This window comes from Glycine soja, chromosome 14 (assembly GCF_004193775.1).
Source record: "Glycine soja cultivar W05 chromosome 14, ASM419377v2, whole genome shotgun sequence".
In the NCBI taxonomy this organism is placed as follows: Eukaryota; Viridiplantae; Streptophyta; class Magnoliopsida; order Fabales; family Fabaceae; genus Glycine; species Glycine soja.
This window is the reverse complement of record NC_041015.1, coordinates 17,912,618-17,984,706: the sequence shown is the minus strand read 5'-3', so window position 1 is coordinate 17,984,706 and position 72,089 is coordinate 17,912,618. Positions and strand designations below refer to the sequence as shown.

Below are 72,089 nucleotides of genomic sequence, written 5' to 3'. Positions count from 1 at the left end.
TTATTGCCTCTATCTGCACTTATTTCTTGCATGCTTGTGGCTTGATCACCCATTTGTATGCAAAGTTAGGAGTTTTAGTACTGGGAAGTGCTTTAAAACCTTAAAACTTGATAGACCAGGCTAGAGAATTGTATGCCTGGGGACGGAGTGCAGTGATTTAGTTTATATTATGTTGTAATCCTAATGCAAGTCGTTTAAACTAAGTTTGTTGAGGGATCAAGGACGAAGTTTAAATAGAGTTAGGCTCATTCACTCGAGGGATCTTGGTTTGGGTAGTTGTTTTCAGCATAAGAACACTAAAACAACGTTAAATAGAGAAAAATATGTAGTAACATCAAAGTAGGTTCAGTAGAATGACCCAACATTTTTACTTGACTATTTTTACCTCTCACTTTTAGACATTTTAAATTTGTAGTTGATTAGAACTATAGACAAAAACCCCTTTTATCATTTACTTGCGTTACACAAATGTTTGCTCATTGAACGCATATTTTCTAAATGAAACAAGTTCCCTGTGATTTGATACTCGGTTCTTACCATTTTATATTACTTGAGCGACTCAGTACACTTGCTGATTAGCATCACGGATTATTACCACGAACAAGTTTTTGGCCGCTAACAGCCTCCAAGACACCCAGTGGACCCAGAAAAGTCCAACAGAGCACTGGGGAACTTGTTTTTATTGCTTTCAGTATTTGTTTGTTATTTCATTGTGATGGAACTTCTTTTATCACTTTTTTGTTTGTTATTTCATTGTGATGGAACTTGTCTTTATTATGTAGCTTCCAGTATGTTGTCGTGTTATTTCATTGTGACGGTTTGTTTGAAACAAGAAAAAACTAAAAAAAAATGAGAGGGGGATTTGTGTATGGTTTTCTTTCTTTCACGCGTCCTTTGTCCCTTTAATAAGTGTGATCTTGGGTTATAACTTTGCCTAGGGTTTGAACTTTTTCTAAAAACTAAAAAACTAAAACTAACACGCTTTTAAAAGAGAAATGGTCGCCAGTTTTCTAAGGAAAATTCACGGATCAAAACACGAAAGGTTTTTTTAAAAAAAAAAGAAATGTGCACCTAGAGGGTGAAAACAACAAAAGACTTTCTCGAATGCCAAAATGGACTTGGATGTTGTATGACTTGATAAAAAAGCAATCGTTGAAACACTGGTTTGGCCTGAATATGGAAACAAACCCTAAGCCTTAGTGTTTGTATGGCCACAAGCCTTATATTTGAGTGTCCTCATGGATGTGTGCTATGATTAATTTTGCATCAATTTCTAGTTATCATAATATGCGTTTTGTGGAAGTGATTTGGGCATTCCCTTCTTTCTGAGCCATTGGCCAAACAGATATCACGACATACATTATGTCCCGCCGTTTGCAGGCCTTTTGAGCCAAACATCGACTTTTTGCCATTAACTTGACCTAGGATGGAAATTTCCAACCTTACCCTAGGATGAGAGAACAGGAGGGTCTTCCAAGCGAAGCTTCTATTATCATGGTTTAGAGGTGTTCGTCAAAACGAAAAAAGAAAAGCAAAAGAAAAAAAAACACAAAGAATAAAAACAACAAGGAAAGAAAGCAAAAGAAAAAAAAAAGAAAGAGAAAGAATTAATCAATCAGAGATAGAGGAAGAGCAAAGGAAAATGGAAAAGGAAAACAAGTTCGTTGGACCAAACAATGTCTGAACAATGTGCAGAATTGTCAAAAAGAAAAAAAAAAAAGAGGGAGAGGAGCAATAGTAACTTGGTTAAGACATGGGGGGTGTAAAGTGATCGCCTTCTTTGGTTACAAACCAAATCTTTGTGTCTACTCTCCTGTTCCACACCAAACAAAAAAAGGAAGGGAAACAGAAAGGGGAAAGGCCAGAACAGCCAAAGCCAAATTTCCTACCAAAATCTGACCTTATAAAGTCCTATTGATCCATGATGATTATGTATATTATCTATGATTTGATGGGAAATGACTTGGAAAGTCAATCTATGATATATCTGTGGTTTGGAATTAAGATGAAACACTTGCCTGTGTGAGACTTGATACACCTTGAGCAGTTTTCCTCTATTCGGTTGGACCCAGTGTTTCTTCTAATGTTCTTTTAGAAACAAAATGCTAATGTCTTAAAATCTCATTTTTGGTTATGAGAAATTCTATCTGCATGCTTTCATTTCCCATTAGTCACATTGTTTTTCTTCAAAAAATGTATGTTGTTCTGATCGGTTTGGGGGTTTGTTTCTTTGTTAAGCGTGTTCACATTTTAGTGAAAGATTTCAAAGACTATCAGAGTCTTTTGTCACTATCAAAGTCTTCTTTACATTTCAAAGACTATCAGAGTCTTTTGTCAAGACTATCAACGTCTTCTTTACATTTCAAAGACTATCAGAGTCTTTTGTCAAGACTATCAAAGTCTTCTTTACTTTTCAAAGACTATCAGAGTCTTTTGTCAAGACTATCAAAGTCTTCTTTACATTTCAAAGACTATCATAGTCTTTTGTCAAGACTATCAACGTCTTCTTTACATTTCAAAGACTATCAGAGTCTTTTGTCAAGACTATCAACGTCTTCTTTACTTTTCAAAGACTATCAAAGTCTTTTGTCAAGACTATCAATGTCTTCTTTACATTTCAAAGGCTATCATAGTCTTTTGTCAAGACTATCAATGTCTTCTTTACATTCCAAAGACTATCAGAGTCTTTTGTCAAGACTTCAATGTCTTCTTTACATTTTAAGGACTTCAATATCTTTTGTTAAGGCTTCAGCGTCTTCTTTACATTTCAAGACTTCAAAGTCTTTTGTTTGGTGCACTTGATACTTCATACATTTTTTTCATTTGACAGGTTTCACTACTCGGGTTTTCGCCAATTGCCGGTCGGATAGCAAGATCGTTGGGATGAAATTAGTGTTCTTATCTTCACTTACCTTTTCATTTTCAATAAAAGATAAGTAAAGAGGGGCAACTATCAGACCCTAATTTCCTCTGGGGACTATCATTCGCAAACATTTTGATTCTTGCTAGCCGAATTGAGCTGTTCAACACTAGTTCCCGTGCAAGACAAAAGATTATTCAATGTTTCGGTAAAGAATGCGGAAAATACCCAAAAAGGAGGGCAAAAGGGTCATTTTAAAGCTTTTTCTGACCCCTGGCTCGCCCAGGCTAGCCTTTGGCTCACCTGGGCCCCCAAATAGCTTAGGGGTGAAGTAGTCAGCTCGCCTAGGTGAGCAAGGTTACTTCAGGTTGAAGTAACAGCTCGCCTGGGCGAGCTGCAGATCAACCTAGTCCCCTCATTTCCTATAAATAGGCGTGATGGGGGCTAAAGAAAGAGTTTAGCTTTCAAACATTGAAAGGACTTAGTGGAATTTGAAGAGAAGAAAAAGATAGAAAAGAAAAACGAGGTCGAGGCGCTACCAAATTTTGATCGTAATCGACTTCTACATCGTTCTTCGTTTGGTGTTCTTCGTTCGTCGTCTAGTTAGTATTTATTTTAAGCATTTGGATGCAATCCATGCACCCTTAGGGGTCCTCTTTGTTGCTTTGTACATCTTCATCTCATTCTTCTAGCATCAGTAATCTTTTTTCTTTTGAAAAGTGAGTTTTGAGTGATCATTTACATCATAAATTGTATTTTAATGAGATTAAAAGTTAATAAGTGAAACCAAGATAAAATCAACATGTAATTGAGTTTTTATCCATAAAAGTCGCTTGAATCCGTTCAAGGTCCAATGCCTTAACGAACTCTTTTGTTTTTGTTGATTAAAATGAACCTTTCAAAAGTTTAAAATCAACTCAACGCACAATTTCTTGCTTTTAAAGAACTACGTAGGTCTGAGTTTCTCATCAAACTTGAGGATACATAGGAGCAAGGGCAACGCTCTTGTTGACCCCAAAAAGTAAAAACATAAAAAAGGGAAAATAAATAAATATTGAAGTCATGATTTTACGCACTCAATTAAAGGTTGTCGTCCCTTGTGACGGGTGTGTGGGGTGCTAATACCTTCCCCATGCGTAAACAATTCTCGAACCCTTCTTAAAATTCGTAGACCCCTTTTTGGTTTTTCTAACGTTTCCCTCGAATAAACGTTGGTGGCGACTCCCATGCATTTTTTTTTTGGAAGACGCACCCGTGAATCTCGTCTCGCCCTCCCGCTGAAGGATAGGTTGCGACAGCCACCACAACCAACACCAACGTCATCACAACCACCACATCGCCACCACCACCATCGTTATTTCCACCACCACCCCACCATCATTATTTCCACCACCATCACCATTGACACCACTAACATTGCTAACACTTCAATCATCGTCACCGCCGCCACAACCACTAATACCACCTTCGTCATTGTCACCACCACCAATAGTGCCACAACCACTGACTACCACCACCATCAACATCGCAACCACTACCAATGCCACCTCCACCATCACCGGTATCTCTTTTGTCGTCGCTGCTATTAGCGTCACCATCATCACCAATGTCGTCACCACCACACAAAATCTCTCTTAAACTAATTTTATTACAATATGAAACTTTCAAAATGAGTTTATTTGAAACTAACCATATTTTAAAAATTGGTTTAAGAATTTTTCAAACCAAAACTAAAAACTTGCTATTTTTTAAAATTTTAAAACTCAACCAAAAAACACTCCAAACAAGGCCTTTACAACTAAATATTTTGGTCACTAATACGTACACAAAGACGATACAATTTGTGATCGACCTAGTTGAAGAAAAAGTGGAAATATTTAATTATTTGTTTTTTTCAGTAACCTTGTTGTCACTAAAATGACGAATGAGATTATTTTAATTGCTTTTGTTTTCAGCGACCAAAATTGTTTGGTGGCTATATTGTCGCTGACATAGTGACCAAAACATTATCTAAAACTATAAATTAAATTAATTTAAATAAAATTGGCAACTAAAATAGACATAAATGTTTCTTTCATTGAGTCAATCCAAAGCAATAAAAGCGACCAAATTATTAGCAATAAAGTAATTAATAATAGTGACTGATTATTTCTATCATAGAATAGCGACTTGGAGTTTACCAATCAATTTGATTCGGTCATTGAACTCATTAGCGACCAATTTTTGTCATTTAGTGGCTGATTTCTTCGGTGGCTAATCCACGATTTTCTAGATTTGAAAATGAAAGATGACTACCTGAATTCATACTTGAATTAAAATAAGATACAATAAAATATAAGTCCAATTATTTAAATAAAAATAATTCATACCTAAATTATATTAATGCATTGCCACCAAGCACAAATCAACCAACATAAGGTTGCTCCAGCTTAACTAGTGATTTCGATTTCTTGCCCCAAGTATCAAGTTGTGTTAAATATTCATATAGACTATAATGCTCGAAATAATACTAAAATAATACTTGAAATGAGAAGTTTGCTAAACATAGTACTCTTACACAACTCAAGAATAAGATTGCCTTTCGTTAAGGGTATTTGCAGTTTCTACACAAAAAATATTGAATCATTTAAAGTTAATTTCCTTGTACCATTCGAAACTTTTCAACCTTGAGCATGTTTTTGTAATTTTTAAAATTAGTAGATAATTTAAGGAAAGACATTTACTAGGCAATAAATATTTTTCCAAATAGTACATGTATAATATATTTTCTCAAATAAAAAATGTATCCCTCCTCATTTTTCATTTTTTATATTAGTTTGTAACATCCCAAAATAGGCCATTAGTGGAATTATATGATATGATAAACTAAATGTCCTTCTTACTCTAAGTTCTATGATTTCATTGTGTTTTATGAAGTTCTATTCTATGTTAAGCACAATTAGCAAGCTAGTTATAATAGATAAGGAATGGCTCATAAGGCCCACTAAAGGCCGAGACTCATAAATCCTTCCATATTCCCTACCACAAGCTCATAACACACAGTACACACATTCCACAAGGAGGAAAGGAGAAAAGAGAAAAAGAACAAGAAGAGAATGAGCAGGAGGAATCACACACTAGGATCACATATTGCACAAAACCACTTTTATGTTGGTTTAAAAGGGTTTTTTACATGAATTATTTAGACGATGTAGATATCGGCGTTGCAAAAAGTTTCATTTTTTACATCAATTTTATTTTGAACCAATGTATTATCTTTTGTTCCTATTTTCTAGATTTTCCAAATCTAGATCTACTTTATCCAATCTACTCCGACCGAATCTCTTGTACCGATTTGATTATTCTTCACCATTGCAACTACAATCACAAAAGTTACAAAACAAATTGTCTCAAAATCACTCTCAACTTCTCAAAAGCCTAACAATGGTATAAATTCTACCAATTTTTTTGTTTTCTCAAATCCTCTATGGATCTGCGATGGCTTATCCTACTTTGTGACATTTTGGATTTGGATCTCCATACCCACACAACCTTAAATCTACATAACTTGACGTTGGTGGAAGATGATCGACATGAAGCTTCATGAGACCTATCAACGAGTGGATGTCCACACTAATGTTGTGTCTACCCAAAAAATTTGTGGAGTTGGTGGAGTTAACATTGGACGTTCATGACAATGTTCTATTAGTCCAGAACATCTACCATTATGACTATTAGACAACATTCCTGGCGTTCACCGGTTTAGAAGCACTTTAATTAGTTGGTCATTGGTGCAAAGCTCTACAAGGATTTCGTCAAAAGATGAATTTTTGTGTTCAAAATGAAGACACCCCACCCAAAGGTTATGTTAAAAGATCATAATGTTCTGTTGCTTCACCAAGGCTTGACCTAGCCCCATTTTTTGTCCTTGCCATTGCCTTTTACATTAGTTGAGAAAGCAACCAAGTAACAAAAAAAATCTTTTTTTTACATCAATTTAGTTGTTTTAAATTTCAAAATTTCAACAACATCCATTTCTACATATTGATTGTTAAACAATCGATGTTGTCTTTTATGCAGCCATGCTCACTCGCTAAGTGAACACCAACTTGCTAAGCAAGGGACAACTCTCACTAGGGATTTTTCTTTTTGCACCTATCATTTGAATTTTGGGTCTAATTCATGCATGTTATTTATTTCATAACATGTTCTAAATCAATTCCTAGAAGTAGTCTTGTTGTTGAACTTTTCTTATTTTGTAAGTTTCCTATATGATGCCTATGAAGAAATTGAGTTCTGGTGCTGAGTTGTGGCTAGATTTATGAATCAAAGTAAGTATTAAGCTCTCTTGAATTGTGTTATCCAAGACAATTGAGCATAAGCAAACACAAATTGTAACTATCCAAACCTTAAGCAACATAAACACTACTCTTGATTTCTAGGTTGAAATTCTGGTTACTGTCAGTTCTGGCACATTATCTTCTTAACTCAGCTGTGACTTGAATACTTCAAGTTTTGAGCTAAAATTTTAACTGGATAAAATAAAAATCTAGACGAAAACAATGGAAAAATAATGAAAAAAAAATGAAAAATAAATGAGAGAGAAAAGGTGATAAAGATTAATGTCAAAATACACGTCCAGAACAACAAAACAAAATTTAATAAAATGTGTATGTTTGATTTGCTTGAAAATTGTTCATTATTTTGAGTTGTATTACAAGCCTGTTTGACTTCTTGGATTTTTTCATCTTTTAGATGTTTTTCCAAATTGACATAACTAGAATTTTGCTTTGAGTCTTGTTTTTAATTTGTCAATCTAATCTACCGCCATTCTAGGACTTCCTTTGTGTTCCACCTTGGCTTGTGGTGCTGTCCTTTTGCTTTATTTTCCTTGAATCTCATTGAATTAATTTTATGTTAAATTTCCTTTTGGTTTAGCTTTCATTTCATCTTTTGGTTTCTTGCTTGTCTTCTTTTTTGTGTGTTTAAGTGCTACCTAAAATAAGGATTGGAAGAGGAATTTGGTGCATTGCTTGAAGGAAGATTTTTGGGTCTTGGAGGTTAACCATCCTAGGAGCACCATTGGGTTGGAAGCATCCAAAGCCTCACCAAATTTTGATTCAAACACTTGAGAAAAGAAATAAGCATTAAAGACAAATTTAAAGACCTTAATTACTTTGTTAAATTTGTTGTAATAGAACAATTAAGTGCTGAATTGTTTTTTTCTATTGCAATTCCTTATATTTAGACATTCTTCAAGGGTGTATAGGGAGTCTCCAAGAGACCACCCAAACCTCTATTTATGTGTAATAGCTTAGTGTAAACCATGTAGACTAAGTGAAAAGCCAGTTGGGACCTCCAAAGGGTCATCCAAGCCTTCACATAGGAAACCGTCTAGCTTGCTTTAAATTTCCTTTACCTTCCATTGTCAAATCGCCTAGATATCTTGCTTTTTACCAATTAGTTTTTACCTTATATTTCACACCTAGTGTTTATTTTGGCTAATTTCAACCATAGTTTCTTTTACCTTTTGTTTTCAAACCCCCTAACAAGAAAGAACCACAACTTAGGAACCAACATGAGTCTTCATTCTTCATCTAGTGTTAATGGTGAGGGTCCTACTCCTAAGGACCCCTTGTATAGGATATTATATGAGTTGAGATCCCTTAAATTGTGGAAAGAAAAACAAGAGAGAAAAGAAAAAGTAAAAAAAAAAAAAAGAGTGTAACAAATAAGTCAAGATGAAAGAGAGAAAATAAGAAAGGAAGAAAGAAGAAAAGGAAGAAATGCTTCTTATGGTAGTCATAAGTCTTGTAAAAGTTTCAGTGAAGAGTTAAGTGACTACTATGGAGGGAGGCATAGGTCCCATACTAGACCCGACTCCCAAAGAAGAGAAAAGGATAGAAGGTCTCAAGAGGTTAGCATTAACCTCCCATATTTTCATGTAAAAGATAATGTTGAGGCCTACCCAGATTGGGAAATGAAGGGAAAAGTTCCATTGGCTACCCTTAGCTTCCAAGGGTATGCCCTCTATTGGTGGACTCCCCTTGTTAGGGAAAAAAGGATTCATAGGGATCCCCCAGTAGAGCATTAGAATGATCTTAAGAGTGTCCTTAGGAAGAGGCAGATTCCATCCTACTAAGAGAGGGAGCTTATGGACAACCTCCAAAGGCTTAGACAAGGAAGTATGAGTGTTGAAGAATATAGACAACAAATGGAACTACTCCTTTTAAGAGCTGGACTTAGGGAGGAGGAAAGAGCAAGCATAGCTAGGTTCCTTAGTGGGCTTAATATGGAAGTAAGGGACAAGGTTGAACTCCTTCCATATAGGGACCTAGATGAGCTAGTCCAACTTTGTATAAGAGTAGAGCAACAACTTAAAAGAAAGTCTTCTTCAAAATCTTATGGTTTTCACTCTTATCCAAGAAAGGACCAAGCCTAAAGAATTTTGGGGGCTACACCTTCAAAACCCAAGGAAGATAAGGGTAAGACCATAGAAAAACCCACCCCTAAGACTAGTTCCCAAGCAAGGACTAGTAACATTAAATGCTTCAAATGTCTTGGGAGAGGTCACATTGCCTCTCAATGCCCCACAAGGGAATCCATGATTATGAGGGGTCAAGACATTTATAGTAGTCAAGAGAAGACTACTTCTTCCTCTTCCTCTGGTGGAAGTAAAGATGAAGCAAGGGGTTAAAAGTCTAGTGAGGAAGTTTACCCACATGAAGAAGGTGACCTCCTAATGGTTAGAAGGCTCCTTGGAGGCCAATCTTGGGATCTATCCCAATCCCAAAGAGAGAACATCTTTCATACAAGATGCAAAATTTTAGATAAAACTTGTTCTCTCATTATGGATAGTGGATCTTGTTGCAATTGTTGTAGCACAAGATTAGTTTCCAAGTTGAACCTCACTATCATTCCCCACCCAAAATCTTATAAACTTCAATGGCTCAATGAGCTAGGGGAAATGATAGTTAACCAACAAGTGAAGGTACCTTTCTCCATTGGGACATATAAGGATGAAATTATTTGTGATATAGCTCCCACGGAGGTAGGGCATATTCTCTTAGGACAACCATGGCAATTTGATAGAAAGATCATTTACAATGGCCTAACTAATGATATTACCCTCACCCATCTTGGCACTAAATTTGTGTTGCATCCTCAAACACCTTTGTAGGTAGCTAAGGATCAACTTACAATGAAGGACAAGAGGAATGAGGAAAAGTTAGAAAAACAAAAGAAAAAAAGGAATAGTAAGGCCTTAACTCCAAAGGTCAAGGAGAAAGAAAAAGAGGGAGGGTGTTCTTCTAAGAAACGTTTTTCAGAATATGGCTCCATGTAGAGCTTGTAGGCCTTTGATCTTCTTCATCAATAGGGTCTTTTGCTTCTTGAAGATCAATGGTAGCGGAATGGAAAAAGAGGAAAGGTGATTGGAGATGCCACTTCAAGGAGAAGATGAGTCAAGAACAAGCTCACCACCATAGGAAGTCATGGATAAGAGCTTGAAGGTAGAAGAAGATGAGTGGAGGGAGAGGGAGAGAAGGGAAAGAAATTTTGGGAGAGAGAAGAGGGAGAATGAGGTTTGAACTTTGAAGTCTAATTTCTCAAATGATCAAAGTTCCAAAATGCACACACAAGGTCTTTATTTATAGCCTAAGTGTCACACAAAATTGGAGGGAAATCAATTCAAATTTCACTTTAATTTGTGGAGCCAAATTTGGAACCAAAATTTTCGTAATTATGATTAGTAAATTCCAGCTATAGTTCATCTCACTAATCCAAGATCAAATCCCAGATTCTCCACTAAGTATGCTTAGGTTTCATAAGACATGTAAAGCATGAAGGATATGCACAATGTATGACTATATGATGAAGCAATGGAGTGTAGCAAGCAAATGCTCACCTCCCCCTTGGGCTGGTCTAAAATTTAATTGAATTGGGCTTCTCCCAATTCAATTAAATTTCTCTCCCAACACACACATCAAATAGTGCACTTAAAGCATGTGAAATTACAAAACTACCCCTAATTCAAAAACTAGTCTACATGCCCTAAAATACAAGGGCTGAAAAATCTTACATTACTAGGGTACTCTAAACTTGTGGGGTACCTTCCCTACACTATGGAGCCCTAAATACAAGGCCCAAAATAATGAGACCCTAATCTAATATGTACAAAGATAAGTGGGTTCATACTTAGCCCATGGGCCCAAAATCTACCCTAAGGCTCCTTAGAACCCTAGGGCCTTCTCTGCATCCCTGGCCCAATCTTCCTGGAGTCTCCTAGCCATGGCTCTGGTGATGGGTTCCCTCCTTGGAAGGATTGCATCATATTTAAAGTTTAGACCTCATTCTCCCTCTGTCTCTCTCAAAATTTCGCTCCCATCTCTCCCTCCACTCATCTTCTCCTACCTTCAAGCTCTTACTCATGGCTTCCCATGGTGGTGAGTTTGTTCTTGACTCATCTTCTCCTCAAAGTGGCATCTCTAATCACCTTTCCACCTTCTCCCTTCCGCTGCCATTGATCTTCAAGAAGCAAAGAACTCCATTGGTGAAGAAGATCCAAGGTCAAAAAGCTCTACAAGGAGCCACATTATGTGGTATCAATGGTATCAATAGAACTTGTGTATTTCACTTGTAATGCCTTGACAACCATATTAAAAAATTGAATCACCTATTTTTGAAGTGTTTGACTTAATGTGGTAACTGGGCTTGAAGTGAAAATCAAACTTTTATTTCCAAATGCTTATAACTTTTAAGATTATATATATATATATATATATATATATATATATATATATATATATATATATATATATATAAGGGTTTACTAATATATATACTTCTCTTTTTCAGTTAGAGTACATTAGCATGCTACAAAAAAAATTTAGGACAACAAAAAATCATTCATTCATTGTGTTTCAATTAGTTCAAGTTAGGGGTATTATAGTAATTGAAAGTTTAACTTTTTAAATAAATAAAAATTTAATGTACTTATTTATTACTCGTTTCTCTCTCTTTTGCAATCTCTCACGAAGTTAGTGATTAGATCACAAAACCTCAACATTATTATGTTTTCTTTTCCTCTAATTGGTATGTTCTTTTGTATTCTATTTGTTGTTAACATTTTTGTTTTGTGAACTTTGCTTCTTTTGATTGTGGGCATCGCCCTTGCATCGTGCATTTAGTACATGTTGTTAAAGCTTACACCGTTGGAATAAGACATTCTAGTTGTTATGAATGCCAAAGAATATGACATTCTCATTCGTTAATAAATTTAGTTTTGAATTAGTTATCCTTAGATTTTATAGAACTCATTCTATCATATTGATTATTGATTATATATTAAAGTCTAGGCCTTTAAGTGTACTACTATAAGGGTAAATAAGAATTATTTTTTATTTGAAATCCAAAACATATAGAATGAGATATGCTCATCTATTTATTTTTTTTATATTATAAATGCAAAGTAAACACAAATGCTTCTTAAATTGAGAAAGATATAGGATGAGAGAAAAAAATACAAAGACAATTGTATTGATTTTGAAAATAGAATGAGCACCAACATAGAAGGAAGGAAGAAGAATGTAACAATTTTGAGGATTTGTGAACAGATCACTAATTTGAGTAAGAGTTGGGAGAGCAGCGTGAGAGATGACAGAAGAGAGTGAAATGAGTAATAAGTGAGTATATTCAATTTTTTATTTATTTAAAAAAGTTAAACATTTAATTACTACAATATCCCTAACTTGAATTAATTGAAACACAAAGAATGACTAGGCTTTATGTCCTAAAATTTTGGTGTAGCATGCTAATGCACTCCAATGGAAAAAGATGAGTGTGTGTATTAGCAAACCTCATATGAATATATGTTTATGTGTATAACTTTATTATGGGAGTTTTCTTTGCCTCAAAATTTTGTGAAAAACATTAGTTTTTTATGGACGTGCTTCAAAACAAACCTCGAGACCACAAAGATATATGGCTTTTTTGAGATTAAAGAAGAGATGTTTACTATAAATTTTTCATTGCAAGCAGCACTAGTTTTGAATACATTTTTCACTTATAGCAATGCACATGATTTTGATTGGATCTATTGTGGGGTCAACAAGGCTAAGCATGTTGTACAAGAAGAATGTATTTTTTTTCTCTAATGGATTGGGATATAGATTTTGAATAGAGATAAAAAAAAATAGCAGAGGAAGAATTGCGACAATCAGATTGAATTGTTGTCTTATTTAAAGCATATTCCTTATTTTTAAATAAAAACATTTACACAATTCATTTTGAAATGCAATACAACAACTTCTGCAGTTGATTGTGCCTTACTTATTTTAGTTTGTTTTGAAAAGAAAATCAAATGTGTAAAAGTTTTACACTTTGAAAATTAATCTCTAGAATTAATTAAATGTAAACATTTTAGCCTTAATAAAATTTTGTAAATTCATTTCAAAACTTAATTTTTTGGATTGTAGTACTTTTACCCTACCATAAATTTGATTCCATAAGTGAACATAGTAATTGAGGCTAAATTAGTTCTTGAAAAGAAGTCTCTGCATTGTTAGAGATAGGGGGAGCAACATGAAGACTAAGCTTTGGAGCTTGAAGAAGTTTTATCTTGTTACATGCCCAACTCTTTGAGTGACATTTCTATTGATTGTTGCATCATGCATCATCATGTAGTGGTAGAAAAATTGTTTCTAAAGTTAGAAACTTCTTTAGTGCATAAAACTCTCTGTTTTAATCTATTACAAGGCTGATCGTAATCGATTACACAAGTGTTTATAGCTTGTAGAGAGATTCTAGTTTCGGTTTAATTGATTACTAGTTAACCGTAATCAATTACATAGTTCAGTTGAGACCATGTTTGGCTTTTCATGAGTCTCTACTTTAATCGATTACCATATGATCGTAATCCATTACTTCATTCTTAAAGGTGTTCCCAAAAGTGATCAAAAACACTTTAATCGATTACATCAAGAATCTAATCGATTACATTATTCTTGAAAGTTTTCCAGATGTTGGGAAGAACATTTTAATCGATTGAAATGATAATATAATCGATTACTTCTTCGAAATAATCTATTACAGGCGGTTATAACTATTTTCTCTATAAATAACCACCTTGTGTTCTCACTTTTATAATGAAGGAAAAAGAGAGAAAAAAAAGTGCTTAGAATAAGCGTGCGACTCACAACTTCTAGACTTCATTTTTTCTTAAGCTCTCATGATAAAAAGTGAGTTGTGAATTTCTTGTGAGATTAAGAAGAGACTCATTCACTCAAGCAAAGGTTCTTACATGTGATTGATCAAGTTGTGTCTCTATTTGACTCAAGTTTTTCATGTGTTTTACATGATGTTAGCATATGCATGAATTTCTGAAGGCATGCTAGAATAAGTTTTCTTGTTTGGGCTAAAGGTAGGTTTCTATTAGGCTCTTATTCATAAAGGATCCTAGGGTTGGGTACCATAGTCTCTTTTTTTGGGGTAGGAACTGAGATTGATTATGATTGATTGTAAGAATTCTATATGCATAGTGAAAATCTAATTCAATTTGGATTAGATCACTGGAGTAGCTTCTCTAGAGATAGAGAGTGAACCAGTATAAAAATTGGTGTACATCTTCTCTTGATCTTATCTTCTTTCTCATTGTATTCTTGATCAATTTGCTGAAGGTTAAAGAAAATATTTTTTTGAATAAGAACTTTAACCAAATAATTTTGTGTTAAGGTTGATTAATTAAATATTGGTTTTAACAAAAGTTTGTAATACGATCCTTGGAAAATAAAGTTTTTCAAAACTCTGGTTTTTTTATTTGATTTGATTTAGAACCAATTCACCATTTTTTGGTTTATGAGTTCCATCATCTTTTTTCATGCGTTGCATTTCAAAATGAAATAAATGATATGTGTCTCTTTATTTAAACAAGGAATACACTTTAAATAGCACAACAATTCAACCTGATCAAATTATGCCTCTATTCTTTCCATTTTCTTCTTCATTTGAAATCTATCTAACATTTTAATGAAGCTCTGGAAAATTGTTCAATTTGTGCAACAACATACTTATCCTTTTTGACCTTGCAGGTGATAAAATTATGCTTTTCTATAAACACTACTTGTAACAAAAAATTTATGGCAATCATCTCTTTTTCAATCCAAGAAAAGCCATATATCTTGATGGTCTTGAGATTTGTTTCGAATGATGAAGGCAACAAACCAATGTTGTTTAAAGCATTTTCAACTTTTCATGCATATACACCCCTTGTATATGAAGAAAACATATGTTTGTTAATATGAAAGTCATAAGTATTCATAAATAAATGAATGATTTATGTTTTAGGTTAGGTTATCACAATAAAGACAAGAAATTTGACAATAGGTGAGTTTTGTAATATGGTTTGTAATGAATCACAATCAAACACTACACCAAAATTGTTTATATGTAGCACTTTTTTCTTTAATCAGACATTGCTCTTTTAGCACAATGTATTTGAGCGATATCTATTTATAGATAGAGCTTTTAAGAAATTGCTACTTGCGGTTTATATATAGAAGTGCTATCTATACCCGCAAAGTGATTCTTTTAATTCTCAAACCTAATAATCATCAAACATCATCATTCAATCAATCATCGACATCATGATTCCACCATCAAACATTGTCATCATAATTCCATCAATCATCGACATCAAAGAAAAACTTAACTCCTTGGAAATTTATACCACATGAGTGATTAACCCAAGTACATCCCTTAACATAGTCATCTCTTTGACCATTCAGGGAGACCCAAATTAACCCTATGGATGGAGTGTGGTTTTATAAAAAATAGATGAGTCTGGGTAGTAGCTTACCTCGAAAAGGTATGCATTAATCTTAACCTCTCTTGGGATTCATCCATTCATCTATTCTATAGGTTCATTCAGTGTTAGCCAACATGGTATCCCATATGCATTAAAAAGTCACTAAACGTCTTAAGAAGTAGCCCTCAATACTCCAGCATGCCATTCGAAGTCAAAACATAGGGATGGTATTTGGGAAGATATCCCACTAAGAGAGACCCTAGGGTCACTTTAGTGAGGCGAGTTATGGCTTAGAACTCACCCTCCAAATATACCATTTTATATATGTGACAAAACAAGCTACTTGGCCCAATACGGGCCGACCTTATGCAAGTTGTGGGCTATAATGGGTTAGGCCAAAAAAGACTAGACTTAATTGGGCCCTAAATAATTAGGAGTGGGTATACGGACTGGTCCAACCTGTTTAAGGCTCGGCCGATGAAGCTTACGTTTTACACGAGCTAGATAAGTCATGCCCGTGAAATAAATGGACTTTTTTTCAAGGTTCGTATCTGGCCCACAAAAGCCAGTACATAAATAAACCAGTCTGTTGGCCCAAAAAGTAATTTAAAAAAATTAAAAAATGTATAAAATTATAAGAAAAAAATTGACTTCATTTTTTAAGCTAAAATCTATCACACTAAAATATACCAACATTTTAAACATAACAATTAACAATAACAACCTAAACTAAATATTAAAATCTTAACATAAAAATTAACAATACTTGCACATTGGATTTAGGCTATGTTCGACAAAACTAGTTGAAGAGCTAGTTGGTAACTAAAAGTTGGAAGCTAAAAAGTTAGCTTATTAAATTATAAGTATTCGATAAAATTAGTTGTTGAAGTAGCTGAAAAGTGTAAAATGAAAAAAAAAATAATAAAATCATGATTTATTTAAAAAAGACTAGGAAATTGGATAAATATATTGAAGATAAAAATGGAAGAAAATATAAAAAGCTAGAAGCTGGTGTTTTAAAAAATATTACTTCAAGTAACGTTTCAAAAAACGTTAAAAGCTACTAAGAAGCTACTCAAAAGTTTGTTTACCAAACAATATAAAAAGCTTTTCAACTAGTAAAAAAACTATAAACTAGTTGAAATGCTTTGTCGAACAATATAACAAGCTTTTCAGCTAGTAGTCCGTGAGTCCACGGATAAAGCCTGTTAGGTCTATAGGCTTAACGGGTCAGACTTAGAAACACAATATAACTATGTGGATTTAAAAAAAAAGGGCTTTCTATCTGCAAGGTCCACATGCTTAACCGGTCGGTCCATGAATCTGGGTCTACACACCCACCTTTATAAATAATGAAGCCCAAACCACATAAAAGTCTGATTTTTGTGGGTTTTTAACAAGTATTTGTGGGTTTAAACTACATTAGCCCATGATCAGGTCGAACTAAAAAGCCTGCATTTAATTTAGGCTAAAAATTTTAAGCCCAAGTCCTATGTTTCATCGGACGAGTTTGGGTCGACCCAGCTAGTCCAATCCATTTTGTCACCTCTACTATTTTCTTTCCAACAAAAACCTTTCCAAAAGTCATATAGCTAACCCTTCCAACATATAGGGATGGTTACAAGACATCATTATCATCTGTTATAATCAACATCAATGCACTCACCTCATCAATCCATTATCATCAAGGTCATATAGCTAACCCTTCCAATATATATTAAGGTCATTAATTAATTTGAATTAATGTTCATATTATTATTACTATAGATTTAAAATAATATTTATTTTTTATTGTTATTATCATTATAATAAATATTTATGATAATTTAATAAAATCATGATAATAAAAAAAATTAGCATAGTTATAAAAAAATGTATTAGTGTTAATTAAATTTTAAATTTAAATTAGAATCAAAATATATTTGTATTATTAGTAATTTGAGTTAGAAAATATAATTTTTTATTAGTTAGAATAACTATAATTAGAGTAATTACCTTAATTAGAATAAAAATATATTAGTGTTATTAATTAATTTTAATTATAATATATCATTATATTTTAAATTAGAACCTTTAAATCATTAATGAATATAATTTAGTCATAATGAATATGATGATGCAATGTGACATCTGCCTAGGTGACAAAGCCTTATTTTATATAATATATATTAGCTTAATGTCACGTGTTTTGCATGAATATTAAATTTATAATTTATAATTTATATGAGTTTTTTATATTATTTTGAGTTTTTAATATATGATTAATTATTTGTTTTAAATTTTTAAAAATGTATGTTAGTAGATATATTAATAAATATTTAAATAAATTTTCATATACACATGTTCCATAAAAATGTTATCATTAGGGTAGGGTCGTTGTCCTAGGTAGGATTCTCTTTCACTTTGATGATATCTTGTATGCTTTTTTTTTTTTACTTTCTTTTTAAAAAAGCTAATTTAGCTCATTTTTTCTAGTTTGCATGCTTGATTTGACATAATAAAAATTTAGTTAAGTTTTTTAATTACAATAGAATTTTTTTAAAACTTTAATTTACCTTTTTAAGTTTTATATATCATCTAAAAATGTTTTAACTATAAAGTAAATATTACTAAAAAAAAGGTCATCTACTATCGATTGGAATTGAAGGAAAAAATAAATTATACTGATACTTGACAATTTGATTAATTTAATATTAAATTATTTTCAAAATTTAACTCCAAAAATATTTGCATTATGATATCATTCATTTTAACTTGAATTATTTCCAAAAATATATTATGTCATTTACCTACATGAATTTCATTTTTAGTTTTATTATGGTTAATTCTATTTTAAATTAAATTAGTTCCAAAATAACTTGTTCAATAAATATTTTTTGTGAATAAATGTCATAAGAAATGAAATTTTATTAAAATAAATAAATATCTTTTTGTGATTAAATTTTAATCAAATATTTACGGAGGGATACATTTTTGTCAACGATAAAATATTGTATAATTTTCATTTGCAAGGTCTAAATTTTAGCATGGTAAAAATGTTATTAAAAATTTTGTATAATTATTTTATAATAATTCATTAAATATTTTTTGGGAATAAATATCATAAGAAATAAAAATTTATTATAATAAACAAATTAGTATTTATTCACTGATTAAATTTCAACCAAATATTCACGAACATATATATTTTCATCGATGACAAAATCTTGTATATTTTTCATTCGCAAGGTCTAAATTTTAGTATAGTAAAAAAATGTTATTAAATAATTTTGTATATTTATTTGATGACAATCATTATAAAGGATACAATATTTTTTATATTATTGTCAAACTAAAATATACACCAAATAAAGATTATACAAGAAAATTAAATTAAATTAAATTCATATAATAGTTAGTGTATTTATTGCATTTATTATTATCATTATTTTGGAAGGAATAAATATGGGACTATCATGTGTCATCACCAATGGCGGATCCATAAATTTTTCTTAGTGTGGGAAAGAAATAATTTCTAATATTTTCACAAAAATAAAATATCATAAAGTACTACAAAATATATAATATCATAATAAAAGAAATCTAAAGTACTTAAACTTCTATGAATTACAATTGTCCTCTATGCATTTTCATACTTTAAAATGGTCTATGATTTTTTCATTGTCAATACTATCAAAAATATCTCTCTATCTATATAATCAAACAACCAAACAATCATTCAATCATTCATCTCTCATGCGATTATGCATTCTATTCTTCACGAAATTCATTGCAGAGAGACATCTTTCAACTGTTGCAGTCACCACAGGGAAAATCAAAGCTAACTTCACAAGCAAGTATACCATTGGATACACAATATGCTTTTTAGTTTTCACCAACATTTGAGAAAGATCAACAATCCCTTTTAACTTTAAACATTGATCATCAAACCAAACACCTCTGATAAAAGTTTCAAGTTGACTTCCTAGTCCCATAAGTTTCACACAAGAAAATTCTGATGGACAAAACTTAGTCAAACATATCAACTTTTCCTTATCAAATACAAAAAATGAATCTCTTGGATTTAAGCTTGCTACACAAAGAAGTAACTTAGTGTTCACCTCAGTAAATCTATTGTGTAGCTCTTGAAGTTGTCTATCAATCACTTGGTAAAATAACTCAATTTGAAAGTGAAGATTTGAAACTTTTTGAACTTTTGGCTTCTGTCTTCCTTAGGTAATGGATGCATCACCCATATTTGGAATGTTAATATCTTGCTTGTCACAAAATAATGATACTTCATTCAATAAAGTATGCCAACCATCATTTCTCATGCTTTGTAATATCTTGCACACTTTAACTAATGCTATAACATTTACAATATCTTGGTCACTTCATTGTAGTGCTTGAGACAACTCATTAGTAATCCCCAATATATGCCTCTTCAAGTGCAAGTTAAAAATAAATTCAAAAGACTAAATAGATTTCAATAAATGACATGCTTCGACATGTTGTTCTGAGCTTATGCCATTTTCCTCAACAAATTCAAGGACATCAATCACTGAAGTAAACAAAGAGATCAAGCTAAGTAGCGTACCATAATGTGAGCCCCATCTTGTATCTCCAACTTACTTCAATGTTGTCTCTTGATTCAAGCTAGAACAATTAGAAATTTCTCCACTCTTTAATGCTTCAACAACTTTAAGAATTTGACTTTCTCAGAGAATCTCTCGTCATTTACATAAAGTTCCAACAACATTAGATAGATTGTTAACAAAACTAAAAAAACAACAAATCTCAACTTTTTTTTTTACAACTATCACAAGTGTCAATTGAAGTTGGTGAGCAAAGCTGATGCAATCCTCCCAAGGAGGAGACCCATCACCAAAGCCATGGCTAGGAGACTCCAAGAAAATTGGGCCTGAGATGCAAGAGAAGACCCTAAGTTTCTCATAAGCCTTAGGACAGATTTTAGGCCCATGAGCTAAGTATGAGTCCACTTATCTTTGTGCATATTATATTAGGGTTTTATTATTTTTGGGTCTTGTATTTAGGGCTCCATATTGTAAGGAAGGTACCCTAGTAATATAGGATTTTTCAGCCCTTGTATTTTAGGGCACCTAGACTAGTTTTTGTATTAGGAGTAGTTTTGTAATTTCACATGCATTAAGTGTACTATTTGATATGTGTGTTGGGAGAGAAATTTGATTGAATTGGGAGAAGCCCAATCCAATTTGCTACACCCCATTGCCACATCATATAGTCACACTTTGTGCATGCCATTCATGTTTTACATGCCTCATGACACCTAAGCATACTTAGTGGAGAATCTTGGACTTGATCTTGGATTAGTGGGCTGAATCATAACTAAAATTCACTAATCATAATTAGTGAAATTTTGACTCCAAATTTGGCTCCACAAATTCAAATTCAAGTAAAATTTGAATAGAAATTCAAGTTTCCCTCCAATTTTGTGTGACACTTAGGCTATAAATAAAGGCCTTGTGTGTGCATTTTTTTCAACTTTGATCATTTGAGAAATTAGACTTTAAAGTTCAGACCTCATTTGAGGCATAAATTCCGTCCCCCCCCCCCCCCCTCTCTCTCTCTCCCCCTCTCCCTCCACTCATCTTCTCCTACCTTCAAGCTCTTAGCTACGGCTTCCTATGGTGGTGAGCTTATTCTTGACTCATCTTCTCCTTGAAGCGGCATCTCCAATCACCTTTCCTCATTCTCCATTCTGCTGCCATTGATCTTCAAGAAGCAAAGGACTTCATTGATGAAGAAGATCCAAGGCCTACAAGCTTTACATGGAGCTACATCAAAAGCAATGGACATAGAATGCATAATTATTTTCTTTTAAAATCAAACTTTTGAGACCATTGAATTCACCTTGCATATTACTAGCCCCATCGTATCCTTGTCCATGCACTCTTGATAGGCTTAAATTGTTTTGCAAACAATGACTCCAATGCCAATTTTAAAGATATGGCACTTGTATTCAAAACATGAACAAGACCAACAAACCTCTCAATGACACTTCCATTTTTATCTGCATAACACAAAACAACCAATATTTGCTCCTTAATTGATATATCTCGAGATTCATCAATTAAAATGGCAAAAAAATCATCTCTAACATCATCAACAATAATTTTGGTGGTCTCACAAGCGGCAGCTATCACAATATCCTTTTAATATTAGGTGCCACTGGTTTGAGATTTCCACGAGCATTTTTTAGAACCTTATCAATATCTTCATTATGATTGTCAAGAATATGTAGAAGCTCAATAAAATTATCTTGATTTTGTGAATAAATTGATTCATCATGACCACGAAATGTCAATCTTTGCTTCAATAGAAATGAATACAATCAATTGTTGCCATCAAATGAATCCTATATTCTCTTTTCACCAAGTTTGATTTCTTGTCAGTAGCAACTTCAATATGTTGTTTTCTATTCATTAATGTTTGACAACTTCTTAAAGCTTGATTGTGAACACTATCAAATTCTCTAATATCGATTTTCAACCTATCCTTTTTTTTCCAATTTGGAAAATTGTTGACCGAAAATGCATCAACATTTTTTTGTTCTCCAATGTTAGGTTTCATAAGATAACAATACAAACAAAATACAACATCTTTTGATACACTATATTTCAACCAATTGCTAAATTCCAAAAACCAATCAGGATTAAACTTTTGAAATAGAGTCCCAAATTGTCATTTTGGAAAATCACGCTCTCTTGGTTGACAAGGTCCTTTTTGCAAATAAGCTCTTCGGATGTTATCCCGATCATTAGGATGATAACATGATATTTGTTTCCTCTCTCCCGAATCAGCTGGAAGATTTTTCAAATCAACTTCTAAGAATCTTTTTTTCCCATATGACTCTAATGGTGTTGTGGAATCCTTTTTTAAAAATTTCTTCATTTTTAGCACACTACAAAAAAAATAAAGCTAATTAAGGTAAAAAAAAAAACTCCATCTCCATTTAGCAAGCAAGGCGGTATTGAATATTCTTATGTTTTTCACCCCCAACCCCCCATCCTCCTTAGGTAGACACACTTTATCCCACTTTACTGAAGCTATTTTCCCGCTCCCCTCCCTCTTTCCCCATCTTTGAATTCTCTCAATCTTCCTCATCACCCTTTTTGGCATTTAAAAAAAAGATAGGAAAAAAAAGAGGTAAGGTTGAGAGAATAGAATTGAGCAAACAAATTCTCCCTCTAAAAGACATAAGCCTATATTTCCACTCACTAAGTTTCTTATTCAATTTTTGTAAAATAGGTTCATGTTGCAGAATGCAAATTGACTTAAGCTAAGAATTTTAGGCTTAAGAAAATTTGGGTTCATATGTGAGATTTAGCATTCTAGACAAAATTGGCTTAAATCAAGAATTTCGGACTTAAGCGAATTTTAGATAGAATATGAAGTGGACAACATTGGCTTAAGCCAAGGTTGTTGGACTTAAGCAAATTTTGGACCAAATATGATATTAACTACTAAGATTTGGACAAAATTGGCTTAAGTTGAGATAATCTTGAACTTAAGCGGATTTTTGAAATTTGGTGAATGGCTTATGCGAATTTTTGAAATTTGGATTTTTTTTTTCTTTTGGCTTTAGCCAAATTCGGGTACAATGGTATTTTATATTGAATATTTTATTAAAAGTTTTCAAACCAACTCCAAAATGCATACTTAACTATTTTATGAGTTATATAATAGGAGTAAAGTGAATTTTATGAGGGCATCATGTATTTTCACATTTTTAATTGATTTTTTTTAGATAGGAACATGAAAAGATGAGAAATGACCATGTTATTGTTGACTAAGATACTTATAATATGTCTTGAGAAATATTGTTTATTGTTAAAATGAGTATGATTTTGAAAAAATGGAATGAGATTTGAATGAAATGTTGATGAATGTATATTATGCTGATGTGATGCTTATAATATGTTAAAGATGGGTGCACAAAAATATTTTTTAAATAAGTGGATGCACAAAAATACTTCATTGTGGTGGAGAACTAAATTTGGGGACAAGTAAGTTAATGAAAATCAATTTATTATACTTTTTGAATATTTAGGAACTAAATTTTAAATTTTTTTATCTTTTAAGAATTAAAATAAAGATTTATGTTTTGAATTTTGTTGAAAACAATGGTCAAAACTCAAACTCACAGAGCAAGCTAGTTAATTTGGCTTTCTATTTTCCCGTTTTGACTAAATTGTTTTCTTCAAGAACGTCGAATCATAGCCGCTTAATCGTAATCACTTGTTAAAATATTTTAATCAGCACTAGGTCATTGTATACCTCGACGCAGAGGATCACATCAAAATGAACAACATTTTGATCGGACGGGCGATAAGAAACCACATGTCGATCTGAAACAGTTTCTTGTGATGATTTTCCATTTAAATAAAATTTCTGGAAATTTTCAATTTAAACCCTTTACCTCCCGAAGCGAGAAAGAAAACCTAGCCCTCACGCGGTTAAAAAAACAGAAGAAAAAAAAATAATCCGACAAACTAAAAAATAGAAATTATTGGGAATTTCAATTTCAGGGCTTCTATTAGGGTTTCAAATCGGCTAGAGATTCTCAAACCCTAATCCGTCAATTCGCGCTCGTGATCTTCGATGTCTGTGGGATGAATCAATTGTTCGGTGGCATGTCGGTTGAGGTAAGTAAATTTTCTAATAATTGTATTTTTCGGTGTTAAAATTTTGCTGGGCGTTTTTTGATACAATAAAAGCAATGCATTGGGGTGTTCGGTATGTTGAATTTTGGTCTGTGTTGGTTGAGGGATTTTTTGTGATATTTTTGTGGTTTTGGTGTTTCAGATCCAAGAAAATGTCCATATATGTATGATGGCATGTGAAAATTAGGGGAATTTTGGTGTGGGCGTTTGTTATGTTGATTTTCCATGGAAGGCATAGCAGAGAACTCCAATGACACTACAATTCCCAAGAAGTCAAGATCACTGGATCTTAAAAGTCTGTATAAATCAAAATTGACAGAAAACACTGCAAAGAAGAACTTAAAGAGGATTGGCAATAGTAGTGGTGGTGGTGGTGAGAAGAGGAAGAAAAAAAAGACTAGAAAGGAAGTCTCTTTAAGTAGCTTAAAAAATGGTGATGGTAGTAGTGAGTTGAAGTTAGGGGTGAGTCAGAGATTGAGTAGTAGTAGTAGTAGTAGTATGCTAAATAGAGTTTCATTTAGTGTTGGTGGTGATGATGCTCAAATTCCCAAGAGGAAGAGGAGTTTTGTGGGGAGGAAGAAATCAGAACGTGGTCAAGCATCAAATCTGGTGGAGCAGCTTAGTTGTAAAATTGGCTATGATCAGGTGCCAAAGTTAGGCAGTGCTGATTTGGGCAGTGGGGTTGAGTCTTTCAAGATTAAGCATAAGAAAGAATTTGATGAGTTTAAGGAAAATAGGAATAGTGATTCAAATTCAGTTCAGCATATTAAGGAGGATGGGGATTGTGCATCTCATTCTGTTGTAAATAGTGGTGATTCTTCTTTAACAAAGTCACGAAGGAAGAATAGGAAGCGAAAGGCTTCAGCTTTAGATAGAACTAAGGTTTCCAAGGAGGCTGAACCTTTGGTTTCAAGTTGTAAAATATCTGACGATTTGCAAGAAGATGAAGAGGAAAATCTTGAGGAGAATGCAGCTAGGATGCTATCTTCAAGGTTTGATCCAAGCTGTACTGGATTTTCTACAAAATGTTCAAATGGTTTGTTCTTTTTTGGATCTTCTTGTCAAAGTATTGTTAACCACGGTTTAAAGTCTAAGTCAGGTTCAGAATCAGCGTCAGCTGATACTGCTGGCAGAATTTTGCGGCCTAGGAAACAATATAAAAACAAGGGTAGTTCCAGGAAGAGGCGCCATTTTTATGAAATCCTTTTAGGTGATGTGGATGCATATTGGGTACTGAACCGGAGAATTAAAATCTTTTGGCCTTTGGATCAGAGTTGGTATTACGGCCTTGTGGATAACTACGATGAAGGAAGCAAGCTTTACCATATCAAATATGATGATCGAGATGTAGAATGGGTTAATCTACATACTGAGAGATTTAAGCTCTTGTTACTTCGTAGTGAAGTTTCTGGAAATGCAAAGGGTGAAAGAGCCTTAACGAAACTTAGGAGTTCTGATCACCAAAAGGGAAGCAAATCCAGTAAACAAAGGCAAAGAACAGAAGAGAATACAGAGGATGATCGTTGTGGTGGGAGCAGTATGGACTCAGAACCTATAATTTCCTGGTTGGCTCGATCTTCTCATCGGCTTAGATCTTCTTTTCAAGGCATAAAGAAACAGAAAACTTCTGTTACAATTCCAAGTACAATGTCATCATTCGTATATGATGAACCTGTTACAGCAAAGGGGCATTTAGCTAAGAGATCTTTGAGGGGTGCTAAAAATAATTTCTCTAGTGATTCTGTGTCACAAAATAAAAGTGATGAATTTAGGGACAAGCCCTCATTTCCAAGTGTCACTAGCACTAAAGATGGAAAACAGCCTATTGTCTATGTTAGAAGGCGAATTCGAAAGCCAGCTCCAATATCCCCTCATATCTCTGCAGAAAACCATGCTATTACAGGTGCATCTGGTTCCGTTGCCTTTGACCAAATGTTTGGTAGGGTTGAGAAAATGAAAAATCCAATTGATGGCAGGGTTGAGGTTGGGGGCCCATTGTTCTTCACTTACAAGGAGGGAGTATCAAAATTTTTTTGGGACATGGAGTCAGCATCATTCAAATTTGGCTTAAACTTTCCAATGCATTTGGTGTTGAATGACGTTTTTCAATCAGAAAATTTGTGGTTGCTTTACAGTGTTTTGCTGCTTCGGTTTGGTACAGTTATGACCAAGTGGCCTAGAGTTTGTTTGGAGATGCTTTTTGTTGATAATGTGGTTGGGTTGAGGTTTCTATTATTTGAAGGCTGCTTGAACACAGCTGCAGCTGTTGTCTTTTTTGTCCTTAGGGTATTTCATCAACCTGCTTGCCTAGGGAAGTATGTTGACTTTCAATTTCCATGTACATCTATTGAATTCAAGTTTTCTGGTGTTCATGTTATTAAGAAGCCGCTTGTGTTTGAGTTCTATAATTTCTCTGAAGTGAAGAATTCAAAGTGGATGTGCTTAGATTCTAAGCTTAAGAGGCATTGCCTGCTCAGTAAGCAGCTCCATCTTTCTGAATGCACATATGATAACATTCAGGCACTTCAAAGATCAAGTAGGTTCTCCGTAACTTCTGTCAGTGAGTCTTCCTCAGTCAAGGTACTTGTTCCCATTTTTCCTATATATCCTGATAGGTAACCCCAGCCTTAACCCCCTTTTAAGAATTTATTTGCCATGTTCAACACTTGTTACTGTAATCAACGTTATATATCAAAGCTTCCAAAAGTCACTGCAAGTTAGCTTATCTTGGGTTTTGTTGTGAATCAAATCATGCAACAGGTCAGGCGGAAGAGGAGTTGGCCAGGGAATAACATCATGGGTATTTCTAAAGTGTCCACTCAAGCTGATACTCATCAGTATTCTGATGCTGGCAAGTGGAAACTTCCTCCATTTGCTCTTTCTTTTGCTGCAGCACCTACATTTTTTCTTCATTTGCATCTTAAGTTGCTGATGGAGCAGTCTACAAATCGTATAAGCTTTTGTGATCAAACACCAATATTTGATCAGGAAGACCCTGGTTTGGTGACAAATGGATGTACTAGCACCAATGATTTCTCAAACAGGAATTCTGAAATTATTCTGAGGAAAGATATGATGGAGACTTTGTCAAATGGTGCTGCAGGTGATGGAGGGTCTTGTGCTGACTCAGATCATCCCTCTACTTGCAGTGAACAAATTCTCATTCAAAATTACCAGAACATTGGTCCTAATGGTGCTGGTACTTCCATTTCCCATGATTCTGAGAGGCTTAGTACAGCTCACTTACCAGAATGGCAATGCCACCATTTGGAGCAAGAGTTAGGCTCTTTACCTTCAAGTCCTTTAATACGTCAAGATAAGGCTGATGATGGTTCTCATTCTTCTATTGGTGATCTCAGCATTCAAATTCCTGCAGTTGATCAATTTGAGAAACCTGGTGATGATGGTGATTTACGCAATGCTGAGCACTCTCCTGATTTCTCTTGGAATATAAATGGAGGTGGTCTTCCAAACTCCAATCCAACTGCTCGCAGAAGTTCTTGGTATCGGAACCGGAATAGTTCCTTGTCATTGGGATTTCAGTCTCATGTGTGGTCTGATGGCAAGGCTGATTCTCTTTGCAATGATTTTATCAACGGACCTAAAAAACCACGTACACAAGTGTCATACTCAGTGCCTTCTGCAGGGTATGAATTCAGTTCAAAGCGGAGAAACCATCATCAGAAAGGATTTCCTCACAAACGAATTAGAAAGGCTAGTGAGAAGAAGTCATCAGATGTTGCTAGGCGCCTTGAAAAGAATGTTGAATGCTTATCTTGTGGTGCAAATGTCTTGATTACTCTTGGTAACAAGGGTTGGAGAGATTCTGGGGCCCATGTTGTACTAGAGCTGTTTGACCACAATGAGTGGAGGCTCTCTGTGAAACTTTTAGGAATTACTAGGTATTCATACAAAGCACATCAGTTTCTGCAGCCTGGATCAACAAATCGGTACACACATGCAATGATGTGGAAAGGAGGGAAGGATTGGATCTTGGAATTTCCTGATAGGAGTCAGTGGGCTCTTTTCAAGGAGATGCATGAGGAATGCTACAACCGTAACATCCGTTCTGCTTCTGTTAGAAACATACCTATTCCTGGTGTTCATTTGATTGAAGAAAATGATGATAATGGATGTGAGGCAACTTTTGTTCGGAGCTGTATGTACTACCGACAGGTTGAAACAGATGTTGAAATGGCTCTGGATCCATCCTGTGTTCTGTATGACATGGATAGTGAGGATGAGCAGTGGATTTCAAATGCTGAAAATTCTGTAAAAGACAACAATGACTTGAGTTGGATCTCAGAGGAGATGTTTGAGAAGACAATAGACATGTTTGAAAAGGCTGCATATGCTAAGAAGTGTGATCATTTTACTCCTAATGAGATAGAGGAACTCATGGTTAATGTTGGACCTTTGTCTGTTGTCAAAATTATTTATGACCATTGGCAGGAGAGAAGGCAGAAGAAGGGAATGGCTTTAATACGGCACTTTCAGGTGTTCAAATTAACTTTCTTGTTTATGTTATAATTATTTTGATTATGGGAATATGTCTCTGCCTCCATTTAATGACTATATAAAAGACATACTAGCTTTGCTGGTATAATTGGAGAGGAGGATTGATATACAGTAATGCTGTAATGGATTGATGATTGATCTTTTGCTTTGTTACACTAAAAATTTGAATCTATCTATCTTGAAGCCCTTTCAAATCTAAGAACAAGTTTTCTCAGCCCTTGAAGAGTGAATGCATTTTAAACAATTTCTATGCCTTTAAATGTATTTATGACCTCCAGGTTAAAACCCTGCTACATATTTTTGAATTTCTACCTACTTTTGATATATTTATTCAATTCATAAATTTTGGGTGAGTCTTTGATTCTGACATAATTACTTAACAGAATAAATTCAGACAAGACTTATGCAGTATTACTGCTACCACAGAATTAAGCATGTTAGGAGAAAATGAATTTTATAGTATTTATTGGATACAACTTTGAACGATTTATTTCAATTTCTGTTAGAACAAGTGGGCATAATTTTTTATTTGATTGGCTGAAAGCATGACCACTTTATGCAATTTACCTTGGCATTTCTCAACATGGCTGTTTTCTTCTATACCTAATGTGTATCCTTTGTTATTATTTGCCTGAAATTTCATCTCTGAATCTTTATGTAATTTTCAGCCCCCTCTATGGGAAAGATATCAGAAACAAGTGAGAGAGTGGGAAGTAGCCATGACCAAGAACAATGCCCATTCTAATGGATGCCTGGACAAGTTTACAACTTTGGAGAAGCCGGTCATGTTTGCTTTCTGTTTTAAACCTAGGGGTCTGGAATCACTGAACAAAGGATTGAAACATCGATCCCAAAAGAAGATTTCAGTCTCTGGGCATGCAAACTGTAATCTAGATCAGGATGGCTTCCACACTTTCAGTGAGTATTTGATTTACAAGTTGATTTCATTGGTTATTACATTTTAGAAACCAATTAAGAACATTCTTCTTGATATCTAATTGTTGTAAACTCAGGAAGAAGACAGAATGCTTTACCTTTTGGCGATGAAATCCAAGGCCACAGTTACGATTCTTTTGATGATTCATCATTGGCTCTGACCTCACCAAGGGTATTCTTACCATGTGATGCTGGCAGCTTGAAATACCATCCTACTAGTAATGGAGCGGGATATAGAAATCATATCCCAAAATTTCACAAGTCCAGATATGACTCACCTGGTAGCAAGCATCACCTTCTTGCAGGCCCCAAGAGGCAAGGGATTGAACAGTTGGATGCTTCAGTCCTTGAGGAGTTAAGACTACGTGATGCTGTGGCTGAGGCTCATTTTAAATGGCATGTGGCTAAGTTGAAGAGAGACAGGGCTAAGAGATTGTTATATAAAGCAGATGTAGCGATTCACAAGGCCATGGCTGCTCTAATGACTGCAGAAGCAATGAAAGCTTCTGAGGACTCCCTTGGTGAAATGAAAGCTTTTGAGGACTAATATGGCAATTCACATGGCCTTTGGTTTACTTGGTCAAGAGTTGTGGCCTTATTTTCATTATCCAGGGTGTTCAATAATTAGGGCTGGGTTCAGTGAGGGGAGAGGAGATTCTGTTGCTGCAGACTGCAACTCCCTCTAACTGTCTAGTGTCTACTGGAACCTTTTCCAGCTTTGAGATCTGCTCAGTTCAGAGTAACTGTAGCACTGCTCTGCATGGTGTATAGGTCTATGAATTTTTTACTACCTATATTTGTACAGATTCCCTCCCCCATCTCAGTTTCAAACATTCAATATGAAAATAGAAATCGGCCAATAATACGACACCATTTTAAACAGGAATTAGTCCTGTTTCTTCGATAGTTTTTAGGTAAAATAGTAGACTAATGCATGATCCGGAAATCGTCGTTCTGTTTTTAGTACTACTCCCTTGCGTTAGCTCTCTTATGAACAATGAAAATAAAACTAGATGAGAAAGGAGTTTAAAACTTAAATTGAAGAGAAAATGGAAGGAAAATTTATGGTGTATTTGATTGTGTTTTTATTTTAGTTTTTAAAATTCACTTTATAAAATATTATTTTAAAAAGTAGTTTTTAAGAAGTGAAAGGGGGAGAATAAAAATGCAAAACAAAAATGCCAAGGAAAAATTAGTAGTAGAAAATTGTAAATTAAAATAAATTGAATAATTTTTTATTTTATCTTAGAAATTCAAACGATTAGTTATAAAAAAAATTATTGTTATCAAACAAGTTTTTATTTTTAAATACAAAATAGTTTTCAAAACCAAGAAACAAATATATCTATGTATGCATATATACTAAAGAAAGTATTCAAAAAAATATCCAGGGAGAGAAAATTTATACGTATATTTACAAATTTTATTTAATTTTTAAAAAATCTTAATAGCATAAAATTTATAGAAAAAATGGAAAAAAAAACTTAAATATGTATTTTATACCTATAATATATTCCTTTTTAGATTGTTCATTATATTTTTTTATTTTGTTACTTGACCTTTATAGATTTTTGTCTTTGGTTTTTGATATTAGTATGAGGTTGTTAAGTGATGATATAATAAATGGAATGTCACATCATCAAAAGTGTACCTGAATCATACACTAATCCTTTGATTTGTGAGAACCAAAGTGAATTGGTAAGAAAAAATACTTGGGTTATTTGTTTGAAGAGGATAGTGTAAAAAGTACTTGGGTGAAACTAGAAGTAGTTAACAAAAATAACACTTGTTATCTTTGTGAAAGATAGTGAAACTTGGTGGATGGTCAATAACAGAACGTAGTCTCGATGGTTGAGACAAACATCGAGACTACGTTCTGTTATTGACCATCCACCAAGTTGTGTTCTTATCTTGTTTTTATTTGTTTATGTCTAACATTGAATTGTAAAGTTAAAAATTAGATATTTTCAAAAGGTTTCTAGTAAAATAGTAAATCGTTGAAACTATCATCTATTATCTCTTCTCAAAGCGCTCTTAAACATTTGTTCTCTACATATGAATGTGTTTTATGAAAGGTTTGTGAAAAATTTTGCAATCACAATTCAACCCTGTTCCTTGTAATTTTTGTCCATACACACCACTCTACAAGCCAATATTCTCACTTGTGTAGGCTAGTTTATTGAGTTTAGAACTTGTGGAAGTGAGAATATTGGCATGCAAAAATAAGATCACTAGCCTGCAAAAGTTGGCAAATTTTATTTAGGTCCCTAGACTATTTGTCAATTGAATCAAGTTCCTAAACTATTTTTTTTTCAATTGGATCCTTAAACTTGTATTTGTTTAGGGATCTTGTAGAAGTGAGAATACTTGTCTATAGAAATAATATTACTAGCCTGCAAAAGTTGACGATTTTTAATTAGGTCCCAAAACTCTCGTCATTTTAATTAGGATAAATAAATAGTCATTTTGGTCCCTTTATTTTGTGTTCAAGGATAATTTAGTTTTTATATTTAGAAAATGATTAATTTAGTCCACAAAAGTGTAAATGTTAAGACAAATTAGTTCAACCATCAATTATCCACCGTTTCCGTTAATGTTGAGTGCATTAGTAACATGTTGAGTGCATATGTGACATATTGTTGCAGACATGGAAATTTCACTTATGCAAAGACGTTCCAAGTCAGGACACAATGTTTTGATCTAAAATATCAATATTTTTTTTACCTCTTTTTCCTAACTCAACCCCTTTCCCCCGCCCCAAGATTACTGACACAATCTCACATCAAAAAAACTCAAAACAATGGATGAATAAAACAGATTCTCACATGTACCATTACCATGAATTGTGGAACCACAACGAATTAAAAATAAATAAAACAAAAAGTTGTGTTCAACATGAAATCAACACTCGCCTATATTTATATTGCTAGATCAAAAACACAAACAACAAATTTAGTAATATTTTAGTCCAAAATATTGTTGCTAACCTGAAATGTCCCTAGTAAACATAAAATTGACATGTCAACATGAAACATATGCACTCAACGTTAACAGAAATGACAAATACTTAATGATTGAAATAGTCAATAAATGCACAGTACAAACATCAAAGTGACCATTTATCCTTTTAATTAAGTTCATGAACTATTTTTTTTAATTGAGTCCTTGAATTTGTATTTATTTTTTAATTAGATTCAACAACGACCAAATTATAAAACAAATACAAGTTTAAAAACTCAAAAACTTAACTGAAAACAATATTTTAAAAACTAATTAAAAATTATCATCAAAGACAGATTAATTTATGATTAAAACTATTTTTTTTGTTTTACATTTCATTCTTCCCTTCCACTATTTAAAACTAATTTTTTTAAAAACTATTATAAAAACTTATTCAAATACAACATAAATTTATCCTTCCATTTTATGTTCAATTAGAATTTTAAACTTCTTTCTCCTCTCTGGTTTTCTTTTCACTGTTCCATGCACAGCACAAGAGTGCTAACGCATGGAGTAGTACTAAAAGCTGAACGTAACGATCAATTCCGGATCATGCACTAGTCGACTAATTTACCTAAAAACAATGAAAGAAATAGGACTATTTCCAGTTGAAAGTGGTGTTTGTATTATTGGCCGACTTCTATTTTCATATTGAATGTTTGAAACTGAGATGGGGAGGGAATCTGTACAAATATAGGTAGTAAAAAATTCATAGACCTATACACCATGCAGATCAGTGCTACAGTTACTCTGAACTGAGCAGATCCCAAGCTGGAAAAGGTTCCAAGTAGGACACTAAACAGTGGGAAGGAGTTGCAATCTGCAGCAACAGAATCTCCTCCCCTCACTGAACCCAAAATTCTCATGATTCAAATTCTCCATCGAACACCCCGGATAATGAAAAAAAGGCCAAAACTCTTGACCAAGTAAACCAAGTCATTTGAATTGCCAGATTAGTCCTCATAAGCTTTAATTTCACCAAGGGAGTCCTCAGAAGCTTTCATTGCTTCTGCAGTCATTAGAGTAGCAATGGCCTTGTGAATTGCTACATCTACTTTATATAGCAATCTTTTAGCCCTATCTCTCTTCAGCTTAGCCAAATGGCACTTAAAACGAGCCTCGGCCATGGCATCACGTTGTCTTAACTCCTCAAGGACGGAAGCATCCAACTGCTCAATCCCTTGCCTCTTAGGGCCAGCAAGAAAGTGATGCCTGCTACCAGGCGAATCATATCTGGGCTTGTGAAATTTTGGGATATGATTTCTATATCCTGCTCCATTACTAGTAGGATAGTATTTCAAGCTGCCAGCATCACGAGGTAAGAATACCCTTGCTGAGGTCAGAGCCAATGATGAATCATCAAAAGAATCGTAACTGTGGCCTTGGTTTTCATCGCCAAAAGGTAAAGCATTCTGTCTTCTTCCTGAGTTTACAACAATTAAATATCAAGAATGTTCTTAATTGGTTTCTAAAATGTAATAACCAATGAAATCAACTGGTAAATCAAATACTCACTGAAAGTGTGGAAGCCATCCTGATCTAGATTACTGTTTGCATTCCCAGAGACTGAAATCTTCTTTTGGGATCGATGTTTCAATCCCTTGTTCAGTGATTCCAGACCCCTAGGTTTCAAACAGAAAGCAAACATGGCCGGCTTCTCCAAAGTTGTAACCTTGTCCAGGCATCCATTAGAAGGGGCATTGTTCTTGGTCATGGCTAGTTCCCACTCTCTCACTTGTTTCTGATATCTTTCCCACAGAGGGGGCTGAAAAGTATATAAAGATTTAGAGAAGAAATTTCTGGAAAATAATAACAAAGCATACACACTAGATATAGAAGAAAACAACCATGCTGAGAAAAGCTGAGGTCAATTGCATAAAATCGTCATGCTTTCAGCCAATAAAAAATATAATTTTGCCCACTTGCTCTACCGAAGAAATTGAAATAAATCGTCCAAAGTTTAGTCAATAACGGATGGCGGCACAGAGAAGCCGCCTCCCAAAACACTATAACAGGAGCGGGGTAACACCACTACTTGAATTTATATATATATATATATATAGTTTGTACTTTGTATTATATAACAATGACAATATATGTATTGTTTAATAGTATTTTATTTTCTTTTTTACTTATTATATATATTACTTATTATTATATTACTTGGATTTTTTAAAAATTATTTAGCTCATTATATATATTGTACAGTTGTTATTTAGTTATTTATATATTATGATTGATTTAATTTATTAGTATTTGGCTTATTATATTATATATTATGTTTTATTTGGTTATTGTTATTATATTATTACTATTATTTATTATATTATATATCGTGCTTTATTTTTTTTATTATTATTAATTAGTTTATTACATTATGTTATACTTGAAATAAATTTTGAATTTTGTTAATACTATAATTTTTTTTTTTATTCTTCTTCTTTAGTTTATTAGATTATTATAAAATTAAGATAACAGTGGACCGATCCATCACTTCTCTAATGCCCAACAAATCAAAAAAGGAACCCTAACTAGGACCCAACCCACACTTGTTGGCTAGCGCCGCAACAGCAAGTGAGACTTCTCCTTTCAGGGCAGAAAGGAGAGTTTTTTTTTAGGATCGTCTTGAAAAAGCTCTAGCAGCTGTGACATCCATTTATTGGGTGTGATTTGTGCGATCTCCACCACAAATCACAGCGTAACAACCACTACTGCAAGGTGAGACACAATGGGTTCTTCAGTAGCGGAGGGGTGCTGTGCTGTTCCATGACGCACCTCTGAGTTCGTGCACGATTGCTGCGTGATTGACTACTGTTTTATACAAATTCATTTTCTCCTAACATGCTTCATTTGTGGTAGCATTAATACCGCATAATTATTCTGTTAAGTACGTAAGTTAGTACTGTCAAAATAAAAGACTGACCCCACATTTATGAATTGAATAAACATCAAACAGTAGGTAGACATCCAAATATGTAGCAGGGTTTTAATCTGGATTGTTAAGTAGAACAAATAAAATGCATTGCTATTCAATGGCTGAGAAAACTTGTACTTAATATTTTTGTGTAACAAAGCAAAAGTTCAATCCATTACAGCATTACTGCATATTAAACCTCCTCTCCAATTATATCAGCAAAGCTATATATAAAGTCATTAAATGGAGGCAGAGACATATTCCCAAAATCAAAAACTAATTATAACATAAACAAGAAAGGTAATTTGAACATTACCTGAAAGTGCCGAATTAAAGCCATTCCCTTCTTCTGCCTCCTCTGCTGCCAATGGTCATAAATGATTTTGACAACACACAAAGGCCCAACATTAAGCATGAGGTCCTCTATCTCATCAGGAGTAAAATGATCAAGCTTCTTAGCATATGCAGCCTTTTCAAACACGTCTATTGTCTTCTCAAACATCTCCTCAGAGATCCAAGAAAATTCACTGTTGTCTTTTACAGAATTTTGAGCATTTGAAATCCACTGCTCATCCTCACTATCCATGTCATACAGAACACGGCATGGATCCAAAGCCATCTCAGCATCTGCTTCAACTTGTTGAAAGTACATACAGCTCCGAATAAAAGTTTCCTCAGATCCATTATCATCATTTTCTTCTATCAAATGAACACCAGGAATAGGTATGTTTCTAACTGAAGCAGAACGGATGTTACGGTTGTAGCATTCCTCATGCATCTCCTTGAAAAGAGCCCACTGACTCCTATCCGGAAATTCCAAGATCCAATCCTTCCCTCCTTTCCACATCATTGCATGTGTGTACCGATTTGTTGATCCAGGCTGCAGAAACTGGTGTGCTTTGTATGAATACCTAGTAATTCCAAAAAGTTTCACAGAAAGTCTCCACTCATTGTGGTCAAACACCTCTAGTACAACATGGGCCCTGGATTCTCTCCAACCCTTATCACCATGAGTAATCAAGACATTTGCACCACAAGATAAGCATTTGATATTCTTTTCAGGGACCCTAGCAACATCTGATGACTTCTCGCTAGCCTTTCTAACTCGTTTGTGAGAAAGCCCTTTCTGATGATGGTTTCTTTGCCTTGAACTGAATTCATACCCTGCTGAAGGCACTGAGTATGATACTTGTGTACGTGGTTTTTTAGGTCCATTGCTCAAATCATTGCAAAGAGAATCAACCTTTTTATCAGACCACACATGAGACTGAAATCCCAATGACAAGGAATTATTCCGGTTCTGATACCAAGAACTTCTGTGAGCAGTTGGATTGGAGCTTGGAATACCACATCCATTTATATTCCAAGAGAAATCAGGAGAGTGTTCAGCATCACATAAATCACCGTTATCATCAGGTTTCTCAAATTGATCAACAGCAGGAATTTGAATACTGAGATCACCAATAAAAGAATGAGAACCATCATTAGCCTTATCTTGATGTTTTAAAGAACTTGAAGGTAAAGAGACTAACTCTTGCTCCAAATAGTGGGATTGCCATTCGGGTAAGTGAGTTTTACAAAGCCTCTCAAAATCATGAGAAATGGAAGTAATAGCACCGTTAAGACCAATGTTCTGGTAATTTCGAGTGAGAATTTGGTCATTACAAGTAGAGGGATTATCTGAGTCAGCACAAGACCCTCCATCATCTGCAGCACTGTTTGACAAAGTCTCCATACCTCTCCTAAGAATAACTTCAGAATTCCTGTTTGAGCAATCATCAGTGCTAGTACATCCATTTGTCATCAAACCAGGGTCTTCCTGATCAAATATTGGTGTTTGATCACAAAATCTTATACATGTTGCAGACTGCTCCATCAGCAACTTGAGATGCAAACAAAGAAAAAATGTAGGTGCAGCAGCAAAAGAGAGACCAAATGGAGGAAGTTTCCTCTCGCCAGCATCAGAATATGGAAGAGTATCAGCTTGAGTGGACCCTTTGGAAACACCAATGATGTTAATCCCTGGCCTACTCTTCTGTGTGACCTGTTGAATGATTTGATTCACAACAAAACCCAAGATAAGCTAACTTGCAGTGACTCTTGTCTTTTGGAAGCTTTGATATACAATGTTGAATTACAGTAACAAGTGTTAAACATGGCAAATAATTTCCTAAAAGGGGGTTAAGGCTGGGGTTACCAATCAGGATATATAAGAAAAACAAAAACAAGTACCTTGACTGAGGAAGGCCCACTGATAGAAGTTATGGAGAACCTTCTTGATCCATTTTGAAGTGCCTGGATGTTATCATATGTGCATTCAGAAAGCTGGAGCTGCTTACTGAGCAGGCAATGCCCTTTTAGCTTAGAATCCAAGTACATCCACTTTGAATTCTTCACTTCAGAGAAATTATAGAACTCAAACACAAGTGGCATCTTAATAACATGAACACTAGAAAACTTGAATCCAATAGATGTACATGGAAATTGCAAGTCAACATACTTCCCTTGGCAAGCAGGTTGATGAAACACCCTAAGGACAAAAAGGACAAAAGCTGCAGCCATGTTCAAGCAGCCTTCAAATGATAGAAACCTCAACCCAACCACATTATCAACAAAAAGCATCTCCAAACAAACTCTAGGCCACTTGGCCATAACTGTACCGAACCGAAGCAGCAAAACAGTGTAAAGCAACCACACATTTTCTGATTGAAAAAAGTCACTCAACACCAAACGCATTGGAAAGTTAAAGCCAAATTTGAATGATGCTGACTCCATGTCCCAAAAAAAATTTGATACTCCAGCCTTGTAAGTGAAGAACAATGGGCCCCCAACCTCAACCCTGTTGTCAATTGGATTTTTCACATTCTCAACCCCACCAAACATATGGTCAAAGGCAACAGAACCGGATGCACTTATACTAGCATGGTTTCTTTCAGAGATATGAGGGGATATTGGAGCTGGCTTAAAAATCCGCCGCCTTCTGAAATAGACCATAGGCTGTTTTCCATCTTTAGCACGAGTGACACATTGCAATGAGGACTTATCCTTAAAATCATCACTTGATTTATCTTGTGATACACAACAACTAGAGAAATTATTTTCAACACCCCTCAAAGAACTCTTAGCTAAATGCCCCTTTGCTGTAACAGGTTCATCATATAAGAATGATGACATTGTACTTGGAACTGTAACAGAAGTTTTCTGTTTCTTAATGCCCTGAAAAGATCTAAGCCGATTAGAAGATTGAGCCAACCACGAAATTATAGGTTCTGAGTCCAAACTGCTATCACCACAACGATCATCCCCTGCATTCGCTTCTGTTCTTTGCCTTTCTTTTCTGGATTTGCTTCCCTTTTGGTGATCAAAACTGCTACGTTTCGTTAAGGCTCTCTCACCCTTTGCATTTCCAGGAACTTCACTACGAAGTAACAAGAGTTTGAATCTCTCAGTTTCAAGATTAACCCATTCTACATCTCGATCATCATATTTGATATGATAAAGCTTGCTTCCTTCATCATAGTTATCCACGAGGCCATAATACCAACTCTGGTCCAATGGCCAAAAGATTTTAATTCTCCGATTCAGTACCCAATATGCATCCACATCACCTAAAAGGATTTCATAAAAATGGCGCCTCTTCCTTGAATTACCCTTGTTTCTATATTGTTTCCTAGGCCTCAAAACTCTGACAGCAGTATCAGCTGATGCTGATTCTGAACCTAACTGAGAATTCAAACCACGGTTAACAATACTTTGACTAGAAGATCGGAAAACAGACAAACCATTTGAACCTTTCATAGAAAACCCAGTACAGCTTGGATCAAACCTTGAAGATAGCATCCTAGCTGCATTCTCCTCAAGATTTTCCTCTTCATCTTCTTGCAAATCATCAGATATTTTACAACTTGAAACCAAAGGTTCAGCCTCCTTGGAAACCTTAGTTCTATCTAATGCTGAAGCCTTTCGCTTCCTATTCTTCCTTCGTGACTTTGATAAAGAAGAATCACCACTATTTACAACAGAATGAAATGAACAATCCCCATTCTCCTTACCATGCTGAACTGAATTTTTTGATACATCATGCTGAACTGAATTTGAATCACTAATCCTATTTTCCTTAAATTCATCAAATTCTTTCCTATGCTTAATCTTGAAAGACTCAACCCCATTGCCCAAATCATCACTACCTAACTTTGGCACCTGATCGCCATAGCCAATTTTCAGACCAGGCTGCTCCACCAGTTTTGATGCTTGACCAAGTTCCGATTTCTTCCTCCCCACAAAACTCCTCTTCCTCTTGGGAATCTGAACATCATCATCACCAACACTAAATGAAATTTTATTTAGCACACTACTACAACTACTACTAAATCTTTGACTCAACCCTAACTTCAACTCCCTGCTACCATCACCATTTTCTAAGCTACTTAAAGAGACTTCCTTTCTAGCCTTTTTTTTCTTCCTCTTCTCATCACCACCCCCACTACTATTGCCGATCCTCTTTAAGTTCGTCTTTGCCGTGTTTTCTGTCCATTTTGATTTATATAGACTTTTAAGATCCAGTGATCTTGATTTCTTGGGACATGTAGTGTCATTGGAGTTTTCTGTTCTGCCTTCCATAGAAAATCAACAGAACAAACGCCCACACCAAAATTCCCCCAATTGTCACACGCCATCATACATATTGGACATTTTCTTGGATCTGAAACACCGAAACCACAAAAAATATAAAAAAAAAACCCTCATCCAACACAAACCTAAATCCAAAATACCCAACAACCCCATGCATTGCGGTTATTGTCTCGACAACACCCAGCAAAATGATGCAAATTTTTAACCACGAAAAAAAAAATCAATTTATTCCAAATTTACTCACCTCAACCGACATGCCACCGAACAATCGATTCGTCCCACAGATATCGAAGATCACGAGGGCGAATTGAGGGATTAGGGTTTGAGAATCTCTTGGCGATTCGAAACCCTAATAGAATCCCTGAAATTGAAATTGAAATTCCCCAAATTTTCGATTTTTATATTTTTTCCAGATTATTATTTTGTTTTCTTCTGTTAACCGCGAGAGTGCCTAGGGTTTCATTCTCGCTTTTAGGGTTTCATTCTCGCTTCAGGACATAAAAGGAAATTGAAAATTCCCAGAACTTTAAAATGGAAAAAAAAAAAAAAGAAATACGCAACTGTTTCAGCACGACACGTGGTTCCTAAGTGTCCGTTTGATTAAATTCTAGTTCACTCGGCGGTGATCGTCTGGCGTGGCGGTGTACAGTGACTGGGTACTAATTAAAAAAATTTAGCAAGTGATTAGCGACTATGATTTAACGCTTTTGAAGATAGAAAGCTAAATTAAGGATAAATAGTGACTTTTGTCTCTAGAAGTTTAATTTGCTAATAAATGTGTCCCTAAAAGATATAAATGTAAAATTTAGTACTCGAAATTGTTAAAAGTGCAACAAAAATACCATGTTGTAAACTTTCGTCCATTATCGTTAAAAAAGTTACTTACATGGCACGAAAGAACGAATTTATCACAAAATTGATTGCTAACATGGTCATGTTAACTAGATTGGATGAAAATGTCAGTAAGAAATAATTTTTCAACGTAAATGTCAGTAAAATTTTGATGGACCAAATTGTCAGCAATTTTTTTCTTAGAGGAAATTGTTAATAAGTTTATTTGGACCTAAATGTCACTACCTTCTTTTGAAACAAAATGTCAATCACAAAAACAAATCATGATAGATTTTGGTCATTTGGATGAAAATAGTCACCAATTTTGGACGATAATGTCAGTAATTTCATTTTTTATGGGTAAAATATAATTTTATAATAGATTTTCGTAATTTTTTATTGTTGCAAGCATAACGTCACAATAATCACTTAAAAAATATTTTGTAAAAATAATTTATAACAAACATAATATCAATAATATTGATTATGAACCATAATTTGTCTATTATAATATAAATTATCCAAAATAAATATTGTACCAAATTAAACATTATATCAGTGTATCAATCATTACAAATTTATTCAAATTATAATAATTAGTCACTATCTACTATAAATAAAAGATTAATCTATCTCATATTATAGTTCTTTGAATCTTCACGGTTGGACATTCTTGTTGTAGGTACGAAGCTCATGTAATTCGGTTGGTTTTTGTTATGAGATACTCCATCTGACATTATAATTTGAATTGGTACTGGAGGCCTAAGTGGAGGTGGTCTAAATGCAGTTGATATCGGTGGAGGTATGAAGATTGTCTCCTATAGTAGTAATAAATAGCGATTAGTTATGCATAACATAATTTAACAATAACTAATAAATAAAATGTAAAAATCACTCACATGACTTGGAGTTGGAACATTTTGAGTTGAAGCATTTTTAGCATTAGGAGTTGGAGTAATTTCCAAATTAGTTGAAGGTTGTTCAACTTGTGGAGCAGATTGAGAGCAATTAATCTCATCCTACATATATGTAAAATAGTCATTAGCCTTTGCACAAATTTAATATAACTATAGATAAATGGATTATTGAGAACTAACATTAGTAAGTAATCATTAGCAACTAACATTCCAAGTGGATAGCACAAACTAATTAACATTTTTATCAAATGTTTGTGCTAGCATTATTCTCTAAAATAACCATAGCATTATAATACACAAATGGTGTATGCAGTGGCATCCTCCGAAAGGAGTAATCATGAAAATTTAGTCTTTAAAGGTAATATTTTCCAACAAAACAGAGTAGTCAAATGGTTGCTACCAATATACATTATTAGTCCTTTCTTATACAACACAAACTACATTTAAGAACAAATGTTTGCTAACAAAATTTTAAAGCAATATACAACACAAACTACATTTAACAATAACAGACCTGCATCAAATCTAGTAAAAACTAATCATGTGCTGGATTAACAAAATTGCATACTCGGTGAATTAACAGCAATAGATCAATTCACAGCATACACAAAATAATTGACAAATTTAAGTCATGTGGTTATTGTATCTGATGGCAGCAGTAGATCAATTCACAACATACACAAAATAAAAGTGGATTTACAGCAAGTATATCAATTGGCAGCAAGTAATCATCCTATCAAAAGGTGTCAACAGAAATGCAGAGACAAAATACAAGTGGATTTATAGCAGTAATCAATTCACAGCATACACAAAATAAAAGTGGATAGCAAGTAGATCAGTTGATAGCAAGTAATCAGTGCTTAATCTGTTACAACCATGCCCCGAGAACAATAAAAAAAATTATTTAGATGTTTAGAAATATCTTACTAGTGTTGTTGTGGTTGCATTTGAGTTATTGTCTTCTTCAACAGTAGGTTTTCACTTTTTTGTCTTGGTGGAACACCACAATTAATGCATCCTCTACTATTATGACCATTAAGACCGCATCTAGTACATGTAACTTCTTTGTAGGATCTTTTCAGTCTACTGTTACTGACTTGGCTCTCATTTTGATCCTTTCTTCTACATTTTTTGGGTCGACCAAGTCTCTTTATAATATGGGGTGGTGTCAACCTATCAAATGGTGTAGTTTCCCAATATTGTTGACTCTTGGTAGGGCGTATGTAATTTTCATAGGTTGCATTGTAAGATCCAATGGTCAACATACCATCATTGTAGTCCTCTGGTCTATGGTTATTGTATCTGATGACAGCAATCGCATACCTACAAGGTAGACATGTGTACATAAACACAATTTTCATAGAGATGTAATACATAAAATCCATAATTGACAAATTTAAGTCATGCAGTGGTATACCTGTAAGTTGCCACTTCCTACATGTGCATGACTGATTTTGTAGATCGACATCAATTCTTGTTTCAAGATGGCAGACCTCAAATCTAGTTCCATCAGGATCACCAACCTAGTTTGCAGTCCACTTGTTGGATTCAACTTTCTCCTTTTCCAACCTTGACTGTTGCATAGGTACTAATGGGACTAACCTTGCAGCCCTTTTCAATTTTGCACTTGTCATCTTGCACATTATATATGTCCTTATATCCTCACACAGACTCAAAATTGTCTTATTTCTAAACTTTAAAATCTTTACATTAAAAGATTCAAAATTGTTGTTGGTTTTGCTGTCAACTTTGCAATTTTCATTGAAGTAAGCTTTGGTCCATGATTCACGAGGCCACTTGTCTAAATATACCCATGCTTTTTCATTCTTCCTTTTTACAACTTCCATACTAACCTTAAATTCTACTTCAGTAGTAGATTGTGCACATTTTTAGACTAGGCCTCTTAACTCTCTGTATTTCCACTGCTTTGAGAAATTCCTCCATAAGTGCATAACACAATACATGTGTTTCACACCTGGCATAACTTCCTGCATTGCAGGAAGCAACCCCTACACATAACATATAAATAAACATTACATGTTAAATATCAAAACAGGTAAAGGCAGGGAAAATTAAACGCAGACAGAACAAATTATATTGCTAGCATGACACACTAATATAATTTGAATGAAATCACAAACCAAATTACTACAGAGTCAAAAATAACCCTGATGTTTATAACTTATTGACATTTGTATCCTTAAATTATTGTACTTACTGACAAAAATGTCCATGATACAGTACATCATATTGCTAGCATGACACAATTATCACATATGCATGCATGAAATCAACTTTCTATATTGAATTGCACCTTTTGGATGTTTGACATGAAATTCCAGTCATATTGCTTGTAGTCTCTTATGTCTTCATGTAACAAAGTGAGGAACCACTTCTAGTTATCTTTATCTTCAGCATTTACTACTGCATATGCAATCATAAAAAAGGCATTGTTTGCATCTTGTACCGTTACTGCAAGCAAATGACCACCATAGTACCCTTTCTGGAAACAATAATCAAGACCAATAAAAGGTTTGCAGCCAACCTTGAATCTTTTCTTCCATGCATCTAAACATATATAAATTCAGTGGAATTATGGAGAGGATCTAGGTATGGGAATGTAATTCATTTTCACAGTTGATCCTTCATTGCTTCTTGTTAACTCATGTGAATAGTCCCAAAGCTTAGCATATTGCAATTGGATGCTTCCCTCAACCAGTGATCGAACCTCTTTGATAGCCCTAAACATCTTTCTTTCATCAATGTGCACACCATAATGTTCTCTGAGATGTTCATGTGCCTCCACATGATTTAGGTTTGGATGAAACCTAAGCTTATCAGCCACCCTTTTTGCCACCCATTTCATTGTAGCTTATTTATTTTTGAAGACCTTTCCACATATGTGCTCCTCCAAAAAAAATTGATTTGAAAGCTTATTGTAACTTCAGACCATTAACAAAAAATTTCCCATGAGCATTCAACTTGTTTACAGTGAGCTTTAGCTCGAATGGTGTCAACTTTTACCCATTTCAGATCTCTGCCATGGAAAATAGTATACTCTCTCACGGCTTCAATACACATTTTGATGGTATCAAACTTCATCCCAACCTCCAAATGCACTTGTCCAAAACTACTTCTAGAATTGTAGTGAGATACACGATTTTAGAATTGGAGTCACCTTCATCATCACTGTTGGAAAGAGATTGAAATTCTTCAAACTGGTAACTATCTACCAATGTGTCACTTCAAAGCAATCTTCTGGAGACACATATACATAGTCTGGGTCACTTTCAAAATGATCAGAAAACTCAACATCCCTATCATGCTCTTTAACTTCATCATCATCTACACCATTGTTAACTTTAAGTTTTGTTTCAACTTCTATTTCAACAACTTCAATTTCTACATCTTGTACACCAGTTCAAACTACTTCATTTTCATCATCTAAACCACCTTTAGCACCATCAACATCCATATCTTCAATACCGTTCTGAGTACACTCTTCAGCAACAGCCTCAGCCACATTTTCTGCACTGCAATTTATAGGCATTGCATGCACTTCAATCACTGGCCCAATTTCATTAATAGGACCCCCCCTCTAGATCAACATTTTCTAAGTATACATGCACTTCTTTTTCTGGATCAATAAGCTCAATTTGGCTCATAGACAACACATCACGATCATTCTCCAACCTTTGTAAACCAATACCAGTCACCAAATAACATATTGAAACAAACTTCACATAGTTGTGGCAAGCTTTACACAATTCTTGGGGTGTCCACACATTAACCTAATCTGTTTCAACTTCTTCCCAGACACGGAATTCACCATCGACATACTATAACGACTTGTCTCATCGCTACGATATCACAACTCTAAACCGCGAGAAATTTCAATTTTTAAATGAAAACTCCGTTAATTTGCTTATGAAAAATGAAAGTAATTATTTTTTTCGATATACATTCACCAAACAATGTGCCATTAGTTAAGTGAATACATACATACATACACACACACACACACACACACACACACACACACACACACACATATATATATAGGAATAGTAACTCAGTACACATCATTCACATAATGAAAAGTAAATTTGTTCATACATATAATAAAATTTGTGATTTACATCTTCAATTCAACAAAAAGAATTATGGAATCCGCTATGGAGGAGTTGATTAACAAAACATAACTCTTTCCCAAAATAATCCCAACGTCATCACGTCGGCTTGGCGGCCACAAAAGAATCTCACTTCTCGTACTCTACTGTTGTCATTCTGCTCCCACGAACAAAGGTTCGTGATCATCACAACCACACGGTACAAAATTGTGAGGGGTGAGTTTATTATAAAAGAAATTAATACAAAAAAAATCAAATAACCATAATTAGTAAGAAAATATTAACAAATATCATAAGCTTACACAAATATTCATTAATCCAACACACACTCAACAAATAGTCATCATTCGTCCATAGTTCCAATCAATCATGCTCGATATGATGCATGCACCTGACCTCAACTCTCCAATGCAATGTGGTACCATCCCCAAGGAAATAGCCTAAGCGTGTCCACATGACACTCTCACTTAGGAAAATTAGACAGTAAGTGTCGAGGTCACCCTGTCGTGCACAGGCAACTCCCTCCACGGTGATCAGCTTGAGTCTCAAGGGAGTTTCAAATCGAGTGACATGCCCCCAAGTACAAGTATTTTTTCTTATGAAAAACTACGAGTACTTACTGACAAAGTTTGTACTACTTCCATGCAATATGAAGTATGAAACATGAGCATCATCAATGCACTAACCATGGATAATTAAAGATTCTAAGTCATCCCCTTCTTTCTCCAGGAATGCTTAAAACTCTTTAAAACACCATTTCCCCCTCTATGGATATCAAACATGGTCACCACACCCCTCATGTACATACACAACATACATCATCACAATAACATCATCAACATCAACATCAACATCATCATCAACATCACAAGCAATCACATTCCACATACATACATATAAATTCATGCACGAGATTCACATTCCTCAGGTCTTCAGGCAACATAAGCCTCATACAACAACAATCTATAATACCACGAGACTAGTATTTTTTTTAAGGAAAATTCTAAATTAAAGAGGAAAACTATAGTACTCAAAACAAACTCTTATGCCCATTTAAAATTTAATAAAGAAATAAATAGAAGAACAAATATAAAATTTTGGGCAGAGTCTCCTGTATATTTAAGACTTTTCCCAAAAATTCCAAATCAATACAACAACAACATCATTGACAATTTCTATCATCAGTAACAAACATTTCACATCCCATTAGTTAAAAACATAGTTTTTCTTGAAAACCAGCATGCAACAGGGACATGCATACATCCCCATAGTTAGATTCCCTGACCCCAACTATGGTATTAAAATCTGTAAACAATAATAAACTCCTTTCACATATCGTGAGCTCTACGTCAGTTTCTCTTTGCGTCACCCAAAGACATCTCTCATTCACGTTTGTCAGTCCAAATGTAAGGTTCTATATACCAAATTGAAGGAAATTTAGTATAGATTTCAGAAACAAGGTTAATGACAACATTCGGGGTCAAATACCCTTGTCAAAACATAAAGGGCTGAGGGGTGTTTCAGATTCTATTAAAAGGAGACATCATTTTAAAATTTCGATCACGCCAATGTGACCGAGGTTTAGTGAAGGTCACAAAAATAACATCAATGTTATAAAAAGATAACTTTTACAATGTCTCATTTTCAAGGGTTTTTCAAAGGAAGTGTAAAAACATCCAATAATGATTCCCAAGTCAGAAGAGATGCAAAGATAGGCTCAAACTAACAAGAAGAAGGCTTAGAATCATGGTTACCTCAAAGAAACCATGAAGGAAGGATTGGAGGCTTCATTCCCTACTGAATCCTCGAGTTAAGTTTTGAAGATTCCACTCCGATTAAACTGTTCTTCTTTGTGCGGTGATCCAACGGCAAACAAAGGCAGCTCGTGGCGATCACCGGTGGTCGGTGGTGGTGGTGGAGGAGGAGCTTGGGGTGTTGGGGGGGGGGGTTAGGGGAAGAGAAGGAGGAAGAAGATGGTTGTTTTACACTACTGGACGTATTTGTAGACTACAACACTCGCCCAGGCGAGTTTGGCTCGCCTGGGCGAGCTGATCTAGCTCTAATTTTTCTACTTCGGTAAAAAAAAATCATATCTCATACTCACAATGTTATATTTCAAATCCCAACGTCATAATGTGGAGAATTGTCCTAGAAACCTCCATAAAAACTTTGAAGATGATCCAACGGTTAACGAATCTGGGAGCGCGATTTTACTGAAATAGGTTTAGGTAAAAATTTGAAATCTCATAATTTCAACTTAGCTCAACAAAACTCCACATAACTCAACATCCACATCAAGAAATTCACACATGACTAATTCAAACCATACTTCAACTCATTCAAGTCAACCATATAGTCAAATAACACAATAAATACAATTAAACATCGATTTATAATAAGTAATATTTTAGGGTGTTACATATACTCCAATGCCTCATTTGCATTTTGTATGAATTTACCATCGTGGTGCAAAATAAAACTGATTTCATCTGACATCCTACATAGAAACATAAAAAACATTAATTGTATTTTCACAAACAGAGAACAAAAAAGTTTTAGAATAGATAAGAGAAGACAAGTCTCATAACAAAGAAGAGAAGAGAAGAAGTTTGAGAATAGAGAAGAGAAGACAAGAGACGGGGTTTGACAATAGAGGCCAGATGGACGATGACCACCATGGCAAACGCGACAGTGACGGTGCCATTTCGGTCAACGAAATACGCAACAACGATGACACCATTACGATCATTGTCGAAACCCCAAAACAACCGTCCATTGATGATGAAGACACTAGCCAACGATGGTGTCATTATGGTTAACCAATAAACGTCATATGCATAGATAAAAATGAAAAAAAAAGCGTAGAAAGATGACACAGTATACGATAAACTCCAAACCTAGGTGTGTGTTGTTGTGATCACCATCGACGGGAACAAATGTATGGTGGTCATCATTCTGGTTGGGAAATTTGGGAACAAACCACTTTCAAGAACGAGGTTGTGGAAGTGTGGGAGATGAAGCACAATTTGGAAACGAAGAAGTTTCGGGAAGGAAGCTTTGAAAGTGTGGGAGATGAAGAAAAATGAAGAACTTTCAAGAACGAAGAGTCACTTTTGGGAATAGGCGTTATGTTGCGTAAAAAAAAACCTTTTGGGAATGAAGAAAATGAACCAATGCCCAAAGAACCCTTTTTCCCATAGTCTAGGAAAATCAAAAGTCACTAAATTTGCATATGACAAATATGTCCCCACGTTGGCAGCCATGTAGGTAATTTTTTTACTGACAAGTTTATCCCTCTATGCCACGTAAGCAATTTTTTAATGGTGACGGACGGAAGTTGATGGCAGGATATTTTTGTCAGACTTTTAATACTTTCAAGGACTAAATCTTGCATTTACATCTTTTAGGGACACATTTGCTAGCAAATTACACTTTCAGGGACAAAAGTGGTTATTTATCCATGAAATTAACTACTAGCTTGCACTATGTGGTTTGCCTTTCGCCGATTGTTTTCAACAAAACATCGGAAATGCCATCGATCTTCTTTGAGACTTTGGGTGCCATTGAGAAATTGTTAAGATCATTCTCAAAGGATATTGAGTTGTATCACCCACTGCCTCAAAAGAGCCACTTTTTTTATAATTTCACCCATAAAAGTTTAATTGTAATTGTGTGCTTGAAATAAACATGTATTTGATACAATCACCAGCAAAATAAAAGTTTACTTGTATGAATTATGAATATGATATGATTTATTGCTACTTGGTAAGAGACAATGTCTAAAATTTTAAAGAATTTAGGTCAAATTTATATTAAAAGTATAATTTAATATAATTCATTAATTTTTGTTTTATTTTCTATCAACTTTAAAATTATTGATTATAATTTTGTAATTAGTTATTTTAAACATTTTACAATTAACAAATACAATGAAAAATTAATTAATTTATCATTTAACATAGTTCATATTATTAAGATTTGAGTAATTTTAATTTACAATGATAGGTGGCAAAGGTGTAAGAGAGGTAGTGGGAATGAAAGAAGTGGGAGAGTTAGAGGTGGTTGAAGCTTTCCCACCAACACCACGACTCCTACTACTACAATTGTTACGTTGTGTTTTTTTTAATTGATTGCTCAAGTGATTTAATTAAATTATAAGAGAAATTAAATTTAGTTTAAGTAATTGAATGAATTAATTAATAAATTTGGTGATTTGATTGTATATGTGTATGTGGTTAGTGAGTTTTAGTGTTTTGGGCTTAATAGGATGGACTTTAGTTTATGGTTAGAGGAATGGGTGTGTATAGTAAGGTTTAGGTGTAAAAAGGAGAAATTACAAGGGTCATAAACCCTCTTTTATGCTAAAACTCTTTCAACACACTTCTTTTCATAATTCTCTCTTCTCCAAGAATCACCATTAGAGAACCTTGAACCTTGGTGTTGTGCAAAAAGAGAGCTTTTTTCTCCTCCCTATAGTGGTTGTTGACTAGTCCTAGGTGAGATAATCTCCCCTTCTTCCTCTCTTTGAGTTCATTTTTGTTTTCCCAAGAGCAACCATGAACTTTCATGGAAAATCTTGTTTTTAAGGGGTTTTGATTGTATTTTTGGTTGGCTTTGGGGTTGAGTTGATGATGGTATAGTGTGGTTGTTGTGGGATTGAAGGAAAGTTGCTCACTTGGACCAAAAGCTCACTCCTTTTTCCTTTCGTCTTCAAAGAGTCATCATTTTGGGTTTATATATGTGAGGGAAGCTTTGTCCTTTTTTATGCTTAGGTTGTTGTGAATTCGTTTCCAGGTTACTAGAAAACGAACCATGTTATTATAAAAATGGAAGTTTGTATATTTGAGGTTTTGAGTTTAAAAATTTGGGTTGTTATTTATTTGATGAATATTGATTAAAAGTTCTTATTTGTGAAGTGTTTTGATGTTGTTTATGTATTTGGAATTAATGGGAAAGAGTTTGAGTTTGTTTTGGGATGATTTAGAAGCCATGAGAGACAATTCTGCAAAAATTGTGAAATTCTGCAAGATACGCATCTAGTATCGCATCCAACATCCGGTGACCATTTTTGCATCTAGTTTTGCGTCTAGCGTCTAGTGATTGTTTTGAGTCTCGTGTCCAATGACCATTTCATGTCCAATGTCGCGTCTAGTGACCATTTTGAGTTTGAGGACTAGTTTTGAGTCCAATGACCATTTTTGATATGGATGTGATTAATGTTTGTTTTCCTTGCATAAATTAACTATTTTGAGATCTTAATGAATTTATGATGATATAAGATGCAATTGAGATGATGTTATTGTATTATTGATTTGACTTTATGTTGAGATCATGAGATTCACATTCATATGATTTTTTGGTGAGTTGTTTGCAAGAATTCAAGGTGTTGGAATGTCTTGCTATGCTTATTGAACTATTTGTAGGTTCATGAGTGTCATGAACGTATGGATGGTGAATCTATGATGTTACAACCTCTTATGATATTGGGATTGGTGAATGAATTTGTGATGACATGATATTATTTTGAATGATCATAACATACATGCATTGATGAATGACATTGCATGTAAGTAGACATGTTAGTTGGGGGAACTAGGAAGGCCCTCAACCTAGTGTTGGAGGTTGTCGTGGAGGCTAATGCCAAATAGGCCTATAGAATGGATGGGTGGGAGAATCCCTAGATAGCTTAAGGTCTTTGCAAGCCTTACCGAGGTAAGCTACTACCCACACTCATCCATTTTTTATAAAATCACACTTTTTCCGCAACGTTAATTCAAGTCTCCCCGAATGATCATATCATAGAGTGCGACTATGTTAAGGGTCAACATGACATAACATGATAGTTAACATGTGCATTGATAATTATGACTTGAGAATGATGTTTTACTTGAGGAGTTGTATTAGTACATGGTTGTCGAAAAAATGGGGATTTCTATATCTCTTTTAACATATTGATCTTATATTTCTTTTATATGTTGTTTTCTTTTAAAATGAGTTTACCCTTGCGTTTTCTGTTGAACTATGATGATCGTGTCATTTGATATGATAGCAAATTATGATGTAGCTTCTGAAGAGCATGTCACTCGAGGTTGATGTGGACTTAGTGGTAGACTTAGGGGCGAGATTCGATCCTTTGTCATTTATTTATGTTTTGTCTTGGTGGGGACCAAGTTAGGATTTATATTTCTTCATGGATTCATGTTGTATTTATTCCCTAAATTGGACCCTTGAATTTTGTTTGGAAATTTGTTTATGATGTTTGATAATGTAGTGTCTTGGGGCGCATGTACCTTTATGTTTTACAACTCAAGGACCTTTTACAAATGAAGTTTATATGACACGTTTGTATTCATGATAAAAAAAAAGGTTACATGTATTTTCATTAATTAAACTAATTCAAGAGTTTTAAAGGGGCTAAAAATTAATCTTTTCGTGTTAAAGCCTTAGAGTTTCATGTATTGACATTTGGGATTGTTACAACAATTACAACCACCACCTTTATCTTTGTCTACCATATATAATTGAAAACTATATATAACATCACATAAAAATTAGGTGTTTAATCACAAAAAGGATCCTCTTTGGCTAACTTTGGATACAACTTCCTCCTTGCATGTTGACAAACAAGGCTTGACCTCTACATATGAGCTCTAGTATCAATGGACGAAAACAACAGTTGGGAAGGTTAAGGTGAACTTTGATGCCTTGGTGGTGAGTGGAAAAGGAACAAGGTTGGGTGTTGTTATTCAAGACTATAATGGGAGTATTTGTGCTGGTGAATCTAAGTTGGTTCCTAACTATCTCCAACCTCATGTAGTGAAAGTAATAACATTTCGATGGGTTATTCAATTGGCCAACCAGTTATAGTATTTGGCTCCCACCTTTGAGATAGATTGCCCGAGATCATTCTATGCTTGAAAAGATGGTTTTGATGATTTGAACGCTTATTTTGCTAGTATTCTTCAGGATTGTAGGTCTTTGTTGGTTGTTAATTCCTTGAATGTTTTATCCTGTGTAAATAGAAATACATACAAGGTAACTGATAATTTGGCTAGATTAGCCTTTATGGTCTTTGAACAATTTTGGTTAGAGGATTTCCCCCCTTAGTTAGTTAGTTTTAACTGAGAGTGATGTTCTGCCTTTGGTTATCCCTCTCACCGAGGTTTAATTAAGTATTCTTACATAAAAAAAGTGAAGTAGTGAATTTTTAGTAAACAAGTAACCCAACTATGACAAGAAAACTTAAACCTTATTGTGTTTTCTACACTAAAACATGTCACTTATCTTCCTTCTCATATTCACTACAAGTAATTATTACAAGCCACTATCAATGAAAATCTATATTACAATTAACACTAGATATGCAACCATTTTATTGCATGAATTACCTAAGAGGATTTTGTATCATCAAATTCACTCTCAATCTCACCCTCACATGATAAGTATTCATCCTCATCAGGTTCTTCCAATTCTATTGGATTCAAAATTTCTCTTTTTGTTCCCACAATCCTTTTTTTACCTTGCCCTCTCCTTTAACCAACCTCTTCACTTCATAACTTTCAAATAGATGCTCCAACCCTTATCACATAAAACAAATTCTTATCTCTCCTTCAAATTTCATGCTAAAGAACATACAACCACCTACCAATATGTGGCATAACTTGTATGACTCCAAAAAAGAACATAAATAAAAGAGAAAAAAGAAAAACAAAAAATATAGCACACAAAAAGATTGAAGGGATTTGAACACTTGCAAAAAGGGAAAAGTTGTACACTTGTACTCACCTTTTTAGTATTTAGTGCTATACAATGATTTGGAACAATGTGGATTAGAGAAAAGTAGAGAGATAAGAGTTGTGAACGAGAGAGACAAAAAACAAAAGACATTTGAGATTAAGAATTTCAGAGTGAGAGAGTGTGAAATTTAGGATTGGGAATTTTGGAGAGAGAAATAGAGAAAGAGCAAGACAAATGAAAAATAGAAACAAAAACAAACATATAAGTGCTATAATTTAGAAAAAGAAACTTAAAAGATAAAAAAATATAAATTGATAACAAATTCTATTATAGGCTATTGCAATTAGTGTTTTGTTATTGGATATCTACTTTCTAAGTTTCCATGATTAGAAGCAAATATTATGTATGTTGTTTTACTATTTTTTTAAGTAAAATAGTTGGATACTACTAGAAAAGTATTTTTTAGTCGAATTTTTAGCACATTCCACGACGGTTCGAAAATCGTCTTTGAATCCGTCGTCGTGAAAAGTCAATACTTTCTATTATGACTTATAAACGGTTTCAAAATCTTCATTTCTACGTCGGTTTTCTCCAAAACCGTCTTAGAATGTGTTTTTTTACAAAAAAAAATTGTCATTTCTAAAACTGTTTTATCCAAAAACCATCTTAGAGAATAGACTTTCTAAGACGGTTTTCTGAAGAACCATTTTAAAAAAAGTATGCTTTCAATCATCTTAGAAAGTCTAGTTTTTGATACAGTTTTTTAAAGAACTGTTTTAGAAAGTGTTTTTTTTAAATGTTTTCGTTTTTTTGTTTCACTTTTAAAATTCATTATTTTTTATACAAATTATTTATAAAAAAAATAAAAATGTAGTATTTTTGTACTTAAATGTGAAAACAAGTGAAATCATAAAACATTTATATAAATAAACAAGTTGAATGCAACAAAAATAATGCAATAGTTCTATAAATATGCCCCATGATACAAAGACAAAAAGCACAAACAAAAACAAGACAAGATTGATCATAGAATTACACTATGCTAAAACATATTATACACAAACGAAAAACTGAATTGTGTCAGACCATAGGAAAGATAATGTATAAATTTTTTTAGACAAGAAAATGAACAAGACCATATGTGTGTTAATTCAATATAAGAATACACCCACCTACACTATACATCAATGAGCAAAGGCTCTAGTGAGACAATAGAATGTGCACACTGGGGAAGCATATATACATAATTATAACATGCCCACACAAGATACACTAGTTTCTTGTTACTAACCTTCATCACAAACAATATTAAGAATATCACCAACCATCAAATGCCATAGACCTATTAGCCAAGGAAAGAGTATTCATCATTCCATTCAACTTACCAAATTATAATTAGTGAGATAACAATACAGGAAAAGGGGACAACATATATTAAGAATTACTAGAAAACTTTTTAGGCCTTTGTTCGTAATATTTAAGTGATATACCAGACCATACTGGTAGATAAAAAATCGCAACAATAACAGTATCTCCACATAAGCATAGAAGCATCATCAAAATCAAAATCCAAATCCTCTTCATTCTCATTCTCTTCCATGATACTCTCCTGCATGTGATACTTTATCATAAGGCCTATGCACAATGCTACTCTAAATTCATGTACCTCAAAAGCTATTACAAATTGATGGAAGTGATTCTACATTGAGTGTGGCTCTACTGGGGTAGCTGGGAGTGATTCTACATCTCTAAGTCTCATATTGAAGAAGCCAAGACCGAATGGCTATCCAATAGGCATCTCATCATTTTTAAAATTGATGGAAGGAAAAATAAAATTAGTAGCATTACAAATACATCAACAAAAATAAAATATTACTTTTAATTTTGTGGTGTGTTTTAATTTTAATTAAAATGTGTGTACATAAAAGAAGTAAAAGATAAAGACATTTGCATAAATCATTTCATACATTTTGAAATAGCTAGTTCATATTTAAAATGTGGACTTATTTCTTAGATGGAATCATGGGACCGCAATGGTAGCTAATAGGAGAGTTTTGGTCCAGCCAAGTTTACGAAGCACTCATGAATCTTTAATGCCTTTAATTGGCTGGACCAATTAAACACACTGTCACCTTTTGTCCAACAATTTATTCTTCTTTATCTTCACACTTATTTTTCAACATTTTTTATAGATTGCAAGAAATCTGGCTTTGCCATGTATCGCCTCACGTTTTACATGCAAATTTTGAGTAGTGGTACGTGTTTATGCTTGAAAAAAGTGTTCAATAAGCGGTAGTTTCTAAAGCATATAATACTTATATGAAGTTGCACCACTCCCACTGGGGTAGTTACAAGTCTTCAAGGTTGAACTTGTCAAATACTGCTTTTTTTTTTCAATTTTTCTTATATAAAAAAAGCTTTACTCAAATTGAAGTAATAAATAGAAGTTTAATTTCCACTTTATAAAAAAAATAAAGCGAAGATTTATTCATGTCTAACACGGCTCAACTCAACACCCTCCAAATTAACAGGTAAATTTTTTTCACTATAATCACACTTTTGTTTATGCCTACAAGGCTACAACCCTCTTCCGAACCTCTTATAAGACCTTAATATAATAAAAAGAACATATCACTTTAATTAGTTGGGTACACCATCATTCAGCAACTAATATTAAGTAAATATAAGTAGCCACGTATGCATCTTACCAAACAAATTGGAAATTATATGAGCAACAAAATATATCCACATGCTTCAATTCTTAATTGAGCCTACATACAAGCAACCTATCACTTGCTAACAATAAATTCAAGTCATTATGTGTAGGATAATATGGTAATGAGCTCACACAAGATAATTTTTAACCAGACATCCATTATGATATAAAAAGGAAAAATATAAATTAAAAAGTATATTCTAAAGTACATCTTTAACATGACTTGTACAATTTTAGTTTTTATTACATGTGTCAAATAATAATTTGAGTGTCTCTAATGAACAATCTTACTAACTATTTTTCAATTTTGGGCTTAAGTTAAAGCTAACAAGGACCACAGTAACATAAAAGACTGTATAATATATATATATATATATATATATATATATATATATATATATATATATATATATGGGAAAAATATTAATTACTTCAACCTAGGAGAAAAAGAAAATAGTAAACTATACAAAATGCATATTCACAACAAGCCTTTATCTAATTATTATAAAACATGGCAGAAACATACTGAATTTCAATTAATAATTTATGAATACTAGTATATGCAGTAATAATTTCTGATATAAAATATACCGAAAGAATTAGAATCAAATAACAAGTACAAGCAACAAAAAGAATGTCCAACAATCAGGAAGATGGCATAAGAAAAAGCAAAATTAAGATACCATGAAATGATAGTTGTGCATAAATGTACTTTATAGAACATTCTAAGATATAACATGGGTGATGGCTGCACCACTAACATCTAAGCGGAATACAAACATGAATAAAGGATCCACTGCTATGTTGGTTACATCTCCTACAACTAGATACATCATAGAAAGAATGGTTAGAATTAGATAATAGCAGGATACTGTGACATTTGATCAAAGACCATTTAAGTTTATCAAGGCATACCAGTGGCATATAAAGGAGTTTTAGTGTCTTTGAATCCTCGGAAGACAACCTGCATCGCTAATGAGAGAAGAACAGTAGGAGCACCAAGGGACCTCAATTTCATATACTACTTTGCAGGATGTAGCATAGGAGAATCTTGGATAAATAATCCATATTATTTGGCAATCACCCCATGCTAGTATAAGGTACAATTACTAAAGGAAAAACTTAAAATAAATGCCAAAGTGCTTTCATCCTAAAAGTAGCATTCCTTAATATTATGCAGTACTTATAGAAGTTACTCCCATGAAGTTCAATAAGGTTTTGCTGCTGATATAAGAAATATTGCTTAGATGAGTCCAAGGATGCCACCTATAAATATTGTTGATGAAGCTAAAGGGATATGCCTTCTCTTATGTTCCTCCTTAGCTATATTAAAACTTTTGCCAACAAAATCTGAATTATGAACATTTCCACCTCTAACCAACCAAGTTAATGGAATGGTTTAAAGTGACAACGTACAAAACCTTTTATTGGGTTTTCTATAGGACAACAAGACATCACTCTATAGTGGAAGCCAATAAAACAAGACGTCGCTCAATACAACATCTTTGGTTTCTGATTTTTAAGTCAGATCAACATATCATTTACCTATAAGATACTACCCCTATTTTCTAGTGAATTGTCATTAATTCAACCATCACTCATGAGTTAACCCTTAGTCACTCACATCCTGACTTACAAAGTTCATGTTGTTCTCTGTCATAATATAAAGTATAAACTCAGCTCATTTATATAATTTGGTTGATATGCACTAAGTGAATCATCACAGACCCATAAATACCAAAAACTTCTAGTTCTACTGATTTAAACAGTCGTGCCCAATTGCCCACCAATGGTTTTAGATGAGAAATGTGTGAAATAAGCTCAAAGTTAATAAATGAATAACAAAACATACCTATTTGGCCAACAAATGTTGTTTCAACCTGTGAAGTAATAGGATCAGCTGTCAAAGCCATTGCTTCTTTGTAACGCCAATAATACCCTCCCTCACCCTTACCCTTTTCCTGTATAAACAAACAATTCTCTGTGTACAATTCTGTCAGCCACTGCACCTAATAAGGAAGCAGAACATACAGTAGCAGCAGGGGTGCAACGAGAAGAAAAGCCCAAGAGGGCAATTTCGAAGCCATCTTACCTCAAGGACTATGTCTGAGGGTGAGGTAGGAATTTAGCAGCTGCAATCCTTCTTGCTTGGTGCTTGTTGGTTAGCAGGGGACAAAGTTAACAAACTTTGATTTTGTAATATTCCTTGTGCACAAAAAGATAAGAATTTTGTTACTAAGGAATAGTATAAATAACCATGTAATAAGTAAGCAGGAATGAATGAAAATTACCTTTTTCCTGATTTCTCTTCCTTGTCTATGGAGGCCATGGTCCTCGAAACCAACTTCTGATTGCAGACCCATATCATTGGTGCTCTCCTTGTCTTGACCATGCTAGATCCCACTAAGCCCTCGGGTTCTTCCGATAAGCTAGAAGATGCCCTCATTCGTCTCACAAACCAGCAACTATCCTTGGGAGAATCCATGAATTACATGACCCACAAAATTGATGAACTCCTCCACCGTGTTTCCCCTTTGTTGTCCACTGCTCCACCAATTCCCTCGTCCATATCTCGTAGCTCCCCTGTACTTGCATTAAACCACAAAGTGAAGTTAGATGTTTCACACTTCGATGGCACAGACCCACTTGGTTGGATCTTCAAGATCAACCAGTTCTTTGAATACCACGGCACCTCCAAACACAACCGCTTAATGATTGCTTCATTTTACATTAAGAGTCGTGCTTTGGACTGAACACGACACCCCCGAACACTAACTCAGGTAATACAAACCCCTAAATAGCACATGTACCTGGCACGGTTAATAGGGTACAACTATCAGATTCAATATCGCTTCGGAGCTCACAACCAAGCTGCTGATGCACTTTCTCGATTGCCTGAACATGGACCCTCTCTTTCCATGATCCTTTTGGTTCCTTGTTTGACTTTTTTGAAAGAACTTCAACGTCAGTTGGATAATCATCCTAGGTATACACAACAACACCATGAAATCCTGGACTGTCCGACCAAACACCCAAACTTTTCTATTTCCCGCAATATGATCCTGCACCGAGGCCGCATTTGGCTACCAAGGGAACTTTTGATAATTTCCACTCTGCTAACGGAATATCACACCACACCCACAGGCGGACATACAGGGATCGTGAAGACCATAGCTCGAGTTTCAGAAAATTTCTACTGGTCAAGACTTAGAGAATATGCCACTCAGTTAGTGGCAAAGTGTGTTGAATGCCAATGCACCAAATATGAAACGAAGAAGCTCGCGGGGTTGTTGTGCCCCCTACCGGTCCCGCACTGCCCATAGGAGGACCTCTCCCAGGATTTCATCATCAAACTACCACCGTACCACAGCAACACCGTCATCCTTGTAGTGATGGACCGATTTTCGAAAGGCGTGCATTTAGGAATGCTACCACCTGCTCACACTACACACACAGTGGCTTCACTGTTCAGGGATATCGTTGTGAAAATTCATGGCGTCCCCCGGAGTTTGGTCTCCAATAGGGACCCTCTATTTGTTAGCAAGTTCTGGCAAGATCTTTTTTGGCTAAGTGGCACACTATTGAGAATGAGTTCAGCCTATCACCCACAAAGTGATGGCCAAGCTGAGGTCCTTAATCGTGTTATTGAACAATACCTACGTGCGTTCGTCCACTGCCGACTAGGGGCATGGGGTAAGATTCTTCCATGGGAAAAATGGTCACATAACACTTCCTAGAATACGGCCACAGGAATCACTCCATATGAGATCACCTTTGGTTGCAAGCCTTTCAACTTTTCGGAGTACATAGTAGGGTCCTCTAATCTTGATGTTGTCGACAACATGTTGGCCATTTGAGAGGAAACTTTTCAGGCCATTCGCAAGAAACTTTTGAAAGCGCAAGCAACCATGAAAATGCAAGCTGATAGCAAGAGACATGATATGAGCTATCAACCCAGAGAGCGGGTCTTGCTTAAACTTCGACCTCACAGGCAATCCTCTGCCAAAGGTTCAGAAGCAATCTCTGGCAAGTTGGCCAAACGATTCTATGGGCCTTTCAAAGTCATAGAACGCATTGGCAAAGTGGCTTATCGCTTACAACTTCCAGCAAAAGCAAAGATACATCCAGTTTTTCATGGAGCTCTTGAGGACGCTAAGATAGCCACTCTACCCAGACAATTCATTAATGACCAGCCCATATTAGCCTCGATGGCAATTTTAGATTATTGCCAAACATCTTCAACGCCTCAGGCTTCATGGGAAGTGTTAGTGTAGTGGCAAGGCTTGTCTCTGAATGAAACCTCTTGGGAGGATTGGTCTCAGCTTTGTCAGGATTATCACCTTGAGGACAAGAGGGCAATTTCGAAGCCAAAAAGATAACAAACTTACTTGGTGCTTGTCGGTTAGCAGGGGACAAAGTTAACAAACTTTGATTCTGTAATATTCCTTGTGCACAAAAAGATAAGAATTTTGTTACTAAGGAATAGTATAAATAACCATGTAATAAGCAAGCAAGAATGAATGAAAATTACCCTTTTCCTGATTTTTCTTCCTTGTCTATGGAGGCCCTGGTCCTCGAAACCAGCTTTTGATTGCAAACCCGTATCAACACAACGACATCATGGAAGACAAATTCAGAGTGCGAGCAGAGAGAGCCTTTGGTTCACTTTCGATCCCCGCTTCTTCCCTCAACTCGTTTTGGTCTCTCACCGAAGATGAAATTCGAAAAAAAACCTTTCTAATCGCACTCCGAAACCCAAACCCAAAACTAAACCCGAACCCTAACCTTATTCATCTTTCAGTTCCTGGGTTCAACTCAAGAAGAACCTCAATGATTTCAACATCGACAAAGAAGAAAAGCCACGTGGACCTCTAAACCCCCTAATTAAGATGATGAACAACGGAAGATCAGGGCTGGTATTGGCCGAGATTGCACCCACAATTATTGGCTCATACTCTGCATCGCGGCACGCCTCTATCGTGATCTGTGCCCACATCCACCCTTTGTCATTCGATGCCACAGAGGAGTTCATCGCTAATAACCCCGTCAAAATTGTTCGATGGCAGAATATGAGAGGTCATGAGTGAGAGCGAGGCAGTGACAAAAGATTAATGTGAGAATGAAATTAAAAACGAAAAGACATCCCTTTCAAAGACGGTTTTTAAAAATCATCTTTAAAATCTTATTTTTAACATCGGCTTTTTAAAAAACTGATATCGTAAAATGTTTCCAAAGATGGTTTTAAGAATACCGTCTTTAAAATGTAGTAATTATTTATAAAAATGCCACCACTTTACTTATGATATCAATTTTTTTAACACCTTAAAACCAACGTCATAGAAAATGATTTTTGTAGTAGTGGGAATTTGAAAGGATTATGTATTGTTTTTACCTTTAAGTTGAATGGTTAATATTTAAGTTGAATGGTTCTTATTCAAGTATTAATCAACTTAGAAATTAACAATTATTGTTTTACTTTAAGTTCAATTGTTACAATTTTTGTTGTTCATTTATTTTGTTGAATTAGTTATTATTCAAGTTTTGTCCAATTAATAACAAACTTTTTTGAAAGAAAGTATTATGTATTGTTTTTACTTTTAAGTTGAATGGTTCTTATTCAAGTATTAATCAACTTAGAAATTAATAATTATTGTTTTACTTTAAGTTCAATTGTTACAATTTTTGTTGTTCATTTATTTTGTTGAATTAATTATCATTCAATTTTTGTCCAATTAATAACAAACTTTTTCTTATCATTTTTTAATACTTATAGAATTTTGAAACTGTAAAAATAGAACGGAACCAAAACAAATCTTAAAAGATTAGTTTGATTTGATTGATTTCATAATTAATTTAAACTGAACCAAGCACACCATACTTAATTTTCTTGTTTGATTTGAAGTAATTTTAAGGTAAAACTGCACCAAACCACACCACGAACACCATTTTTGAGTCTTCGGTGCTAAGCAACAATTGGAAACAATGTGGTTGGAAGTATACGTGAGAGAAAAGTAGATACGTTAGAGCTATGCGAACAAAGTGGGATGACAGAGACAAAAATAAGAGAGATTTGGGATTGAGAATTTTAGAGTGAGAGAGCATGAGATTTGGGATTGGGAACTTTGGAGAGAGCGACACAATTGACAGATTGAGAAATAGAAACAAAAACAAATAAGTGTTATAATTTAGAAAAAACAAACTTAAAATATTTTTTTTTATAAATTGATAACAAATTATATTTGAATATTAAAAGATAATCATAAATTGATAAAAAAAATATTAAAAAATATTATATTATACTTAAAAAAATCAACAATTACAAATTAGAATATAACAAAATTGATTATGTTAAAATCATAATGAATAATTTATAATGTTTGTTTATTTTTCATTATTTATATTATCAATATATGTGCTATAAATAGATCGATGACTTGTTCATAATTAATCTCCATTTTATTGATATAAAATTTACCATTTTCTTAAAAATTAATTATGAAAAATAATTTTTATTTTGAACACAATTTTTTTGTACAATGTCTAATTAGTTAAATATATTATTAGTTAAGAATTAAAAAATCAACTAAATAAACAGTAACTTAATGCTTTTACTTTCAAACGTAGAAATTAAACAATAAAAGATAACAAAAACTATTTATATCTATTTATAAATAATAGAAATTGCATTATATGTATATTTTCCTTTTTACTTTAATAAATTTAGCTAATTTTTTTAATAGTTTTCTCTTAATTTGTAGAATATTTTGTTACTTGTATTAAAAAATAGTAAAAACTAAAAATACAATGTAATTACTATTTTAGTTTATTTATAAATAGAGATAAATAAATATATAAGCTTGTCACAAAATATGTCAAAGGTACTATATTTATTAATAACTAATTTTTTACCGTGCAGTGCATGCAGTAAACAATTTGTCATGTAATTTTAGGTTAATTTTATGTTAAATAACATAGTTGTATAGCTAAAAAAATTATTGAAATTTTTTATTGAAAAATTTGCTTTGACATATAATAAGTCAAATAATAAATAAATAGTTCAATCTAATAAATGTAAGATGACATGTGTTATTGTTAACAAAACAATTATAGTTATTACAAAATGTTGTAAATGTATGTAAATTGTTGAAAAAAATACGTAAATTTTCACTTATTTTTCATATGTCTCAAATACCTAATCAAAGAAAATAAAGATAAAAATAATTTAGCATTATATTAAAAATATACATGTAAAATTGTTGTAATAATATTAACAATATATATGTATAATTAATATATGATTTTATATATAAGAATATTTGATGAATTATATTTTGAATTGTATTAAAATAAAAATCTTCCTTACAGTATGTTTCTGATAATGAAATGTTATAATTATGACCATATGTATTTTTTATATTTTTTTTTTATTTTTAAAAAGTCAAAATTTGTTTTTGAAAATTATTGAGAATGAAAGAATCACATATATGTTATAAAATTTTTATAAAATAGTTTTTGAAAATCACATTTAAAAAATAAATAAATTCATACATAATGTGAAAAAAAAAATTATTAATAAATAATTTAATCGCATTTTCATCATATTTTTTCTTTCAATTACATGAATAATTTTATTTTTCTTTTTTTCTTTTGTCTTGTTTTATTTTTTTATAAAACAAGCTATTTCATAAATCCAAATTTTTAAAGTTTAAAAAGAAGAGTAGTAGTCATCGACCTTAAAAATGTCATTAAAATTCTTCAAAGACAACATCTACACATTTATCATCATTTTACTAATTTGGTGATGTTTTTTTCTGAAGTCCATAATTTAGATAATTTGAAATATTAAAATAAAAAAGAAACTAAATTTATAAATATAACAATTTACACATAAATATTTGCATGAGATGAAAAAGAAAAACCAACAAGATAAAAATACAATACACCATTCATATAGATATGTAACATGTTCTATGGTAACAAAATTTAAAAAATTAAAGTAAAACGAAATTAATAGCATGAATGAACATTCATATAATTTGTTTTAATTGTAACACATCATATGGTGATTTTATATTTATAAAGTTGCCAATAATGACTTATTTATAATATTAACTAATGGGAGTGTAATATGGATGAGGATGATGCTCAGGTTGTATAAGGTGGAAAATTGTGACACTAAGGAATTATTCTCTTCGTGCCTTTAATGTTTTTCTAGATTTCAATCTACTATGTAATGCAAGGTCCCAATTAACTAAGAATGAAATATAGAAAATTTAATTATATTGCCTAAACACGTAACAAACATGATCAGCAACATATATAGTGCTCCGATTAAATTAAAATTGTGACATTAAAAAATAATTATTTTATTAGTTTTAAATTTTTATGTTTCAATCTATATAAACTGAATAAAAATATAACAAATTTAATTATATTTATATTGCCTAAACAAATTTCACATTTTCCTCACACACTTTACTATTGTAACTTTTTATTTAAATTATGGCAATACATGATGAAATAACATTGTCTAATCATATATTTCAAACAAACTTGAATACGTTAAAAAAAATATTAAATCATCAAAAAAGAAATATTGCCTAATAATATGTTTTCACATTAAATTATACAAAAAAATTGAATTAATTTATTTGTTAAAAATAAAATTTTAAACTAATAAATGACTAAATTACCTTAAATAGATCATTTTTCTCTTATCATTAATACCATTAATTAGTGAAATAGAATTTGCAAATAAAATGTAAACTATCATATTCTAAATTCATGTATTTGTTAAAATAATTTTTGAATTTAATAAATAAATTAGTGGTGACGAAAATATTTGAATATGAATCAAACAATTAAATTGTCTTAAATATCATTTAATCGTTCATGTGTTAATAAGCCTTAACAATCAATTAAATTAAATAATGCAAATAAGAAGCAATCATTTTTGTGAAAATAAATCCAACTAAAAATCTTATTATTAATACAATTAATATTATGTTTTGTTGATCAATTTTCTCCTATAATTAATACCATTAATTAATAATTAATTTATAAGATGAAATTTTTACAACACTCTCTTGTTATTTATTTTATTTTTTTAACAATTAGAATAAAATCTTTTAAAATGATGAAATAGATATATCAAGTTTATTGTCTACGAAATTTGATCAATTTTATGTGTATTTAAAAATGAAAACAAATTAACCATAAAAAAATTGAAAACAAATTTATAGATATATAGAATTTATTGAATCTTATTATTTTAAAACCATCACCAAATACACAACAATATATGTACAACAATACATAGAAAGACACACAAAACTATACAAATTATATAACAATATATTCTCCTATATTCAATGAGTGTACAACGATATTCATTAATATATTTGAATATTTGTTATACATAAAAAAATTATTATTAAATTTAGTAAATATTAACATTTGTGTAATGATTAAATTTAAGTGCATCATTTAATACATCTATAAATATTTATTTGATTCCAAATTTTGAAAATATATTATTTTCCAACTAAATTTTGAGCAAATAAATTTAAAAATAAGAAGATAATTTTATCATCCACCCTAAATAGACACTTTAATATATTTAATGTTCACATCGCACATCCAAAACCAAATAAATTTTATTTCACAAGAAAAACGTAATAAGTTAAAATGAAATATCAAAATGATGTAATTTATTCATGTATTTTGAATATTAATTCATATCCTGCTAATGATTTGAAGATAAAGACTCCAACATTGTTAATGAACAAAGATTGCAACTTGTCTCCCTTGCTTATTTTGTTTTCTTTTGGAAATTCATATTACGATCCACCAATATATCTTTCTTTATCCCTTCAATTAGTAGTGTTGATTTGAGAGTCATATCTTCTTCCATCTTCATGATGAACATAAATTCTCTTCTCTTGACCAGCAGCAACAAAGTTGCCAATAAATCTTAAAGGAATGTACTACAAATTTTAATAAGGGTGAATAACATTAGCATATTTTCTATCCTAAACAATAACAAAAAATAAGAAATTAAGAAAAAAATTATTTAAAATTTTAATCAGTGAAAAAATTAATACCATTGTCTAGGATTCGCCAACAAATGATTTATATACATTGAATGTCCAACTAATATTTTGATCAATTGAGCATAGAATATACTTGATTTTCATGTTCATCAACCAAGTCATAGGAAAAATCTATATAGTCATCAAGGTTAATTGGATAAATAATATAATTTGGCTTGAAAATCCTCATATTGAAATGGCTTTCACCAAAGTAGTGCAATGGTCAACATTTGACATATAATATTTTTTGGAATTATTTTTGTTGCAACAAATATTTTTTTTTAAAATGTTGATAATATGTTTTGGAATTATGCATTAAAAAAAATTGTTTTTTTTTTAATTTTTTCTTCATTTTTTTGTTGGAGGCAACTTATCCTCGTAGCTAGAAGCCATGAGACAAACCTTGAGGCGTAGAGATTACTGAAGTGGATTTTACCTCTCTCACAAAATCTTCTCTATATGCACGGTCAAAGAATCGACCCTTTACTTTGTTAGCATGCTAAAGGAACTCTGTTTCGCTTCATGTTACAAATGTTCATAGCCAAAGCTTTGATCTTCCAATACAAACATTTAGATTTTTTTTAGAATTGAAAATATATTTATTGATTTTTAATCTTCTAATAAATTTTTAGTAATAATGTTGAAGAAGAAAAATAATAGAAAAGATAAAAAAAAACAGACATCTTGTACCATCTTATTATATAAGGAAAAAGTTATAACCTGAGAAAATTAATTTAATTTTATAACCATACGTTACTTTTTTTCAAGTTATAACCTGAGTAAATTTTTCAATTTGCATTTAACAATTTCCCATACGTTAAGAATTGAGTAAATTGTATATGAACATCGTACATCATTTTTATTTCATTAAAAGTAACATTTGCGTGACTTGATATGTTTGAATAAATTTCAGACAAAGTAATGTTATTAGCATTTTTTATCTCTAGTTTTTGAATTATAAAGTTTTTTTTGGATTAGTAGTTTCTTATAAATAATGAGTAAAGGTATTAGTTGGAGTATGAATAAAAACATTTAATACATAAAAACATAAAAAATTAAACTAACAAATGATTAAATAAAAATTAACATAATTTAATCATTTAATTTCTATTAACCATGTTTTCATAGTCATTAAATTATTTATTGACTTTAAAACTGGTTATTCGTAATGCTATTAAATTATATTTTTATTTGCAAATTATCTTTAATTAACTAATAATATTAATTAATTGTATTACTTATATATAATCATAAAGTTATAATGATTAAAATTAAAAACCACCGTCAAAGCTATAAACATAAAATTATAATTAAATAATATTATATATTTAATATTTTATAAGCAATAATTATTTAAATATTAAAATAATAATAATAATAATCTATGTATTAAAACCAACCGTTTAAACAAACTCCACACAAAAATCAACCGTTATTATAACATACTTAATTTAATTTTAAAATGTAGCGAAATAATTATACATAAAAAAATATTATTCATTGTAATATTAATTTAGTAAATTTTTTGTACGAAATGTTACAATTTATTTTAGTTTAAGGAAATTTTTTTATATGATTTAATGTTTTTTTAACAATATTAAAGCAATTGTCTCGTGATTAGATTATGATTTCCGAAAATATTATTCATTTTTAGCGGGTTTTTTTTTAATTATATGGTTATATATTAATTAGCTCGATATTTTTCTTTTTATTTAAAGAAAATTTAATTTAAACACCATGTAATTTAATTAAAATAAGGCAAAATTTATTTGATCAAATAGAAAAATTTATTTCATTACTTAAAAGCATATTTAACAATCTGTTTCTATAATTAATATTAACACTATCTTTTTTCTAACCCTAAAATCTATGACAAATGTAAGCAATATATAGGAAAAAAGAAGAGTATTAATAATGACTATTGGAAGTAAAAAAGAAGAATATTCATATATAAATCTTTATCAAGGAAGAATAATTTCATAACTAAATATCCTAGAATTGACAACAATAAAATTAAGAAATATCCAACATAAACAAACATGTAGCCATTATTTTTTTATAAATATTGTTAAACATAAACAACACAACAAAATATCCTAGTAGAAACATTCAATATGATTGCCATGCCTTCCTTCAAATCATTTGCACCCCACAATTCATTATGTTGGTTAGCGAGTGTGGCTTCTCGGTCGTTCCTTCCCCAATAAATACCACAAATGAAAACTTGATATTTATCATACACAACAGTAACAAAGGTAATTTTCCAATGCTTTGTAATTTGCTTAACTATACTTGCTATTGTATAGTATTTTTGTATGGTTCTAGCTTAGTATAAACACCAAAGGTTTTGAGAGCTTTATGTTTGGTGTGACATTCTCTATCCCGACATACATATTTATATAATATCATACATAAAAATATGAAATTAATTAAAAAGATTTTATTCAATAAACATAAAAGAGTTCATGTGGGTAAAAGGTTCATATGCACATTAATAATCAAATTTAAAACTTATCAAATAAGGGTGTGAAAACATTTCTGGCTCAAAATAAGATCATTCAAGTTTACAAAAGAACTCAAGTTAAGTAGCATAATAAAATAAAGTAAAGTGACATGTTTGGAACATCATGCAATTAAAACAGAAACTCATGCTCCAATGTCACATCATATCAGAATATTGTGTCCTGACATCCTCCAGCACAAGGTTCCTTAAAGCTATCCACTTAGTCATCTGCTCCCACGAACATAAGGTTCGAGATCATCATAGGATCCAAACACAAATAACACATATGGAGTGAATTATCACATTCCTAAACAAGTAGAGATAAACGAAGACACATATATATAGTATAAGTATAACAAGCTCAACTTAGCACAATTTGCATCATTTTACCACTCATTGTGTAATATCACTTGTTCCAAGGATTTAATCACAAAATTACATTCCACACCTTCACATTAATCATGTGTTCAGAATAACAAATCTCAAGTACAACACAACATCTCATACTCACATAATTCGTTACCCACCATCACATAACAAATCACAATGATCATTACACAAACATTATGCAACAGATACACTAAGACTCAATCTTATATGCAATATGGTATCATGTCTGTGAAAAACAACACAGGGGCACCTAGGATTACATAACTAGACACACCACACAATGGGTATGTCAGGTCACTCTCACTAAGTGAAATCATAAGGTGATCAGTAAGGTTCACTCTATTTTGGGAGAATGCTCCAACCATATGAGATCAACATAGGCTTAAAGGAGAGCTCAAATTGAGTGTATTTACCCCCAAGGCCTAGACTCCGAAGAATTCATTAAGGCCTCACCTTCCTGATTCAGGTCTAATCCCTAAAACAACTTTTGCATGCAGACACTGCACATGAATTATACAATACTCACGACCTCACACTTATTTTCAAACACATTTAACACAATGCACTACAATTTAACATCTTAGGTTCCTAACTTAGAACCCTACACTTTCCTTTAAACACCTCACGCATTGCGCTACAATTTAACACATCGGGTTCCTAACTTTGAACCCTACACTTTTTGTTTAACACTTTACGCATAAATATTTTTCTCAAGGTAAACACCCACCTCAAGTATTAACCAGACACTTATTCACAACCAAATTCCATGTCCACAATTTTAACATCTCACAACGTCATAATCCACCATCACATGTTTACGTGTATCTAACAAATTAATTAACACATTTAATTTATCCCTTAAACACAATTTCAATCACAATTTCATGATCCCAATATAGCAATTTATCATGCTAATCTAGTAAATCTTGCCCAAAACACAAAAAAGTTATACAAAAATGTTTCTCACAACATGGGGAGTAAAACCCCTCAAACAATTTCACATAATCATATCAAAATCATAGGTCAAAAACACAAAAACACCTAGAGCACTCAATTTTATCAATCAATTTGCATCAAGGCATCAATTGGTCTGTCAAACACAACAATCTTGTAATTATAATCGTAAAGGAAGAATTACAATACAATAAACATCCCAAAATAAACTTCAATTTGATCCTCTAAGGATCCCTACACATGTTCATTCTAACCCCAATTGCAATAAGCTCATCTCTTTCCTCTATACGGGATCACGTGTGTAGTCTGGTAGTGATAGCGACATCTCTAACATTTCTCTAAGATTCCTCAAGCTTTTCCTTTGGTTGCTCTGTTAGGATTTCCAAGCTTTAGAGAAAAAGGAGAAGGGATTGGAGTCTCAATTTCATTGTCTGCGTGCGAGGGACATATCTACCTTCACAAACATTATTTCACAAATCCCAATGGTAAGGATGTGCAAAAATGAGTTTCGAACCTGGTGTTCCAATTTCAAGATGATCCAATGGTTAATGAGTTTGGGATCGTAGTTTTACTAAGATAAGTTTGGGTGTATGTGGGAAAAGAAAAGGTTTTGGGAGAGGAAGAAGGGAAAACAAATTTGAAAGGAAGAGAGAACGTCATAAATATAAAAACTGACATAATATGTCTCTATTTATAGTTAGGGTACTCTTAGTCTATTATTTACTCTATTTTTCGTTATTTTATTATTTTATAAAAAGAACGCTATTTTACTCCCTATCAAATGAATAAATAAAACTTCCTTTTTATTTTCTAAAAACATATATTTATTTTATTTACCTTAAAATCATCGTTTTAAATAATAAAACTATTTCTCCTTATTTATTTAATTACAAAAATCTCATTACTTTCCTAAAACTCTATTTTTAAATAAAATTCTTTTTAATTTATTTTACAAAAAATGGGATGTTACATTTGGGCATCTAAAAAAACTACAAGGAAATCAAGAAATTAACACTTACCAATATTGAATAAATAAGCGGAAGTCGGCCAAAGGTATTAAAAGAAAACTATACAAACTAGAAAGCAAAATCTAATGCCATCATTGCTTGGCACCCTTTCTACCTATATATTCCAACACCAACATCTGCCATCTGGTGGCAGGCGATGATATCATCACCATGAGTAATATAACATTGACTTATATGTTATTACTACCATCCAACATCTTTTTTTTTTCTATCAGCAGGACATAGATCTATAGAATCTTGGCTTTGTGATGGTACAACAGGTTTTTGTTTCAACAAATTTGATAAGCTTTCACAAAACTAATAATTAAAATTAAAATTTGTAACTAAATTCACAAGCTTGTACATAAAGTTAAGACAAAGAGGAAATCTTGTTACCTAATTGTACACTTTTAGAGATCTCTTGTAGATTTTGATATTTCTACAACACAATGAGTTGGAGAAACTTCACTCACTTGATAATTGTCACA

The 72,089-nt window shown here is 33.1% G+C and overlaps 2 protein-coding genes across 4 annotated transcripts; one reads left to right on the top strand and one right to left on the bottom strand.

The window, feature by feature from the left end:
- Positions 1-24,076: 24,076 nt before the first annotated feature.
- On the top strand, positions 24,077-30,742 carry LOC114383760. Of its 2 annotated transcripts, none has more exons than XM_028343489.1 (5): positions 24,077-24,307; positions 24,468-26,905; positions 27,086-28,822; positions 29,512-29,761; positions 29,857-30,742. In XM_028343489.1, exons 2-5 carry the CDS (start codon positions 24,551-24,553, stop codon positions 30,324-30,326), a joined length of 4,812 nt encoding a protein of 1,603 aa, XP_028199290.1. In that variant the 5' UTR covers positions 24,077-24,307; positions 24,468-24,550; the 3' UTR covers positions 30,327-30,742. The 2 variants fall into 2 exon arrangements, with proteins under 2 accessions (XP_028199290.1, XP_028199291.1); XM_028343490.1 differs by having other exon boundaries at positions 29,861-30,079.
- A 2,638-nt stretch (positions 30,743-33,380) lies between these two features.
- Positions 33,381-40,828, bottom strand: LOC114385117. 2 transcript variants are annotated; one of them, XM_028345088.1, is made up of 5 exons: positions 40,570-40,827; positions 37,926-40,395; positions 36,010-37,737; positions 34,295-34,544; positions 33,381-34,202 (listed from the first exon to the last, which is right to left on the bottom strand). In XM_028345088.1, exons 2-5 carry the CDS (start codon positions 40,311-40,313, stop codon positions 33,733-33,735), a joined length of 4,836 nt encoding a protein of 1,611 aa, XP_028200889.1. In that variant the 5' UTR covers positions 40,314-40,395; positions 40,570-40,827; the 3' UTR covers positions 33,381-33,732. The 2 variants fall into 2 exon arrangements, with proteins under 2 accessions (XP_028200889.1, XP_028200890.1); XM_028345089.1 differs by having other exon boundaries at positions 33,699-34,198; positions 40,570-40,828.
- Positions 40,829-72,089: the final 31,261 nt, after the last annotated feature.

Excerpts from the sequence above, each read along its gene's own strand:
- LOC114383760 (XM_028343489.1), top strand. The coding sequence starts at position 24,551 with ATGGAAGGCATAGCAGAGAACTCCAATGACACTACAATTCCCAAGAAG. Across the intron at positions 26,906-27,085 it reads GTGAGTCTTCCTCAGTCAAG|GTCAGGCGGAAGAGGAGTTG; the intron begins GTACTTGTTCCC and ends ATCATGCAACAG. Across the intron at positions 29,762-29,856 it reads GGATGGCTTCCACACTTTCA|GAAGAAGACAGAATGCTTTA; the intron begins GTGAGTATTTGA and ends TTGTAAACTCAG.
- LOC114385117 (XM_028345088.1), bottom strand. The coding sequence starts at position 40,313 with ATGGAAGGCAGAACAGAAAACTCCAATGACACTACATGTCCCAAGAAA. Across the intron at positions 34,545-36,009 it reads CTTTAATTCGGCACTTTCAG|CCCCCTCTGTGGGAAAGATA; the intron begins GTAATGTTCAAA and ends TATACTTTTCAG. Across the intron at positions 34,203-34,294 it reads GGATGGCTTCCACACTTTCA|GAAGAAGACAGAATGCTTTA; the intron begins GTGAGTATTTGA and ends TTGTAAACTCAG.